At 47.7% G+C, this 60,948-nt stretch overlaps 1 protein-coding gene, 2 long non-coding RNA genes and 2 pseudogenes across 4 annotated transcripts; 2 read left to right on the forward strand and 3 right to left on the reverse strand.

The window, feature by feature from the left end:
- Positions 1-26,497: 26,497 nt before the first annotated feature.
- On the forward strand, positions 26,498-30,064 carry LOC127783867 (uncharacterized). Of its 2 annotated transcripts, XR_008019370.1 has the most exons (4): positions 26,498-26,879; positions 27,323-27,954; positions 29,420-29,536; positions 29,708-30,064. It is a non-coding gene; the product is annotated as an uncharacterized LOC127783867 (long non-coding RNA). The 2 variants fall into 2 exon arrangements; XR_008019369.1 differs by lacking the exon at positions 29,708-30,064 and having other exon boundaries at positions 29,420-29,690.
- A 9,405-nt stretch (positions 30,065-39,469) lies between these two features.
- On the reverse strand, positions 39,470-40,444 carry LOC127785173 (zinc finger AN1 domain-containing stress-associated protein 17-like; annotated as a pseudogene).
- A 1,573-nt stretch (positions 40,445-42,017) lies between these two features.
- Positions 42,018-42,713, reverse strand: LOC127783748 (actin-binding protein wsp1-like). Its single transcript, XM_052310918.1, has one exon. The coding sequence runs from the start codon at positions 42,711-42,713 to the stop codon at positions 42,018-42,020; it is 696 nt and encodes a 231-aa protein (XP_052166878.1).
- A 505-nt stretch (positions 42,714-43,218) lies between these two features.
- On the forward strand, positions 43,219-44,929 carry LOC127784233 (uncharacterized). The gene is made up of 2 exons (XR_008019463.1): positions 43,219-43,328; positions 44,652-44,929. It is a non-coding gene; the product is annotated as an uncharacterized LOC127784233 (long non-coding RNA).
- A 9,459-nt stretch (positions 44,930-54,388) lies between these two features.
- Positions 54,389-56,733, reverse strand: LOC127783502 (U-box domain-containing protein 39-like; annotated as a pseudogene).
- Between the last annotated feature and the right edge of the window lie 4,215 nt (positions 56,734-60,948).

A 60,948-nucleotide genomic window follows, 5' to 3' on the forward strand; every position in this document is an offset into this window, starting at 1 on the left:
GACTTCGGCATCAAAATTTGTTATGCCTCCGTAGCGCACCCATGAGCAATGGACAAGTCGAACGCGCCAATGGTATGGTACTCCAAGGAATAAAAGCGCGAGTTTTCAACCGACTGCATCCCTATGCCGGCAAGTGGATAGAACAGCTGCCATCCGTACTTTGGTCCCAGCGCATGTCACGCCCGGAATTTCTATCCAAAATTCCAAACGCTTACATGTGCGCGAACCCTCGTCCAGGAATCAGCCGAGGCACACAATAACAAATTGATAATAGAGTACAATTATTACTCTAATTAATAAGCGAATAAAATGTCATTACAGAGGTAGATAGTTCCTCTCAATCAATAAAGATCTAAGCAACGGAAAATAAGATAAACGGCGCAGACGATTCCACTCCACAGGCAGCTTGACCAGGGCTACACCTAATCCTCCACACCATCAGCATCACTGTAGAACTCCTCCTCTGATGAATGATTGCAAGGTGAGTATATGACATACTCAGCAAGCCACGCAGCAAATATGCAAGTGCACAGGATCACAAAGGATGGCATAATAGGGTTTCATTTGCATAAACAGCATTTAATAAACATTTCAGAATTTAGTAAAACAGTTGAGTAATAATTAAACAATATTATTCCAACGCTATACAACATACCCTGTTGCATAGGCCCAACCATTCTGAACAACCAATCCCGGCTGCACAGTTCTATCTCCAAACCAGGAATATACCATTCCAAACCAGGAGCTAATCAAATTATTACCAGTCATAGTATCTTTTATTATGATGAGAGGTATGAGACTAATCACGAAAGACATTGTTAAACCCGCCCATAACCGCGGGCACGGCTATTCGAATAGTTTTACTCTGACCAGAGGTGTACCACTGTACCCACAAGACACAGCCCCACGACATGTCACCATGCGCCTTGATACCACCACAGTACCTCAGAAAGGAGCTGTGACAGTACCCCTCGCACAACACAATCCACCACAGCGCACCGTTCCTGGATCATAATCACCCCCTTATAAACAAGGCATGGACTCCCCAGCGACCCCCGTGGGCTTATCTCCGCCACTTCTCAGTCTGGTGCCCCGCAATGAACTATGCTATACAAAAGGTAAAGCCGTTGCCCACGCTGGCTTGTGGTTGGCACGGTTGATGTTTCACAACCGAAACTCGTGAACCGGTCCTTAATTGTCATGAGCACGACCATCAAAACCATGTGCTCACAACCCACCATTAACAGGTTTTAGTTGGCAAATTAATTAATTAACCAATCATGAGTAACCATCATGAGTTATCATTAAGCCATCATTAAATAATAGGGAGTCATAAGTTATCCCAATAGTGTGCTGATGTTTCTAAGCATGGCTAAGCAATCACATCTAATATCTAGCTGAACCAATATATAAAGCTCAACTAGTCAATTTATAAGAACCCAAGGTATCAAGGAATAAAGTAATCAAGAACAAAAGGGCTATAACAAACAATAGGTTAATTCCACCCAATGACATTCGAAAATAAATGCAATAGTTGAATAGAAACGATAGCTTTAAACGGGATCAACATGCTCAAAGGGGTTGTTTGGGATCTGTGTGACTTGCCTTGCTGGCCTTGGAACTCTTCAAATTCTTCTCCTGCGAAAACGGACTCTCCGGAAACGTCGGAATCTAAACAGAAAAGAGCAAAACACCAAAACAGCACATAAACAAGCATGAACAGTACATGTGGATATTTTTAACATGTAGATCTCAATTTTAGAAAAATTTAGAGACTTGAACCAACTAAATCCGAGCTAAGATGAATTAGTTATGAATTTTTAAAGATTAAATCGGATTAAAACACTTATATGGATTTTAATTGAATTATGACGCAATAATGAATTATTTTTGAAAAGGAAAAGAGGATTTATTGCGTCAGTGGCTAGGGTTAGCGGTGGACCGGGTGCACGGCGACGGTTCACAGGAACGGACGGCCGAGATCGATCCATCCAAAACGAACGGCCGAGATCGACCGGTCCACGGTCGGACCACGGCGGACGGCATCGATGACGTCGGCGATGACGTCATCTCCGGCGGCGACCGAACCGCGCGAGCTCGCCGGCGAACGACGGCGTGGCGGCGCAAACGGAGAGCACCTACGGGTAGCGGACGGCACGGCGAACTCACCGGCGACCAAAGCAACGGCGGACGATGACCGGACGACGTCGGCGACGAGGAAGAAGCGGCGGCAGCCTTCGGCTTGACGACGGCGACGGAGTTCCGGCGGTCGACAGCGACGACGGAGGGGCGGACGAGGACAGCGACGCGACGGCGACCACGACGGCGGCCTTCCCGAGCGACGGCGACGACTGGAGCGACGGCGGCGCACGGCTGGAGCGGCGGCGACGACGGCGGCGCGAGGACTCACGGCGCTAGGGCTCTACGGACGACGAGAGGCGAAGGCGAGGGTGGCGACGGGTAGCGGAGACACCGGGGATCCTTTTATAGGGGCCAGAACACGGCGGCGAAGGCCCACGGCGGCCGGCGACGAGAAGGAAAGTCTAGGGTTCGGAGGAGAGAGACCGATCCGATTCGAGATCGAATCCTCCGCTTTCCAAACGATTTTAGCCGAAGTTCCAAAAGGGAAAAGGTAGAGGAGATCGAGAAGATCATTTCCCCTCTATTGATTTCACCGGAAACGGAAAGGATCGGCCGGATTTGGAAAGAGACGGCGGCGGCGCGGCGCTAGGGTTTCGGGCGGCGGCGGCGCGAGGAAGACGACGAGTCTGACAGGCGGGCCCCACCTGTCAGCGGGCGGACGCGCGCGCGAGCGACGGCTGCGGCTGCGGACTGGGCCGACTTGGGCCGAGGAGGAGAGAGAGAAGGTTTTGGGCCGACTTTCGGCCCAAAGCCAAAAGAGACTTTTAAAAACCTTTTTCCATTTAAATTATTCATGAAATGCAATTCCATTTATTAAAAATACTTCCTTAGCTCAAATAAATCCCAGAAAAATCTAGGAATTATAGAATTAAGCAAAGTATTTAATAAAATTTTATCTAGCCCCATTTTATATTGGAATTTATTATTTAAAATTAGATCTTCTCTTCTAGGCTTTTAAAATCAATTCTAATAATTTCAATTAAACAACAATTTATATATTTGAAATTTTTAGGGTGTGACAGCGCACCACTCCCAGTCGGGCTACGGGCCAGTCGCCATTTTTCCTAGTCTATGGAGTGGAAGCGATGTTGCCAAATGAGGTGGAATTTGAATCTCTACAATTTCATAACTTTAGCGAGGAGCGCTACGGAGAAGACCGAGTAGATGATCTCAACCGACTGGAAGAAGCCCGTGAAGCAGCCTTAATTCAGTCGGCTCGGTACTTACAAGGGATGCGCCGTTATCACAACCGCAATGTTCGATCTCGAGCTTTTTTAGTCGGCGACCTGGTTCTGAGAAAAATTCAAACTACACGGGATCGGCACAAGTTATCTCCCTTGTGGGAAGGACCGTTCATAATTTCTGAAGTCACTCGGCCAGGTTCTTACCGACTCAAGCGTGAAGACGGTACTCATATCGACAACTCTTGTAATATTGAACATCTTCGTTGTTTTTATGCTTAGACATTACTTTTGTATCTTCCTCTTTGACTGTTAACATCAAGTTGTCCCTTGAGTTATCAGTCGGGGGCTACTATAATAATAATGGAGTGTGATTTTTATCAATTCAATTTGCTTACTTGATTTATCATTGCCTTGTTTGATTTTTTGGCTTAGCCAATGAGGACTGAGAGTTTTTTAAAAAACTTTTGCGGGTTCTAGGCTCAATAAGGTTTGACAAAAACTTTTAGGAAATCTGGAGCTCAGTCTAAATCATCAAGCATAGCAAAAATTTATCAGTATTGTACAAATTGTGCCTCCATCATCATCATCATTATCATCAGAATACACAATCAATTAGATTCAGTTCTTTCATCATCAGAATTATCAGACCCAGTCGGCTTAAGATCGTTGGCCTGGAATCTCTCAACTACATCAGCGGCAATCTTGTTAGCGGCCTTTTGCGCATCACTGATGAGGTCAAGGGCGGCCTCTTCACTTGTCCCGTCTGCAAAGCCGTCAATGGCATCAATATCGATCTTCGGGTACAAGGACTTGGTCATCGCCAACACCAGGCCTGCTCCCATGCTTCCAGCTTCTTTGATGTTCTTAAAATATGTATCCGGAGCAGCTCTCAGCTTGTCGAAGATTTCGACAGCATCAAGTGCACTCGGACCGTTGTTATTGAAAAACATCGCCTGGACGAGTGGCGTAGCGGCATTGGCGACTTCATCTCTGGCTCCTTCAAGCTTCTTGATTTTGTTAACTAAGACGTCGAACTAAGCCTGGGATTTGATATTGCGATCTGCGGAAATAAGTTTACATTAACGACTGGGCATGAAGATGAGAGTGGTTTTTGAAGTTTCGACTACCAGTACCTTTGACATCTTTCAGAGCCGAGTCCCTCTGTTTTGCCAATTCGGCCTTGTCTTTCTCCAGAGCTTGGATTCGCTTCTCCAGCTCGGATATCTTGGAAGCTTGCACTGTATTGCTTTTCATTGATCAGTTGCACATGGACGCACATGGACAGCAACACGAAACAAGTCAGACGGAGACGATATTTACCTTTTGATGAACCGCTTAGCTCAAAGTTGGAGTCTTGAAGCTCGGCAATCCGATCTCTAAGGTCATGTTCAGTCTTCCTAGCAAGCTCTTTGGCTTCCCGCAGCTGGTCTCTGGTTGCTTCAAGGGTTCCAAGGTGGGGAACTAATTTTTCAAGAGTTGCGGTCTTCGCCTCATTCCTGAGATGGATTCTCTGCACCACAAATTTGTCCGTATCTAAGCAAAATGGCCGCCAGGATGATTGAAGCTGTGTATAGGGAGACTTACATTTACAAGGCAAGTAGCTTGGCCGAGTGTCTTTTTTAGCAGACATACTTCCTCGTCCTCTTTTTGTTTATTTATTACGATACCCTGCGGCTGCATTTCGTCATCCCACCACTTGACTAATATGGGTGGGCGAGAATCTTCAGCCAATCGTATCCGGAGGACCTCTTCTTCGTCACCGATCATCAGATCTTATGCATTCATGAATAATTGTGAAACAATTGAAGAAAGTTTGTCGGATCAAAGCAGATTTCGGAGAGTTGCTTACCTGTTATGATTTCTAGTCGGGGACGAGCAAGCCCTTGCACCCTAACAGGTGAGCTGGACCCCGGGTCGGCGCTAGCATCCTTTCGAGGAGGGCTGTTGGCTTGAGCTTCCACTTCAGGGGTGTCTTCATTTTGTTCTGTACCCGACTGGTTTCCAGTCGGGGGCTCCTGATCAGAACCGACTCCAGCTTCGGCCGACTGGTTTCCAGTCGGGGGCTTGTTGCTGGCCTCTACATTGTCGGTTGTTGGTTGATTACTACTCGGGCGATCTTCGGCAGTCGGCCCGGTTTTTGTTGTAGTACCAGTCTCCGCGCCAGTCGGTTCAGGGTCTTTTCCAGAAGGATCTATGTCAGATGGCTTCCTACAAGTTTGAGATATGCTATCAGTGCTACCTCAATAGCGAGTGAGCAGCAATACAAGGAAAATGGCCAAATGATTTGTACCTGGAGGACTTCCTGATTTTCAGCATGGGACGACTGGATGTTTTTTTCTTTGGGTTAGCCTGTCTTGGTTGTTTTCCAGTCGCCCCTTTGCTACCAGCTTTTTCAGCACCATCGCCTTCATCGTCACTCGCAACCAATTTTCTCTTACGAGAGTCAGACTGGTTAGTTGACTTCGAAGTGTCAGATTGATCAGCAGATTGGATTTTCGGTCCTCCACTGGCTTGGCTAGTCTTCCAACGGGGTGAGCGGTGTTGAGCAGTTGGAGGGTCGGACTTCATCAAAGCGAATTCATGTGCACGGTTTTCCAAGTTTTCAGCCGGCCTTACAGAAGATAAAAGCATGCTTTAAGAAAGGCTCAGGTGTATAATACATACCGGTGGAGGAGGGTTGAAAGCATTGTACGGCACCACTGGCAGCTAGTGCGAATAACTGACTACGATTGCGTTTGAGAAGATTTTATACATTCTCTCCTTCATGATCTTGAACTCGAGAGATTTTGGATCTTCACGGTTAGGGTCATGCTTGCCGTCGAATTCAAAGGTCGTGCGAGATCTTTCCTTGATTGGGGCCAGCCGGCTCTTGATAAAATGCCGGGTGATTTGTTCCCCTTGTAGACCCTGCTCCTTCAGCTTCAGCATACGATCCATCAGGGCAAGCGCTTGAGCAGCTTCATCTCCCATTGGAAGTGAGTTCCAAGTATCTTGATACACTGGCGGAAGGCAGGAGTACTCGGGAAGAGCTGGTTCGGGAATTTGCACATAAAACCAATTTGCATGCCAACCCTTATTCGAAGTTTTGAAAGGCATGGAGAAGTATTTTTGGCTCAAGGTTCCCCTCAATTGAAATCCGGCTCCCCCAACTACGCATGGTTTGCTTTTGTTTGGCTGTGGTTTGAGGAAGAAGATGCGGTGGAATAGAGCGAAATGCGGCCTAATCCCTAGGAAAGCTTCGCAAGCATGGATAAAATTGGCGATATGGACTATAGAGTTGGGGTTTATGTGATGCAAACTGATCCCATAAAACTCCAAAATCCCCCGGAAGAAATTTGAGGTTGGAAGAGAAAACCCGCCATAAAAGAAATGGGAGAATATCACCACCTCGTGGGTGTCAAGGGTCGGAAACATTTCACCGTACGCTGGACGCCACCTGATGATCTCTTTTGCTGGAAGAACGCCGTGCGCCACCATCTCTTTCAGGTTCTCCTCCGTTACATCGGAGGGCGCCCACTGACTTTCAAAGCTTTCTCTCTCTTCCGCCATGGATACGAACTGGATGGTGCGATTTTGATCCGAGATGTGGCTGGGAATGGATGGGAGATTGATGCGGAGGTTGTGTGGATGATTTTTGTGGAATTTTGGAGGATGAGTTGGAGCGAATCGGTGAACCCTAGCTTCGCCGGCGCGGCTTTGCACTGTAGCAGAGAATGGGGAAAGTGACGAGAGTTTCGGCGGGGAAGACGAAGCGATGTTTGGCTTTGGTGTTATTAGGGTATCGGAAGTACTAATGGGCCTGGGCCTAAAACAGTACTTCAGCCCAATTTTGTTGTCGGCGTAGCTGAGTTGTGATCCTTAGAGACTTAGGCATTTTTGCTTCGGTAATTTTTGCTCACAACAGTATGGCCCAATGACGTTAAATTCCTTTTTGACGCAGTTAGATAATTCCTTGGAATTACTACGATGCAAATAAAAAGGTGCCGGACAGAAAGGTGTCATACTACTTTTGTAAGCCTTTTTAGGCTGCAAAGGCTGTTTGGGTTTTATTGAGATGACTGGTTTTTGAACAGTCATTCTCTTGGCATGATATATGCTTATTTTGATTATGGCGTGAGTCATAGCCTAGGCTATTTAGACTCATCAATTGTCATGATATCATATTTATATCGCATTTGCTGGGTCTTTTGAGAGTTTTTACTCAGATTCTTGTCATATGTGCTGGTTTATGGACCTTTAGAGTATTTTTTACTCGGGCCTCTTTATATCTTCATTTTTGGTATATTAAAGCTAAAGCAGTCGGCTGGATGTTTTATTAAACGTCGCATATGCTTAGCTGTATGATACTTTGGATAATTCGGATGTAAAACCACTCGGATGGATGTTATTTCAACTTGACTATATGGTTAGCCTTTAGCTAATCACATAGTCGAGGGCTACACCTAATTAGGTGCATCTATTCGATGCACCCGATTATTTATTTTTAGCCCTTCACAGTCTTTGATTTTGGTACTCGGGAGATCAATGCAGAAGAAATTGAAGCACTCGGATTATTATTTTGCACTACGAGAGAAGACTATTTCATCGACTGTAAAGGTCTCAGGGGCTACTGTGGAGATTATGGATACCCCATACCTACACGGCATATATAGTCCCACTGGGTATGGGGTGCCATGTATAGATAGAATATCTTTAAAAAGACTCGGGTTAAATTCTAAACTTGTATGTCAAGGAAATACACGAGATCCTGGTCGGTTACGATTGTATTTTATCTGTAACTACATATTCCGTTAGGGATATGGACTGTATTTTGCAATACGGACCCCTTCCCCTATATAAGGAGGGGTCCGGGTGCTTCTAGGGGCACGATTTTCACCCAGATCATACGATCAATAATATACTAGGCGGATAAATCCCCGGACAGGAGTAGGGTATTACTTCTTTGATTAAGAAGGCCTGAACCTGTATAAAATTCCTTGTCTCTTAACCCATCCACTTTTCCAGCTTGATAGCCACCCTCTTTTAGTATTGCCAAAATCTTGTTTCGACATCATCCTCAAAGGCAGCAATGACGGTACCAGGCTACCGTGGGCGTGAAACGTGGAGATTCGCGGCAAAGAGATGTGACCACGGTAATCCTCCCTGGCGCGATGGAGCCCACAGATCCCCAGTTGTAACATCCTGAAAATGTGTCATTTTCCAATCTTGCATCATGCTGATTCTTATGTTCTTAATAACCTTTTAAACCTAGGAAAATATAATTAGCGAGACCTCCTAAAACTAACTTGCATAAAAACCTCTATGGTATTTAATCTCTTTTGTGTTTTTCATTTAAAAACATATTTGGTATTTCTTGTTGGAATTCTATTTTCGAATATTAAACCTTCTTTCGACTAAAACTCTTTTATTCAAATTTAGTTTGAAAACCATTTTTACTATTATGAATTATGGTCCAAGAAACCCTCCAATTTTGCCCTTGAACCTAGATCAAAGTAATTCCAATCTCATTGGAATTAATAGTTAATCCATCCTTTGATCTTAAACTCATCCTTTGATTCTCGATCCAAATATCCAAATTCCACCTTTTGATCTAGCCACCAATTTAATCTCTGTGGCCTGATTTCCTCTTGACACAAGAATAGTATTATTGCAAATATTGCTAAGAAAATTCCAACTTATACTCTTCACTCAATTTCCCCTTTTAGCCACAAATATACATAATACCCGCTTTAGAATTCAAATCCAATTTATTGCCTTCAACTAATTCCCTTCTATATTCCCAAAAATATTTCGAGGAATATTATTAATTTCCCTTCTTATTTGAGTGCTTCCAAATAAATTCCCTCAAACTCCATCTCTAAATATTGCACTCAGATAAATTAAGAAATCTCTTTTGTGAATTCTCTCCGAATTCAAATTCTTTGCAAAACCTAGTTATCCAAATCAATTATTCAAATTAGACTTCTTTCTTTTTGTCATCGGGCCGAAACTCCGTTCTTTCTTCCTTTTGGCCCAATCCTTTTTCTTTCTATTTTCCTCCTCCCTCTTGGGCTGCCGGCCCAGATAAGCCGAGCTGGCCCAAATCAGCCCACAACCGAACCGCCCTCTTCCAGGTGTGCGTGTTGTACACGCGCACGGCACACGCCGCCGCCAATTCGCTTCCGTCGCCGCTAAGGAAACGAAGCCGGCCGCCGTCTTTCGAATCTTCACGCCACCGTCGTCGTGCACTCCATGACCTCCTCATCCACAACCGCCTCTCCCCACCGCCCTTCTCTCCTATAAATAGCCGGCCATCCCTCCCCTTCTCTACATACAAACGGAGCTCCATCTCTCTCTCCTCTCTATGCCGGCCATTAGTGCCACCGGCCGATCTCCCTCACCGGAGCTTCGCAACCCAAACCCTTGCGCCACCAACTCCGCCTCGCCGAGGTGATTCCATGTTTCCCCTTTCCCCTCTCCCTTCACCTTGAGTTAAGCCACCACCGCCACCTCCCAAATCGGCCGAGCTGAGCTCTTGTCGTCACCGTTCCGGACTCCTCCTTCACTCTCTCCACCAGCCACCGCCCTCCCCGGATGCGTGATGCTCGGGAACACCACCTGCCGCCGGCGTCGCCGCCTTCCGGCCGCCGGAGAGCCGGCGCCCACTCTCTCCCTCTCCTCTGTAACCGGTAAGAAGAAGAAGAAGAAGAGAGAGAAAAAGAAAAAGGAAAAAAGGCTGACAGGTGGGCCCCTACACAGTACACTTTCATATTTTCTAGATTTAATTCAAATTCTATTCTTTAGAAGCCCATATCTCCTAAACCGTAGATCCGATTCCGATGAAACTTGGACCTAAATTCATCTAAATTCAAAATATATATTTTGATACCAAATTTGCTATTTTAAGATTTTATTTGAATTTCCTTAATTTATTCAAATACCATTTGAATAAATATTTGATTTAATCTTATATTTGAATTTCCAATTTAAACTTATATTTGTTTTTCAAATATTTTCTTTTATTTCCAAAATACCCTTTAGCCACTAAAAAGCCGCCGGTTGGAACTTTACGTCTTCCATGGGGACGTTCGCGCGGTCTACGGACCTCAACGTCGGACCGTTGGTTGTAAAGCTCGGCATAAACCAAACCCAAGGACGAAGTACTGCTCCTGACACCCCACGCCTTGATGCGTACAGCGGTTGGAGCTTCACTCTCCCCTCGACCTCCATTGCACGCCGCACAGTTAGCTCTCGGGCCCTGTGTGCTCCTAACCGCTTCGCCGCCACTAACGGTTGTCGGAGTAACACATCCACCCCATAAACCTACACCCACCTCCTATTCTTCTAGCCGATATGATGTCTATCAACACGGCTAGAAATGATACCAAACCTAGTCGTCATGCTACCCAACTCTAACGACGACTAGCAAATACCCAAAACCCTAGCCGATATTTATCCTACCTCGATATCGGCCTAAACAACTAAATCCTAGCCACTATTCTACCAAAGCCCAACCTTGACCCATATTAGCCACATGCCTATTTAACCATATCAACTATCTAGTATATTTCCTATCATCCAAACCACGAGAGTCTCCACATAAAATATAGAGCCTAACCGATATGCTATCCTACTCCACAGCCGACTCCCATATAACTAAACCCTAGCTATTATACTACCTAAACCTACCGCCAGCAAATACTAGCCCCATAATCCCTATACCCTATAAAAGAGATAGGTTATACCTTAAACCCTAGCCCTCTTAGTTGTTTATCGTTTTCTTATTATTTTATGGCTTTTATTGAAATTGGTTCTCCCTCTTTCTCAGTAGAGTCTATTGTCTTTTGGATGGCAACCTATGGTATTTCGAGAATCGGATAATCAGGCTGCCTATCTTGGATTTATTTGCGTTGGAGCAAGGCAAGTTATTATTCCTCCCCTTTGAGCATAATTATCCTATATTCTACATTCTATTCTATGCATTAGCCATTCATGATTTTGAATGCATAATCTGAACATATATCAAACCAGTTATATGCTAGCTTTTGCTTAGCCCTGCCTAGTTAGACTGCATAAAAATATAATGAACTTAGATTGAGATAGTACGTAAGATTTGGTTGATTTCCGGGTGGCTAGTACTGTCTCAGTCGATATAATTATCACCAAGTACTTATGTCAAACGAACGAGTACGACCGCAGCTTCTAGAATAGGGACAGACCTAGATATTATGTTAATTAATAATGTGGTACCTCTGTATAGTGGTTCTTATGTAAGTCCTCGCGAAGGAGGCAAACTTATGCTGAGCAGGGCAATTGTGATATTTACCGAGGCGCAGGTAAATATCTTGATTATCGCGCGATGTGTGTGTGAATTATGAAAACCTGGTTGAGATGACGTGGGGTCTCTCATCCAGTTCTCTATGAAAAACCTCGGGAATGCCAGAACTCCTCTCGCTGCTGATAACGTTACGTTCAGAGCGCATGGGGACTAGAGTTCATGGAACAGGTGCCACTATTGTTAGTAACTTAATACTGGGCCATGACTAAGCTAATGATTATTGGCAAGTTATGGACTGCGGGTAAAGCGTACATCTACTGCAGTATGAATATCCTTGAATCTATTCGAATAGCCATGCTCACGGATTTGAGCATCGGGACTCATATGGTACTTTGGTTAGAAATATAATTCAAGATTTTCTTAAATGCTGTTGCATATCAAGCATTTCAGGATTTCTACCTCTCTATTCTCAGCCTTCTACAAGTAAATCTAGCTCTACACAGATATTACCTCTCATGCATTCATTGTTGATTAATATAATAGCTTGCTGAGTACGTTGTACTCACCCTTGCTTCAACCCCTCTTTTTCAGAGTCACATAAGTTAGTTTCCTTTAAACCTAGTCTTCAAGTCTAGTATAGTTAGACGGTTTAATTCTATAGTAAAACGGCAGAGTTGTGTCATCATATAGCTTCTGCTGTAGTAGTTAGCCACAAACTTGTAAATGTCCTATTATTTTATATAAAGATATCTCCTTTGGAGTTGTCGGTGATATGGGCCCAGGGGTATCATGTTTAGAGGAAGGAGACCGCCCCCAAACCCACGTGGCGTCCCCAGAGGAGGGTGGCGCCCGAGAGGTGCGGCGGCCGCCCCCTCAGCTTAGGGTACCGAATTTGGAGCGAGGAGGCTGCCCCCTAACCCACGTGGCACTCCCCTGAGGGGGTGGTGCCCGGGGTGGAGTGGCGGCTGCCCCCTCCTTACTTGGGGGTCGGGCCCATCCCGATCAAGACTAGAGGAAGGAGGCTGCCCCAGGCGCCACGTGGCCCTCCCCTGAGGTAGGGCGGCGGCCGCCCCCTCCTGTGACTAGGGGTCGGGCTCCCCCGACCCCTCTCTAGGTCGCCACGTGCGATGGGTTAGGTGGCCGCCTCCAGGCGGGCCCGTCCCGATCAAGACTAGAGGGAGGAGGCTGCCCCAGGAGCCACGTGGCCCTCCCCCGAGGGGGGATCGGGCCCGAGGTAGGGCGGCGGCAGCCCCATCCTGTGACTAGTGTCACGCCCAGAAATTCTCGAACCAGAATTTCTAAGCTGAATGTGCATTAAATCCCTGTCCAGGACCAGCCAGGGTACACAAACGACAATTGTTGACATACAGATCCACGTCTTACAAAAATAGAAAAGATTACAAATGCAGCGGAAAAGATAAAAGCGAGCTAAACCGGGAAGCTTGACTTCAGCAGCGAGCGACTCCACTCCACAGGCAATCCTTGACGGCAGCGACGAAACCAACTTTGACAAAACAGCTCCAACTAGGAAGATCTTCAGCTCTGGTGTGGGGGAAAAGAGAGCAAGACTGAGTACTACCCACTGTACTCAGCAAGTCATACCGGAAGAGGAGGTATGATGCAGGATATAACCATAGGAGGCTAGAGGTTCTTTTGCATAAAGCTAGCATTTAAAAGCAGTAGTTGAAAGCAGTAAAACAGTTGTAGTAATTAATCAATATTAACCAAACACTGTCCAACGCTACACCACGTTGCAACAGGCCCAACCAACCACCTGAACTACACCAGTTCATTAAACTAAACTAGGGGTGAGACTAATCACGGTGAATCTGGTTGATCGCCCATAACCGCGGGCACGGCTATTCGAATAGTTTTACTCTGGCCAGAGGTGTACAACTGTACCCACAAGACACGATTCCACACATGTCACCATGCCCCGAAGTATCACCATGATACTGCAAAGGGGGAAATCGTGACAAGAACCTCCACATAACCCTCCCCTAACCATCCACACCACGCTAAGGTTTCACCCCCACCCCTCAAAAGGCAGTGGGCGGTCCCCTCTTGCGCCGCGGTGAATCCGGCAGCTGGACAACCGGACACCCCGGCCGACCCAACTCCATCACGCCCACCCTCGCCACCGGTGCCTAGGAAAGGGTCGAGCTATACTTCAGATCAAGCAGTTACCCACTCCCGCTTGTGGTAAGCACGGTAAGTCTCCCAGGGTTTCCCGTGAACCGGTCCTTAATTGCCATGGGTGCGACCAGCAAAACCATGCACCCACAGCCCACCATTCAGTGTATTTTAATTAACCAACACCATTGCGGTGGCACCAATCCAAAGCTATGCTCATAGTCAAAGTCTATGTAATAGTGTAATCCCCATTTGTGTACTAGTTGAACTAAGCATGGCTAAGCATTTCCTAAACCAACATCTAATCATTTTGATACCCCAGTTATCAATGGCACATGGTAAACAATATATGGCTGAGTAATAGGACCCATCCCACATGACATTGTAAAAGAATGCAACATTTAATAGAAATGCGAGATATTTGTAAATTGGGTACAATATGATCAAACGTATTGCATGACTTGCCTTGCTCTCGCACTGATGAGACCTCAGCAACGTCTTCGAGAAACCGCGGATCGACGAAACGGCCGAAATCTACACGACAAACAAAGCACACAAGCAAAACATGCTATAAGACTACTGAAACAGGAAACAAAAGTATTTTTAATGGATTCTTTGCATTTTTCTTGATTTACTGAGACTTGAATGGACTTAAACGGAGCTCGGATGAATTACTTATGAATTTTAGAAGATAAACTGTGTTTATTACTATAAAAGAAAAGCCTTAATGTATTTATTGCGCAATAATACCCAGGGCTGACGTCATCCAAGGGGGGGGGCGGCGCCGACAGGCGGGGCCCACGGGTCAGCGGCTCAAAGGGGGTCGGTCCACCGTGGACCGGGACCACGCGGGCGGTCCACCGCCGGTCCACGGGACCGACGGTCCAGATCGGTCGGGAGGCCGATCGGACGGCACGGCGGCGGTGTCACGCCGGAATTTCTATCCAAAATTCCAAACGCTTACATGTGCGCGAACCCTCGTCCAGGAATCAGCCGAGGCACACAATAACAAATTGATAATAGAGTACAATTATTACTCTAATTAATAAGCGAATAAAATGTCATTACAGAGGTAGATAGTTCCTCTCAACCAATAAAGGTCTAAGCAGCGGAAAATAAGATAAACGGCGCAGACGATTCCACTCCACAGGCAGCTTGACCAGGGCTACACCTAATCCTCCACACTATCAGCATCACTGTAGAACTCCTCCTCTGATGAATGATTGCAAGGTGAGTATATGACATACTCAGCAAGCCACGCAGCAAATATGCAAGTGCACAGGATCACAAAGGATGGCATAATAGGGTTTCATTTGCATAAACAGCATTTAATAAACATTTCAGAATTTAGTAAAACAGTTGAGTAATAATTAAACAATATTATTCCAACGCTATACAACATACCCTGTTGCATAGGCCCAACCATTCTGAACAACCAATCCCGGCTGCACAGTTCTATCTCCAAACCAGGAATATACCATTCCAAACCAGGAGCTAATCAAATTATTACCAGTCATAGTATCTTTTATTATGATGAGAGGTATGAGACTAATCACGAAAGACATTGTTAAACCCGCCCATAACCGCGGGCACGGCTATTCGAATAGTTTTACTCTGGCCAGAGGTGTACCACTGTACCCACAAGACACAGCCCCACTACATGTCACCATGCGCCTTGATACCACCACGGTACCTCAGAAAGGAGCTGTGACAGTACCCCTCGCACAACACAATCCACCACAGTGCACCATTCCTGGATCATAATCACCCCCTTATAAACAAGGCATGGACTCCCCAGCGACCCCCGTGGGCTTATCTCCGCCACTTCTCAGTCTGGTGCCCCGCAATGAACCATGCTATACAAAAGGTAAAGCCGTTGCCCACGCTGGCTTGTGGTTGGCACGGTTAATGTTTCACAACCGAAACTCGTGAACCGGTCCTTAATTGTCATGAGCACGACCATCAAAACCATGTGCTCACAACCCACCATTAACAGGTTTTAGTTGGCAAATTAATTAATTAACCCATCATGATTAACCATCATGAGTTATCATGAAGCCATCATTAAATAATAGTGAGTCATAAGTTATCCCAATAGTGTGCTAATGTTTCTAAGCATGGCTAAGCAATCACATCTAATATCTAGCTGAACCAATATATAAAGCTCAACTAGTCAATTTATAATAACCCAAGGTATCAAGGAATAAAGTAATCAAGAACAAAAGGGCTATAACAAACAATAGGTTAATTCCACCCAATGACATTCGAAAATAAATGCAATAGTTGAATAGAAACAATAGCTTTAAACGGGATCAACATGTTCAAAGGGTTATTTGGGATCTGTGTGACTTGCCTTGCTGGCCTCGGAACTCCTCAAATTCTTCTCCTGCGAAAACGGACTCTCCAGAAACGTCGGAATCTAAACAGAAAAGAGCAAAACACCAAAACAGCACATAAACAAGCATGAACAGTACATGTGGATATTTTTAACATGTAGATCTCAATTTTAGAAAAATTTAGAGACTTGAACCAACTAAATCCGAGCTAAGATGAATTAGTTATGAATTTTTAAAGATTAAATCGGATTAAAACACTTATATGGATTTTAATTGAATTATGACGCAATAATGAATTATTTTTGAAAAGGAAAAGAGGATTTATTGCGTCAGCGGCTAGGGTTAGCGGTGGACCGGGTGCACGGCGACGGTTCACGGGAACGGACGGCCGAGATCGATCCATCCAAAACGAACGGCCGAGATCGACCGGTCCACGGCCGGACCACGGCGGACGGCATCGATGACGTCGGCGATGACGTCATCTCCGGCGGCGACCGAACCGCGCGAGCTCGCCGGCGAACGACGGCGCGGCGGCGCGAACGGAGAGCACCTACGGGTAGCAGACGGCACGGCGAACTCACCGGTGACCAAAGAAGCGGCGGAAGAACAACGGACGGCGACAGCGGCGAAGAAGAAGCGGCGGCGACCTCCGGCTTGACGACGGCGACGATGTTCCGGCGGTCGACAGCGACGGCGGAGTGGCGGACGAGGACGGCGACGCGACGGCGACCACGACGGCGGCCTTCCCGAGCGACGGCGACGATCGGAGCGACGGCGGCGCACGGCTGGAGCGACGGCGGCGACGGCGGCGCTAAGCTACACGGTGCTAGAGCTCTACCGGCGACGAGAGGCGAAGGCGAGGGTGGCGACGGGTAGCGGAGACACCGGGGATCCTTTTAAAGGGGCAAGGACACGGCGGCGAAGGCCCACGGCGGCCGGCGACGCGAAGGAAAGTCTAGGGTTCGGAGGAGAGAGACCGATCCGATTCGAGATCGAATCCACGAATTTCCAAACGATTTTAGCCGATGATTCCAAAAGAGAAAAGATAGAGGAAATCGAGAAGATCATTTCCCCTCTATCGATTTCATCGGAAACGGAAAGGATCGGCCGGATTTGGAAGGAGACGGTGGCGGCGCGGCGCTAGGGTTTCGGGCGGCGGCGGCGCGAGGAAGACGACGAGTCTGACAGGCGGGCCCCACCTGTCAGCGGGCGGACGCGCGCGCGAGCGACGGCTGCGGCTGCGGACTGGGCCGACTTGGGCCGAGGAGGAGAGAGAGAAGGTTTTGGGCCGACTTTCGGCCCAAAGCCAAAAGAGACTTTTAAAAACCTTTTTCCATTTAAATTATTCATGAAATGCAATTCCATTTATTAAAAATACTTCCTTAGCTCAAATAAATCCCAGAAAAATCTAGGAATTATAGAATTAAGCAAAGTATTTAATAAAATTTTATCTAGCCCCATTTTATATTGGAATTTATTATTTAAAATTAGATCTTCTCTTCTAGGCTTTTAAAATCAATTCTAATAATTCCAATTAAACAACAATTTATATATTTGAAATTTTTAGGGTGTGACAGGCGGCTAGGCACGGCTCGGCTCGGCTTCAAAACCGGCCGGCTGGCCATGGGGAGCGGCGGCGACGAGCGGCTGCCGACGGCGACGACCGGCGGAGGGAGGCGACGGCGGACGGCGCGAAAGGCGGCGACGGACGGCCGGAGCGGCGGCACGGCCAATGGCGGCGGCGCACGCGGGAAGGGGAGAAAAGGGAGGGGAAGGGAGTCCTCACCGGAGGGGTGGCGACCGGAGCGGGAGGGAATGAGCGGCGGCAGCGCTTCGGAAAACGGCGGACGGGAGTGGCGCGACCTGGGAAAAGGCGGTGAAGGGTTTATGGAGAAGAGAGGAGCCGCGGCACGGTGGGGAGAAATGGCCGGAGATGGAAACAATGGCGAGCTCACCGGCGGCGCGAGGGAATCGGAGCTCCGGCGGTGATTCGCGGCAACGAAGCGGCGGCCGAGGTGCGGGCGGGCTCGGTGAGCGCGACGGCGGCGACTGCGCGGCGCGGCGGCTCTAGCGGCGGCGGCGCGTGGCCGGAGACGACGGCAAGCGGCGGTGCTAGCAGCGAGCGGCGCGAGCGCGATAGGAGGCACGGGAGAGCGCGGCGAATGGGGGAAATGGGAGAGGAGGTTTGGGGGAGCGTTTTTATGGGCGAGGAAGGGGCGGAAACGGCCGGGGATGGCCCCTATTTGGCCGGCGATGTGGGGAGTGGAGGGAGAGAAAGAGAGTGGGGGGGGATTCAAATCGAATCCCGCCCATTTGCGGGCGCGCGCGCGGGCGGCAATGGCGGGGAGGGCGGCGACGTGGGGACGCGGAGTGGGGCGCGGCGTGGGCGCGGGAAGAGCGGAGGAGGCGGCGGCGCGGGCGGCTGGAGGAAGGGGACGACCTGACAGGTGGGCCCCACCTGTCAGCGTCCCGGAGAGAAGGGAAAGGGGAACGGGCCGGCCCAAAGGAAGGAGGCCGAGCGCGGGAGGGAGTGGGCCGACGGCCCAATTGGCAAAAAAGAAGGAAAAGAAAAAGAAAAAGAAGAAAGGATTTTTCCTGGGATTTAAAATTGCACTTTGGTGATTTTTAATTGGTTAAAATTATTTCCAAGGCTCTGAAAATTCCACTAAAAATCTTGTTAATGCATTGGAGCGTGGGGAACTCAAGAAAAATTCCACCATGCTATTTCCGATTATTAATTGCATTTATTAATTAGGGAATTAGCTCTAGGTTAATTAAGATAATTTCTTCGGACGATTTATTTAGCCAATTTTTAAAGCAAGGAGAGGGGAAAACTTCAGGGCGTGACAGGGTCGGGCTCCCCCGACCCCCTCTCTAGGTCGCCACGTGCGATGGGTTAGATGGCCGCCTCCAGGCGCCCACCTACCCGCTTTTATGGCGACCTGAGCGGTTGCGCCACGCCGCATTTAATGTGGCGTGCAGTGCACTCAACCGATCTGTGACCGATCTGCGACAGGTCCGTGACCGGTCGAATGACCAATGGGACGGTGGCTGTGTACCCCCATCCTGTCAGTATGCCAGGCGGCGTGCGGCGTGCTCCGTCCCATCCCATCATAATAATCAGAGCTGGTCCAACCACTCTAAACTGACCCGGGTTCCCGTTTCCTGGTGCGAATGGGAACCCGGAAATCCTCATCCATTGAATGGCGAATGACAAGGGTGCCCTGCATGATTTGATGGGCCCCGCACAGCAGCCGACGTGCAGATAGCTTCTGGGCTAAGGCACAAGACATGTAATTAATATAGAAAATATTTTCCCTTCTCCCTAGGTAGCACTCGCAGCACATGTGGTATCCCCTTAGAGTATAAAAGGAGGACCATACCTAGGAGGAAGGGGGATCGAACTCTGGATCCCCGAGCCAAAGCTTCTCTAACCCTAGCTTGTACATCGGAGATTCAGAGGCTTTGCAAGCACAGAAGAATCATCATACACACAGGAGTAGGGTATTACGCTTTATAGCGGCCCGAACCTGTATAAATCCCTTGTGTCTCTTTTGTCTCAAAAACCTCGGATCTCACCCGCTGCCCCCGGCCGAACCAAAAAAGGGGGGTCTCACGGTTCCCTGGTGGAGGAGATCATCCTCTGACAGGAGTCTTAACTAAATGTATGCGATGAAGATCCAAATTGTTGAGCCTGTATCAATCTACTGATCCAGGACTTGATACAGTTAAACATGTCGGTTTCTGAATCGTTAGCTTCAGGATCCGACAACAGTCCACGGCAATCCCTCATCATAAATGCCCGTAAGCACGGCGGGAGGCAGTGGCTGCGGCGGCTGCTGACGAAGGTTGTGTTTGGTTGAGCTGTGGCTTTTAAAAAAACATATTTGTGAGCTGTAGTTTTTTGAAAAGTAGCTGTGGAATATGGGCTGTGGCTTTTGAAAAAAGCTCATTTGGTTCAACAACTGTTGCTTTTGAAATAACTAGTCATCCTTACAAGTGAGCCCCGCATGTCATACACCGATTGGATCTTCTTTTTCATGTCACCCCCATAGGAAAAGAGGGGAAAAAAGGAGAAGAGGAAGATTTGGGAGATCGATCTCAGCAATCTCCCCCAGCTGCGGCCAATAGGGGTGGGCATTCGGTCTAACCGAAAAATTCGGTTCGGTTCCTCGGTCTTTTTGAAAATTCGGTCGTTGTAATCTTAGGACCGATCGGTCTCCAACAAATCTCAAGACCGAGCAAATCGGTCTTCGGTTAGTTCGGTTCGGTCTCGGTCATAGACCGAACTAACCGTAAAAACAGCAAAAGCAAAGCAAATCAATAAAACTAACTGTAAAAACAGCAAAAGCAAAGTAAATCAACAATTAGACCGCAGATTGTGATAGCAAATTGAGCACGAATCAGACAAGAAGCAAATCGGCCGGCTGGATGCGGCACCCGGCGATGGAACCATGGAGGCGGAGGGGGCCGACTGGAGGCGGCGCCCGGCGGTGGAGGCGGAGGCGCGCCAGCTCGAGACGGCGCCCGACGGTGGAGGCGGAGGCAGCGCCTGGCGCTGGAGGCGGCGCCTGGCGGTGGAGGCGGAAACGCGTCGGCTAGAGGCTGCACCTGGCGGTGGAGGCGGAGGCGGCGCCTGGCGAGCGAAGGAGGATGCGGATGGAGACCGCTCCGTCCAGGATGGGGATGAGGATGACGCACTCACGATGTGCGTGGCTGTGTCTGGCTCTAGTGTTTCTTATTAGTGGGCTTATTGAGCCAACTAGTCTACTGGGCCTAATTCGGTTATTTCGGTCAATTCGGTTAATTGAGGCCCATGACCGAATAAACCGAAAAAATTTCGGTCTTTCAATAGTGAAGACCGAATTTTTTGGTCTCGGTTTTTTCGGTCTCGGTCTCGGTCTCCATGTTTTCGGTTCGGTTCTTCGGTTCGGTCTTATTTTGCCCACCCCTAGCGGCCAAGATGAACGATCTCATGACCGACTCCCTCATCGGCACGGCAGATGCGGCGGCGCCACTGGATCGGCAAGATAGCGGCAGGGGGTTCCGGCGATCAGAACTTCAAGACATTCTTGTGGGAGGCGGAGGCCGCCAAGGAAGAGATGGCGGCGCTGCCGCGACAAGCTGTCCTGCCTCCTCGGCTCCGCCTACCGCCTCCGTGCGCGGCTGGCGCCCACGGACCGCCGCGTCCCCACCCTGGTCTCCGCCACCACCACCGCCGGCCTCCGCGGCCGCCTCTTCGGTTCCGCCTGCTGCCTCCAAGCGCGGTTGGCACCCATAGACCGCTGCGCCCCCGCCCCGGCCTCCGCGGCCACCACCGCCGGCCTGCGCGACCGCTTGCAGGACCTCACCGGGGTTGCTCCTCCTCGTCCGCGAGGACCTGCTTCTCGTCGTCCGCTTGATTCCTCGGAGATGGCGACGGGGAAGAGCAGACGTCGGCGGCTCGATTCCTCGGTGGCGGCGGCGAGGACAAGCAGGGTGGCGTCCGGACCAGGGGTGGCGTCGTTGCCATCGGAGCAGGGCAGGGCGACATGGAGTGGCGGCAGAATATGCACGGCTCACCGGGGGAGGGCCGTTGCGTGCCAAGGCAGAGGGAGGGAGGTCGTTGAGACCGGCCGAATCGGGGGTTGTGCCCGTCAGGGGCGCGTTCGCCGCCGCCGGTGTCGAGGCCGCCAAGTTACGAACGGAGGGAGGAGAGGGAATTCCCGGACGGGAAAGAAAACAAAAAAACGAACCTGTACCCAACATAATGTCACACCCCGAAGCTCTTCTCCCAAGCCTAAATTTAATTTATAAATGGCCTCGAGAAATTACCTGTGTTAATGCAAGAGAGAAACACTAAAGGAATTAATGCAAATAATAATCAGAAATGGCATGTGGGATTTTTCTTGAGTTCTACATGTCGAATTATGCTAACAAGATTTTTAGTGGAATTTTCAGAGCTCTAGAAATAATTTTAACCATTTAAAAATGAGCACAAGCATTATTTAATCCCTGGAAATTCATTTCTTTCTTTTTCTTTTTCTTTTCCCCTCCTTTATCTTTTCGAATGGGCCGCCGGCCCATTCTCTTCCCCCTTCCCCTCCCCGCTGGGCCGGCCGAAGGCCAAGGCCCAGCAGCCGCCCGTCCGCCCCTCCTCTCCTAGGGTCACTGACAGGTGGGCCCCACCTGTCGGGCCCGTCTCCCACCTCCGGCCGCGGCGCCACCACGCCGCTAACCGCCGCTCCCGCCTCTTCCGCGCGTCCGCGCCCACGTTGCCCGCCTTCCCGGCCCTCTCCCGCACACGCCACAACCAACGCCCCACTTCCCCGCCTGCGCCCGCGCTCGAGACTGCCGGGATTCAATTTTCGAATCCCGCCTCTCTCTCCTCCACACCTCTCCCCACTCCGCCGGCAAAATCACGGCTATCTCGGCCACGATCAATCCCCTCGAGCCTATATAAACCACCACCGCCCCTCCCTCTCTCTTTTTCACCATTTCGCCGAGCTCTCCCGTGCCCTCCTCCGCCCTAGCACCGTCGCCCACCTCTCCGCCGCCGCCGCCGCCGCTCCGGTAGCTGCTAGCCGCCGCGCCGAGCCGCGCTGTCGCCGCCGTCGGGTTCGCGAGCCCGAGGGCCACGCCGTCCGCCCCTCCACCGCCGTTTTCCGGCGCAGGAACCCCGTTCGCACCGCACGCTGGTGAGCTTCGCCATGGCCGGCGCCCGGAGCCGGCGCCCTAGCCATCCGTGGTCTCTTTCTCCCTCTCTAACTCCTCCCTTTTGATTCCTTAGGTGATCCCGGAGCTCGTCCCGCCGTCGCCATCGCCCTCCGTCGCTCGCCGTCGTCAATCGTCGTCGGTGAGGTCCCTCCTCTTCTTTCTCTCTCTCTCACGCCGCTTAGCTGTCGCGCCGCCGCCTAGCCGCTCAGCCGCCGCTAGTGCCGCCCACGTCGCCGCGACGCCACCACCCTCCGCTGCCGGCCGGTCGCCGCCGGTCACCGCCGCTGCGTCGAGCCGCGCCGCCGCGCGCCGTGGCCGCCGGGCCGGCTTGATCTGCCCGTGCGCGCCGACCCCGTGCCGCCCCCTCCGCCGTCTAATCCACCCCGAGTGGATCGGGGCCATCCAATCCCGCCGCCCGCGTGGCTGCCACGTGGCCGCCACGTGCGTGCCACGTCGACACCACGTGTGCACCACGTGGTGCGCCGCCCCCTCCCCGGTCCTTGGACCCGATCCACCATGGACCAGCGCCCGGAGTCACTGCCATGTGGGGCCCGCATGTCGGCGCCGCCCTCTCTCTCTCTCTCTCTCTGATGATGTCACCAGGGCTAATAATTGCGCAATAAATCAATTAATGATTTTTCTATTTATAGTAAAAACATAGTGAATCTTCTAAAATTCATATCTAATTCATCCATGCTCCGTTTAAGCCCATTCAAGTCTCAGTAAATCAAGAAAAATGCAAAGAATCCATTAAAAATGGTTTTGTTCTCTGTTTCAGTAGTCTTATGGCCTGTTTGTATTGTTTGCTTTGTATGTCGCTTAGATTCCGGCTCCCCTGACGCTCCGGTGTACTTTGAGATAGTCACCGAGGTTCCTCCAGCAGCAGAGCAAGGCAAGTCATGCTTGTCACTTGAACATATTGAACCTATATTGCAAATGCTCTATCGTTTTACCTTAAATATTGCATTGTTTTATAATGATACCATGGGATGTTTACCTACTGTTACAGCCATGCTATTTTTTACCTTGTTCCTTTGTTAGCTTGGGGTTGTAACATGATTAGATGTTGGATTAAGAAGTGCTTAGCCATGCTTAGTTCAACTAGCACACAATGGGGAACTACATTAATGCATGATACCAGATTCTAGTAATAATGTTGGTTAGTGCCACCGCTCCGGTGTGGGTTAATTAAAATATATTAAATTGTGGGTTGTGGGTGCATGGTTTTGATGGTCGTGCCCATGGCGATTAAGGACCGGTTCGCGGGAAACCCTGGAAGAATTCCTCGTACTCACCACAAGCCAGCGTGGGCAACGGTTGGGCTTGTAGTGTAGCTTTCCTCTAGCTAACGCATCTAGACAAGAGTGGGCGTGATGGAGCGGGGTAGGTCCTGCGACGGCCTCTGTCGCTTCCGGATTCACCTAGGCACGAGAGGGGACTGCCCGTTCCCGCTGGGGACGGGGGGTGAAACCTGAGGTGTGGTGTGCTTGGCTAGAGGGGGTTATGCGAAAGGTCCTGTCACGGCCTCTTTCCGGTATGTCGTGGTGGCATGTCGGCGCACGGTAACGTGTCGTGGGGCTGTGTCTTGTGGGTACAGTTGTACACCTCTGATCAGAGTAAAACTATTCAAATAGCCGTGCCCGCGGTTATGGGCGGTCAACCAGATTCACTGTGATTAGTCTCACCCTAGTCTAGTCTGATGGAATTAATTAGTTCAGGCGGATGGTTGGGCCTGTTGCAACGTGGTGTAGCGTTGAATAGTGGATAGTTAATATTGAGTAATTATTACAACTGTTTTTACTGCTTTCAACTACTGTTTATAAATGCTCGCTTTATGCAAATGAACCGCTCTACCTATCCTTTGGTTATATCCTGCATCATACCCCCTGTTCTGGTATGACTTGCTGAGTACGATGGTTGTACTCAGTCTTGCTCTACTTTTCCCCAACCCCAGAGTTTGAGTATGCGTCAGATGGTGGCTTTTCCGAGGAGTAGGCTTCGTCCGTGCCGTCGAGGATGCCTGTGGAGTGGTGTTCCCGCTGCAGTTCAAGTCAAGGCTTAGCTCCAGTTATCCTTTAATTTTCCGCTGCATTTATGTAAGACTTTTATAATGTTTGTCAGACGTGGATCTGTATGTCAACTTTGTCGTTTGTGTACCCCGGCCGGTCCTGAACGGGGGTTTTAATGCACATTCTGGTTGGAATCCTATTCGGGAATTTCTGGGCGTGACACATAACCAGTGGTGAAAGCAGAGGGCAGAGGTGGTTTTGATTTTTACTACACCAAAACCTGGCTTCCCTAAAGCAGGTGAAAGCAGAGGGTAGAGATGGTTTTGATTTTTACTACACCAAAAACTGGCTTTGAACAAAAACAGCCGTGGCTTTTAGATTCTTTAATTGGCTTTTGACTTTTGCAAAAGCAAAAGCAAAAACAATAGCAGGTTGAAAAATCCAACCAACCACACCCGAAGAAGAGTACGTGGGGATTGAACGACGCGATCGAGGTGAGACTTTTGATCAAGCTGCGTTAGACAGATATAGCGCACGCTGAGCCGCGTGGAGCGCGCCGTCGGATTCCTCCCTCGTCCACGCGTCATACATCTGCACCAGGGCTGCACAGGCTCTGGTTTGCACCCGGGCTGCACCGCAGCAGTGCCCGTGTCGTCTGCTGCACGCCTGCAAGTATGGCAACTTGCAACGGTGAATTGTTGAGAAAAAAGAAAAGAGCCTGTAATAGTGCACTATTTAATCTTATCAAATGCACACAATATGGTCCTCTGATCAGTACCCATGCGCGAGAGAAGCCACATTAATTAACTACAGGTACGGCAAGCTCAAGATTTGTTTTACTAAGCTATGCCTGTCATTTTTTTTCTTTTTATAAAAATTTTCTCTTAAATTGCTTATCCGATATATGATTCGATCCTACCTATATATTCGTTGTAATAAACTCTTTATAAAAAGATCTCACATGATTATATTATGATGAAAGAAATATTTTTTTAGATTTAATTAAATTACTTCTTAAACATTTATATATAAATAATTTCAATAAATCATATAAGTAACTTATATAAATCATAAAAGTAACTTAACACAAAAATACAAAATAAAAGTATGTTATTACGGCAACGGAAGTAAATCCATTTTAGAGATAAACACATATGTCTTTCTATAAATTAAATTTAATTAGCACAAGTTATATAACTAACTAGAAACAACAACAAAAGTAAAAAAGAGAACTCACAACATTATAAATGTCTAAGAAGTAACTTAACTAAATCTAAAAGTAATTTACATATTTGACAAAAGTAAATTACATATATAATAAAAGTAATTTACAACATATACATTTTGTTAATCAGAATATAATCATATAACATCTTGTTTAAAGATTTAATTACAACGAATAAGTAATTTAGAAGGAAATTTTATTTTGAAGTTTAGCTATTAGGAGTCTTTTCTCTACAGTTACATGTTTGCATACCCCCACGTGGGGAAGAGATACTTGCTATTTTTTTTTAATTTGTTAGAATGATAGCTGGTTAAGATTAACTCGTGCATATGCACTATGTAGTCACGTCCAACGGTGAATGGTCAACGGTGGCTCTTTATCGAAGGCTAGAATGCCCGATTACTTCTACCCTATACTCCACCAACACACCCTTACACCTACATTACTCATTCATCAAATCCAACGGCTTGTATCATCCACCTTTGAACCAGCGGATCTGATGGACTCCACCGCCCTCCTCACTTACGGTTGCCAAACCCACCCCCAATCCACCTCTCTCTCGCGCTCCCAGACCCGCGTCCTCTCTCCGTCCGCCCGAAATTTTCTCCGGCGGCGGCGCCTCCGCCCACGATCTCGCGCATCCCTCCCCCGCTCGCCCTCCTAGGACCGCACCTCACCGCCGCCGCCGCTCGTGATAAGCCGTCGCCGCCGATTTCTCCCGATCCCTCAGCCCACCGCCGCCAGCGAGCCGTGCGCACCTTCTTCTCCGGCTGAGGCGTGCAGTCGCGCCGCCGTCCGTCCGCCTTGCTGATCTCCTCCGGAAACGCGCGGCCGCCTCAAGCACCACCGCCGCCGTCTCTCCGAATCGCACTCACGCCGTCCCTTTGTCGTTGAAAGGTACAGAGCCCCTCGTCCCCCATCCCCCTCTCCCTTCTCTCTCTCTCCCCCATCCCTAATATGTAAGTCTCCTCTCACCCAATCAGTCACCCCGCCGCCGATCTTTCATTTACAGCGCGACGGGGTCCGCTGCTGCGTGCCTAGGATTCATCGTCGCAGCATTCAATCATTTTCATTCTCTGTGTTCCTCTGAATGTGTGGTTTCAAATTTCCATGTCCGGGAGGTGCTCGATTAAATGCAGTATAAACAATCTTACATTCAGTTCATCAAACAATTTTGTCCTCTATGTGTGGTAGAAATTTTCAGATTGTAGTTGCATTATCAGATATATTGTCGGTTGAAATTAGATTGTGAGGGGTATTGATATTTTCTGTGCATGAATGAACTGAAAATGCTACGAACTAATCTGCATGCCTACTATCTTTTTTTTTGCTTGGTACAGAAGGCTTAGTTGTCTGGGACAACAAGCTAAATTGGATAAGGCAGGGACATCAATTTCCACCTCGCCGATATCGCGGCGCCGTTGATACTGTAGAACGTCTATTTCACCTGCGCTGCCCATGTTGTCATCCACGACCACACTGCATCTCCGTCCTCGACCTCCGCCTGTCACTGACGACCATCCAGGAAAGTCTCCCTCGCAGCGAATTTATGTTTACCAGTTATATGTTTCAGTTTATAACTACACGTACTAAATGATGCTGTTCTAGACAATTTATGTTTCAGTATGTTGTACTTCAAATACGTTTTTCTGAAAATGTCAAGTAGGAAACATTCCTTCCCTCAGAAATCATAGAGAATTTGTTCAAAAGTGACTGAAAGAGAGGGTTGAAAATAAGAATGAATCTATTCTTGCTGATTATTATTTTACATTGGCCACATGTATGTCAAAAGGGGAAGTATGGGATCAGATAATTCAACATGTATATATTCACAGTATTTTCACTGTTATACTGTACTCCATCATTTTTGTTTATCTGGTGATTGATTATCAACATTGGTTTGTTTTCTTTTCTATTTAACAAAAGCTAGCAGGGGAACAAAGGTTTTGAGAACTACGGAAGGAGAACAAAGGTTTGTCTTTTCTTTTCTTTCTTGAGGCTCTGTTCGAGAGAGCAGGTTGGGAACATTTTGCTCTAGCACGGAAAACGGAACGATCCATTAGCGCGTGATTAATTAAGTATTACCTATTTTTTTTTCAAAAAATGGAACAATATGATTTTTTTAAACAACTTTCGTATAGAAACTTTTTGCAAAAAACACACCAAAATAATAGTTTGAAAAGCGTGCGCGCGAAAATCGAGAAGGAGAGGTTGGGAACCATCACAAACGAACTGAGAGCAGTTTAATTCCAGCAGGGGCTCTAGCAGTTTGCAGCTCGATCTCGTCTGCAGCCCATCAGGTTCTAATTTATGAGTTTTAGATTTGTTTAGTGGAGTATAAAGCTTCATTTCTTCAGGCAAATGATCAAAATAGCCGCATTGTCTTGCTGGTGTACTTAGATAGTTCGATGCACTTCCTGGAACTCTGTAAAAGGGAAACATGTCGTACCAGTACATGATTGTTTTTGTTTATTTCACAACTATTTAAAGAAAGTTGGTGGATTTTCTTCTGTGTTTCTTGGTGAAATGAGAACTTTGACCTAGCTGTCTGAAAATATCTTCTCATTGCTTGTGAGTCAAAATAATGGCATTACAGTTCAACCATTTTGGATGCAAAATTTAATTAGATGATAACAGAAATATTCCTGCTCGGGATAACTAAAATTTCATATTATAGTGATAAAGATGCTGAAATTTCTTATATCAACGGAGTAAGTAGTGTGCCTGTTGTTTGTCTGTTTTTGCCTTACTTTCCTGAAAAATACTCATGCGAAATAGCAGATAATTCTGATATATTGCTCTATAATCATAATATGTCTGCACTACCATGGATGAATAAATTGAGTTTAGGTTTTTTATTGCAACCTTGTATCTTTCATGAGTGGTGTTTTTTATTAACAAGATATTCTGGATCCTTTTTATGCGTGAGAAGAGATACAACGGCCATATGATTTCCAACTACTCTTATACGGGACTGCTACTCTTATGCACTAAATATAATATACTCTTATGCACGAAATGTTTATTATATATTTACCTCCAGCATAGTGATAGATCCAATTTTTATCTTGAATCAAGTACCGTATATGTGGGGTTATTTTTTGGCCCTTATTTTTTTTTATCTTCCTTCCTCTTTTCTTTGTATAAAAATATAAGATGCGGCTCGAAATGTATTGTTTTTTATATGGTCATCGGCCTGTCCTTGTTTGGTTTCATATATGAGCTTTTCTCCTCCAACATCTTATCATGTATGGCATTTCCAATAACTTTTTGCAATGTCATCTCGATGGCTTGCATGTATACGAGATTGACGGGAAGGGCCTGTAACTATAGGGGGTACCATGATTGTGTTGGATTGCTTTGACCTTTACAGAACATTATTTTTCAAGAAAAAGAAATATAACTGTATTTTGATATCATCTTTTCTTGTATTGCAGGTTCTATATTCTGTAACTCATCACGTTTGGTTTCTACGTTTGGACTATATCTTACTGAATTACATTAGGGGCTAACTGGTGTTCAATTTTTCATTTCATTCCTACCTCTAAAGATAGGTACCGTGGCATGGAAGATATATACATGTTTTTGTACAAGCTAAATCACACTTATGCATAAATGCATGGTTAATTACTTTATCTCCTCTGATAATCTACACAACTTTATTGCCAAAACTTGATGGTATGAAGAGAAGTCTCAAGGGATTAATACATGACTATGCTTTTCAGTGCTTCTAAAAAATGTTGGCCTTTAGTAAAACATGCTGGATGATGTGCTGAGAACAAACTGAAGGTGCTGAGATCTATGCATTACCTGTTTCTGATCTGATCTATGTATTGTACTTTGTGAGAGATGATGGCACCTATGAATAATGAAAATCGATGTTACTATTATGGCAAAATTTGCTACGGGACACCCAAAAAATATGTAATTAGCTGTGGGACACTGTAAAAACGTGAATATTCCCGAGGACTCTCTAAAAGTGTGGTAATTTGCTGTAAGACATTGAACACATTAAAATATAATATCTACTCAATTGATGAGAGAAACCATATATAATGATACTTTTACCCTTATCTTCTTCTTTGTTCCAATGTTCTTCAAACGCTCCTCAGTTGTTGCTCCTATTTTCTTCAAACGCTCCTCAGTTGTCGCTCCCATTTGCTGGAGTTGCCAGGCCATAATGTAATACACGTGTAAGGTGTCGCCCCCCATCCATCCATCCACCCTGCTACCGCATGCGGCTACAACCAAGCAAACAAATGCTTTGTTGTGCGTATAATGGCCCTCTCACTTTGCTGTTGTCTTATTTGTCCTTGACATAGTTGTAGACTTGTAGCACTCATGTACCTCGTACTGCTTCTAGATGTAAATAGGAGTAATAGGCCTGAGAGGTGGGAGGACGGCAATGATTGGCAGAGGCTGCCGCCGTAGCCGCGGAGGCTCCCGCTGCTCGGATACCTCCACCTACTCGGCGCGCCGCCGCACCGGGCATTCCAGCCCTTACCACGGCACATGACTTGGTGCTGCTACTCCGGCTCGAACACATGCCGGTGGTGGTTGTCGTCGTTCGCCGCGGCTGAGTAGGTGAGGGGGGTGCGACCTAGCCTTCGCGAGCCGGCCCAAGAGCGCTATGGCCGAGCGGCTGCTCTACGGCCGCGACATCGCGTTCGCGCCCTACGGTGAGTACTGGTGCCAGGAGTGCCGCATTTGCGTGCTCTTCTTCCGCTGCATCAGGGAGGAGGAGGTCGCCGTGTTGGTCGAACGCGTCTGTCATCCCTGCCGTGGCCGCAGGGTGCGTGCTCGACGTTGAAGAAGACGGGGAAAAGGGACAACAGAAGAAGATAAGGGCAAAACTGTCATTTTACATCAGGATATTATATTTTAATGCGACCATTGTCTTGCAGCAAATTACCATATTTTTTTAGTGTCTTCGGGCAAATTCACATCTTTGCGATGTCCCATAGCTAATTACATATTTTTTGGGTGTCCGGTAGTAAATTTTGCCTATTATTTTCTTTCTGAGGTAGTACTGTATTGTGTTTTATTTATAAATTTTATTTGAGGTCAAATATCAATAAGGCTGCGTTTGTTTATTGAGGTTTCCAACCTCCACTACCTCGTTTCCCCTATGCACGCTTCCTAAATTATTAAACGAGTTATTTTGTTATAAAAAAAATTCTATATAGAAGTTGCTTAAAAACATCATATTAATCCTTTTAAAAGTATTTTTAGCTAATACTTAATTAATCACGTGTTAATTTATCGTTCTATTTTACTAGTGGAGGGAGGGGTTTCTTTTAGGGAACACAACCTAAATATACCGGGGAAAAAATGGAAGCTGAACAGATAGAGAGAAAAATATTAGGAAGAAAAAAAAATTGAAAGGTGAGTGGATATGGAGGGGAAAACATAGATAGGTGAATCGCTACAATGCATAGATCATAGAAAAAAATTTCTAAAATGAAATTTAAAAGTTATTAAAGACAATGATATCGTACCGTAGCGTTTAGCACGAACATATTACTAGTTTACTTAAGAAAAGCGTTTTATTTTTTAGAAAAGAAGGGAAAGGGATTTTCCTTCTACACTGGTGGAAAAAAATCTTTGGTCGGTCCACCAAATTTCACAATAGTCCCAGTTCCATTAAAAACTGGGACTAAAAACGATTTTTAGTCCCGGTTAAAAAAAATTTGATCTTTGGCCCTAATTATCTTTAGTCCCGGTTGGTATAAACAACCGGGACTAAAGATGTATTTTTAGTCCCGGTTGTTTATATCAACCGGGACCAAAAATAAAACCACCCGCGCGCGCCAGAGTATCAATCTTATCGATCCCTCCCCCTTCCCCCCCTCTCTCTCTCTCTACTCCCTAGCTCTCATAAACAGCAAGTCCTCAGATCGGATATGGCATTCTGGCTGGCTAGTCTTCTCCTCTCCCCTTCCTCCCCTTCCCCTCTCCTCCCCCTCCCCACCTCCTCCTCCTCCTCCCATACCAGAGCGAGTCCAGGCGGTCGAGCCCGGGCGGCCGCGGCCGCGGCTAGCGGGAGTGCGGCCACGGGCGGCGGCAGGCGGCAGGCTGCGGGCGGCCGCGGCTGGCGGCTGGCCGCGGGCGGCAGGGAGTGCGGCGGTGGCGGGAGCTGGCGGTCGGCGGCGCCCTCTCCTCTGTCGGAGGGGGGAGGCGGCAGTGGAAGATGTATTTTTTTTTCCAAATTTGTGATACATTTGGATCTAAGAACTTGTGATTCATTGGATCTGTGATGTATATGATGTGTGATGTATTTGATGTTTGGATCTGTGATGTATTTCTTTAAGAATTTGAGTTGTATTTTTTTGAGAATTTGTGATTGGAATGATTCATTGATTTGGGATGATACTTTGATTTTGGGACATTTGGGGAGATTTGGGAAGGAGCAACTCGATTTGGAAAGAAACAATGAAAATAAAAAAAAGAAAAAAATGGTGACCAACCGGGACTGTGCTAAAGATGTATTTTTAGTCCCGGTTTCAACCGGGACTACAAAGGGGTTACCAACCGAGACTACAAACCATCTCTCCACCAGCGCTATTTATAAGGGTAGCGTTTATGTACAAGCCAGTCCTTTCACATGGATGCATGAAAACAGTCGGAATTCGGAATCGGTAGTATAATCTCCTCGTAAACCATTCTACATCGGTCAGGAATTGATCATATTTATCAATTTAGTTAGTCAGTATCAACAACAATACTACGATAAAAGAGATTAGAAAAATCAAAATTTATATATTGCTAGAAAATAAAACGGGGATTGATCATATTTATCAATTTAATTATTCAGTATTGACAACAATACCACGTTAAAAGAAAATAGAAAAATACCAGAAATAAAAACGGGGAATAAAGAGGCTTGGCTGAGTTCTTTCCTAACACATCTCCCTCGTTTTCTGTGCGCACGCTTTTAAACTACTAAAGCGTGTTTTGAAATTTCTATAGAAAAATTACTTTAAAAAATCATATTAATCTATTTTTTAAGTTTCTTATAGCTAATACATAATTAATCATGCGTTAATTTATCGTTCCGTTTTACGTGCGAAGGGGAGGGGTTCCCAACCCCTCCAAAAGAACAGTTCTGTTAGCGGCTCACAAAACACTTCATCAGTGCAGTGATTGATTCATTTGATTGTGAGCATATGCAGATTTTGGAGATTGATAATGTTGATGTCGCAACAGCCCTCGTGAAAAATCTACCGTCTCTATCTGGTTGGGCAGCAATAATTTCTGAACCAAAGAGTGTGATGAAACGCCTACAAAGTGTTCAGGTGCACAAGATGAAGAGCAAAGCTAATAGGGTAGCTCATGTTCTTGCTCAAATGTCAAATGAGGTCGAGGTCCTGCGCCGAGTGGAAATTGTGTGCTCCTGCAGTGAGTTTTTTTTTTAAGGAAACTCCTGCAGTGATTCTTGACTAGGAATGTAATCCCTATCTCCATCGTTAATACAAGCTCTCTTTAGATTAAAAAAAAGATGAAAAATGGTACCACTTATACATAACTATTTTGAGAATTCATATTATTAAGAGCGTGGTACAAATAATCCGTAAGCAATAATATGTTTAGAACAGGCCAAATATAACTCAAAAGTCAGTAGTCAGGAGTTGACAAAATTTCTACTGAAGCTTTGATTAAAAAAAGAGAAAAAAATAATAAAACACCATAATAGCATACCGTTATAACAATAAATCAAAAGTTCTAAATATTACTTCCTCCGTTTCATAATGTAAGACTTTTTAGCATTACCCATATTCATATAGATATTAATAAATCTAAATATATATATGTGTCTAGATTCATTAACTTCTAAATGAATATAAGCAATGCAAGAAAGTCTTACAATCTGAAACGGAGGGAGTATTGAACATGACCACAGGTGTTCAGTCAAGATAACGAAATGGGGCTGCTATACCACATTATCCTGTCCGAACAAAATGATACCTTGTAGATACCAGATCTAGTACCATATTGTATCGGCTAATCTGAGCCGGGCCGGGGGGAGGGGGGGGGGGGTCAAACCGTGCGGCCGCCCGAGGCCCCCAAAATCTAGGGGCCCCTACACACATATAGTATATATACTACGTGCTATATAATTTTAGTCTATGGGCTATGGGCCTATATCAAGGTCCTACACTCCTCCAATTCATCTCATCTGGTAAATTTCTCTACCTTTTTTTTCTGCTTCATAAATTAAAATTTTTTGCCCTGGGCCTCCATATAAGTTTTTGCCCAGGCCCCCAAAACCCCAGGACCGGCCCTGTGGCTAATATCCATCGGTACCGGACAATGGTGGAGCTAGCCACATCATCAAATCCGGGTGACAGTGTATTTGTTAGTTGTTAGCAAGATTTTACAAGTATTTTTGCTACCATGGGCGGTTCCCGACTAGCTCGGGAACTGGATTCGCCACTGGTACCACATCTAATACCCATCGATGACAATTGATACCCTGTTAGTACCAAGCCCAATACCCCCGCTCCCCCCCCCCCCCCTCCGGGTACCAGCTCAACGATGTACTCCATTGTCTCCACCTCACGCCTTCCACTACTACACAAAACATTTTTGTTGACGCCCAAGAAGCATTTTCATAGGTGGCCAGGCACCCGCTGGTAACACTTAGGAAAAATTCATACCCCGCAAGGTCCGGAAGTTCTGGGTCCAGGGACCGGAACTTCCGGCCAGCCTTCTCTGACCAGACTGGACCCATTTGCAAAAATGGTTCCCAAAAATATTCTACCACAAGGAACCCACTAAGAGCACTTTTTATATCTCAGAACCACACCTGGAACCCCTCTTAATAGTACGGTTTTTTCCTAAAACTCGATTTCAAAAATTAAACTATCCTATAGATCTTCGAGCTTCAAATCCTTGGGACTAATTACCTGAATATCTCAATAAACACATTAGTCCCTTAACCTTATTCATCATTTATCACCAAAACCCACTAGGGTGATAAATGCAACTTCACGATCGACCAGCGAATTAGCGAGCAACCTTAGACCAATCGACGGAGCATGGTAGGTAGCAACCGCGTCTAGTCATCCGCTTCCCTTCCGCGACAGCGGGTGCCATGACTTTGTGCTGTTATTATTTCAGTATTTCTTATTTTTAATTCTGGATTTTTGTTATTTCTAATTGTATTTTTATATGAACTCTAAACTCATCTTTTAATATTCTTTATTTTTAAATTCAGAATTTTAGTTATTTATAAATTATATTTCTATATGGATTCTAGACTTTTTTTCAATATTTTTTTAAAAAAATTAAAAACCGGTACCTATAATATAAGTGTCGGTTTTATAAAAAACTGAGCCGAGCCGAGCCTTATCCAGTCCCTCTCTCACTCTCGTCTCCTCACTCTCTCTCTGTCCTCGATCCGCCCGGCGGCTCCCTCCGCCCCATCTCGCCTCCCTCGCCGGCAGCCGCTCCCTCTACCCCATCTCGCCTCCCTTGCACGGCAGATCCACCGGTGGCAGCCGCGGGTGGATCCGGCGGCGGTGGCGGCCGCCGCGGGCGGATCCGACGATGGTGGCGGCGGCCGCAGGCGGATCCGGCGGCGGCGGCTCCCTCTTCCCCCTCTCGCCTCCCTCCTGCGGTAGATACGGCTGTGGTGGCAGCGTCGGCGGCGTCCGTGGGTGGATCCGTTGGCGGAGGCGGCGACCGCGGGCGGATCCGGCAGTAGCGGCTCCCTTCGCCATCTCTCTTCTCCCTCCGGCGGCAGTGGCGACGGCCGAGGGCAGATCCGACGGCAGGTGTTATGTATGTATGTTGTTATTGCATGATTATTGTGTGATTTTGTGATGATTGAGGTTGATTTTGGTTGATTTATTTGGACAAAGAGTGGTTGATTTTTTTTAGCCGATTCTAAGAGTGATTGGGATTCGCCGGGGGGGGGGGGGGTGCGAGCGTGCGAAGGTGCACCGCGACGGACAAGGCGGCCTTCGTCCGTCTCGTGACGAACAGAAAATTACCCATCTTTTAATTAGTTAAGATTACGATTTTGAGCATTGGCTCGATTCGAGGACATACAAGGATTTATTTTTATTTTTGGATTGGATTAGATGGATCTGGAATCCTGGAACGTGGTAGAAAGAAAAACGTGATGATTTATTTTTATTTTTGGATTGGAGAAACAAAATCGTGATGATTTATATTTATTTTTGGATTGGATTAGATGAATCTGGAATCCTGGAACACACGAACGAAACTGACATGTGACGATCGGAAAATTACTAATCATTTAATTATTATTATTATTAAGATAGATAAAAATGACCATACCTTGCAACGGGAAATCCCTTAATTTATCATTCTAAATCGTATAGTAGGTGCTCGGGGACGCTTTGCTGCGGCGGTGGCGTGGGCTGGTAAGGCGGAGATGCTGGTTGCACTACTATATAAAACTCTAATAGGCGAAGGTTCATATGTACAATAATTCAAAACTGACACCTATTACCTGTTTATCACCTTTATAGGTTAAAAAAACATGAAAATTACAATCATATATTTATAGTATAAATGTTAGTTATTTTTTAAAAAAATACACCTATATTATATTTATAGGTGTTGGTTTTTTACAACCAACACGTGTATGTAAAAAACCGACATTATTTAAAAAATCGGATACCGATCCCTTTTAAAATAAACCGGTACCAACCACAACCTTATCCCCAGAGTCCCCACCCACCCCCATCCATCCATCCATCCTTATCTCACCCAACCACCCCCTCCCCTCCCCCCCCCCTCCCCTTCTTCCCTCGGTACGTCCTCCCCTCACCGCCGCCCGACTCCCACCCACCCCCAGCATCGCCCACCGCCTCCTCACCACTACCCCTACCCCTGCCGCATCCACCTCCCACCACCGGACCACGCCGCGCGGCCGCGCCTGCCTTGTCGTCGCCGCCTTCGTCCTCCCTCTCGGCATCTCTCCCGTGCAGCGACGGTGCAGGGGCGCGGGCTGGTGTGGGCGCAGGAGCCGCAGCGGCGGCTCCTCAGCGCGGCGGCGGCACGGCGGCTCCTTGGCACATGCAGCGGCGGCTCCTCGGCTGGGCCGCGCCTCCTCGGCCTCGTCATCGCCGCCTGCTCGGTGGCTCCTCAGCGCAGCGGCTGTGCTGCGGCTCCCCCGCGGCTCGGGACCTCCACGACGGCGAGGTGGCGAGGAGGAAGTTGGCCGAGGAGCAGCAGAAGCCTCCCACTCACCCCTCCCTCCTCCTCTGTGATGTTATTTATTTTGTGATTTCTGATTGGATTATCTCCTATCCTGGATTTTTTTTTTGGCTGATTTCGATTGGATGGGGATTGGGATTTAGTTTTTGGGTTAGATTTGTGATGATTTGGGATTGGTTGTGGGATCTTCAGAGCGGATGAATCAGAGGGAGGAGGTGCGTGCAATGCGCGGACTAAGACCGATTTGTGCGGTTTTTATTATTCTTCTCGTTCGATTTCTCTTCCTCTATGTTCTACGTTCGGTTGGATTTTGTATTCTATTGAATTTGTGTAATATCCACCTTATGTGATGTGTGGCGCGTGTGGGAACGGAGGGCTCGATTCTGATTGGGATTTGGGGGGTTGCGACGGATGAAAAATTGGCGTACGTTCGAGGCGACGAAAGGAAAAATACTAAGCTTTTAATTGAATTAAGTTTTTTTTCACCTCATGATACCTCCTTAATAATGACTATAAAATTGCTCAAAATATTTACATACAGGTATACGTACGATCATAAGATTCGACTACTGTATACGACTAGGGCTGAGTACGTTGCACGTGGCATGCAAATTTAAATGACTGACGTCGGGATGAAACCTGATACGTACTCCTTCTGTGTTCAGGTTATAAGACGTTTTAACCTTTTTTTTAAAGTTAAACTATTTTAAATTTAACTAAGTTTATAGAGAAATATAGTAATATTTATAAGAGAAAATCCATGAATTGTCATCGATAAGCACCCTAATCCCAAATGCCATCGACAAAAGCAACTTCTCAGAAATGCCATTGCACGAGCCTCTTTCTCCCAAAAATGCCATCACAGTCAAACTGCTGTTAACATCTCTCCATTAAGTTGTATGAAAAGACAATCTTACCCCTATGCAACTATTTGCTCACACAACATTATTTTGCACTATTTGCTCACGCAACATTATTCATATTTCTGTTAGCACCTAAATTCACAGACGCTATCAATCAAATTATTTCAGAATTAAATTCACAGAAATCAAATTAAAAAAAATCACACATTCGCCTCTTCCGGACTCATGCACCTCAACACGAGGAGGAGGAGCAACCAGCGAACACCACTGCACAGGCAGCAACTCAGCATTTCTGCATCGTAAGAGAAATCCAAAAGAAACTTCACCTACCACTGATCGTCGGCGAGGAGCGTCGATGCGGTGGGGAAGCGAGCACAGCGAGAAAGAAAAAACCCCGAGGCCAATGTCACTGCTCCCGGTTCGCGAGGCAAGAACGGCGACAGTGCCATCTCCACTCCGAGGTCCGGTAGCTATTCTTTGGGAGGAGGAGCAGGGATGGAGCCATCGGTGGGGCTTCCGCCGCTGGAAACCCGCCTCTCCCCCACTACCAGGAAGGCTGGAAACCCACCGCTGGAAACCCGCCTCTCCCTCGCCTCCGCTGTGGACCGCTGCGCAGCCGCCGTGGACTGCCGCCTCGCCGCCGCCGCCGAGCCCCGCGCCGCCGCCTGCAACCTCCTCGTCACCGCTGTGGACCGCCGCCGTCGCCGAGCCCCGCACCCCGTTGGAAACCCGCCTCTCCCTCGCCGCCGCTGTGGACCGCCGCGCCGCCGCCGTGGACCGCCGCCTCGCCGCCGTCGCCGAGCCCCGCGCCACCGCCGCTGTGGACAGCCGCGCCGCCGCCTGCAACCTCCTCATCGCCGTCGCCGAGCCCCGCACCACCGCCGCCGTGGACCGCCGCGCCGCCGCCGGGAGAGCCGCCTGGATTGGGATCAGTTTAGGGTTAGGGTTAGAAATTTTCACCGTTTCATCTTTCTTTTTCTTTTACCGTGAAAACTGGTATATTCTGCACTGAGGGTAAAATGGTCATTATAAAAAAAAATAACGGTTGTAACGGTGTAGAGTTGACTGTGATGGTATTTTTGAGAGAAAGAGGCTTGTACGATGGTATTTCTGGGAAGTTGTTTTTGTCGATGGCATTTCTGGGATTAGAGTGCTTGTCGATGGTATTTCATAGATTTTTTCTATTTATAATACTAAATTAGTTTCATAAAACAATAGTTAAATATATTTTCATAATAAATTTGTCTTGGATTGAAAATGTTACTACTTTTTTTATAAACTTAGTTAAATTTAAAAAAAGTTTGACTTTAATTAAAGTCAAAACATCGTATAACCTAAAACGGAAGAGTATTTGTTAGGGGACCTCACACTGTAATATAGTCAGACAGAAGTTGTAATACCTGTCTGAAAAAGGTAAATTATTTTCCTGTTAAGAAAAGAAACTGGCTGAACACAAATAGCTCTTTGCTTTTATCAGCAGAATTCATTCCAAAAAGATATTCCATCACCAATTGATAATTACATCAAATAAAAAAAATCATTGGACAGATCAAATGCCTGCTCGGCAAGCTCTTTGACACTTTCTTTGCTTGTCCTGCGACGATAGAAACCGCGGCGCGCCCGCGACCGTGGCGTGACAAGTCAGAAAATCTTCATGTTCCTGACCGATTGCGGCAGCTTCCACCCGCCGCCCTCCTTCTTCTGCGCGTCGCGCCCGCACTGCCCGGCGCTCCTCGCGGCGGCCGCGGCGCCGGCGGCCTTCGACGCCAGCGCCGGCGCCGGCGCCGGCGCAGGCGTGGTCGGCGGGGAACCGGTGCTTGAGGCACACCTTCTGGCCGCACCCCTTGCACGCCGGCGCAGGCGTGGTCGGCGGGGAACCGGTGCTTGAGGCACACCTTCTGGCCGCACCCCTTGCACCCGCTCGTGTTGGAGAACGTACGTGAGCGTCTCCTTGCACCGCGGCTTGCGCTTCCTCGCCGGGTCGCAGCGCCGCGACCGCGCGTGCGCCTCCAGCACGGCGGCGTCGTCGTCGCCGCCCCCGTCCCCGGCCCTCCGCTCGATGGCGTCGCCGCAGGCCTCGCAGACGACGACGGTGCGGCCCTGGTCCGCGGCGCGCGCGCAGCCGTGGTCCCGGTACGTCCGGTGCTCCGCGCAGAACGTCCTGCCGCAGCCGTCGCAGTCGAAGGGGAGGAAGTCGAGCTGGTTGCAGTCCTCCCTGTCGCACTGCGCCCCCAGGTCCGGGAACGCCTCCGTGCCCCGCCGCGCCATGGAAATCGATCGACGATTGATCGGTTGCCTTGATGATTTCTTCCTCCTCGAGAGCTATGAAACGATCGCGTTGACGAGCGTGGTGGTGGTGGTCGCGTGGATTTATAGAGGCGGGGTTTGCCGTTTCCGATTCCGACGCGGTTTGCCTTTCTTTTCCGGCAAGAAGGTTGGGGGCAGATTGGTCCGGAATAGTCCGGTCTGCTCCGGAGGCGCCTTTACTTAGGGCATGTACAATGGTATTTAATAATGGCTTCTCTGCAAATAAGTTTTTATGACGTGGAAGAAAGAGAGGGAATAAATAGGAAACATTGTTGCTGACAATAGCTCAGAGTCGACTTTTAGCATTTATTAATGGAAAATTTGTTGCATGAGAGTGGAGAAAAGGAAATAAGTAGAATAAAAAATTATTTGATGCATTAATGGTTTAGAAATCTTATTGTCTCTACTATTATATAAGGATAGTCTCTATATATTAATTAGTATAGAGAGCTCATATTAGACTCTATATTTGTACATGCCCTTAGAGAAGGTGGTTTTGTGTTTCGGTTAGTTTACTTTAGCAGCGTCGGCCGTGACGTGTCGTGCTGGGCTGGTGGGGCCGTGTGGTGGAGGAGACCGAGTCGGATTTGGGTGCGTGTTGGGGTCAAAGGCAGCATATGATGTGAGTGAGTCCGGATTATTGAGGCGGCTCGTTTTAGTGAAGGCCCATATAGGTGATTTTTATGGCCCAAAATTGCACTAATTGCAGATTTGCAGGTGTCGATTGCTATCGGCAGTTTGAAAATTGTTTTGGCTCAAGTTTGGGTCCAAAAGAAGTTAGTGGTTACACCGTACTCGTACTATGGTGATGGTGCAAATGCAACGGACGGCAATCTTGTTGCGTCTGCGTGAATGCATGCTTCTATTCTATCTGCGCAGTACAAGTCACACTATCTTTGTGGATAGAAAAAAAAATAAAAGAAATAGAAAGTGCAAGCACGTCAAAGTATCAAAATCACAAACCCCATTTCTCTGCTATGACCAGCCATCTTCCGATCTTCGTGACATGAATGCAGCCTTCTTGCCGCTGAAAAGTTTGGAAAAAAAACACATTAAACCAACCTTAAATTAAGGAGGAAATCCCTAAAAATTTCAAATTATGGATGCAAAGGGACCGCTTTGTCTCTTCCTCCCCCGTCACGGCCATGACAACGCTCCCATAGTCCCACATATCGCTGGCACTATTCATTGGTGACAGATGAGAGTCGTTTTCAGCCCCTTCAGGCCTTGTTCGGTTTGGCCGTTCCGGGCCGGGATCGGGACCCAATCTCCGTGGATCTCCCCGGCGAGGAAAAAATCCTGGCCCATGCAAAATTGTGTGTTTGGTTAAGGGAATAAGTTCATCTGATGTCCTTTAACTTGTCAATGAATCCGATTTTCGTCCCTCAAACGGAAACGAGACACAACGAGTCCCTCAACTATCAAAACCGGCGTAGATTAGGTCCCTTGGCGGTTCTGAGGGTGGTTTTGGCTGACGTGGCGCCTACGTGGCTAATTTGACTCGGTCTTCGTCTAACGTGGCATTGACGTGGCGCTTACGTGGCAATTCGATCAAAAAATAATAAAACCCGTGGGACCCACATGTCAGTTTCACACATAAATTAATAAAAAAAATGGTGGGGCCCACGTGGGCCCCACATGTCATCCTCACCCCTTTTCTTCCTTCTCTCTCTCCCTATCTACCCTCTCTCTCCTCACTGACCGATGGAGAGGGGCGGTGGCGACCAGAGCGGGCGATGGACGGGGTGGCCGGCGGAGCAGGGCAGCCGGAGCGGAGCAGGTCCGCGGCCGGAGCTGCGGCGGCTGGAGCGGGCCGGTGGAGCGGGGCGGCCGGACGGGAGCAGGGCGGCCGCGGGCAGGCGGACCGGAGCGGGGCAGGCGGAGCGGCGGCGGCCGCGGGTGACTGGGCATCGGCAGCGCGCGGGAACACAAGGCAAGGGAGGTGCTGGTGACGACGGGGGCGGCGGGAGAGGAGGAGGGCGTCGGCAGCGCGGGAGAGGGCGACGGGCGGTGCGACAAGGGAGGAGTTGAGCGGCGGTGGGCGGCGGGAGAGGGCGACGGGCGGCAAGGGAGGAGCTGAGCGGCGGCGCGCGGCGGGAGAGGAGGTCAGGAGGAGGGCATCGGCGGTGGACGCCGGGAGAGAAGCTGGGTGGCGGTGGTGACCGCCGGCGGGGAGGGCGTCGCGACGGGCGGCAGAGAGATGGGCAGTTGCCGGCAGCCGGCGGGGAGAAGGTGCAGTGCCCCGCTTCTTGCCACTGTCGTTCCGGCCGCCGCCGCTCTGGCCGCGGCCCGCGGACGCCCTGCTCTGGTCCGGCCGCCCCGCTCCACTGGCCCGCTTCGGCCGCCCTGCTCCGCCGGCCACCCCGTCCATCGCCCACTCTGGTCGCCGCCGCCCCGCTCTACCGGTCAGTGAGGAGAGAGAGGGAAGATGGGGAAAGAGAGGAGGAAGAAAAGGGGTGAGGATGACATGTGGGGCCCAAGGCCCCACCATTTTTTATTAATTTGTGTGTGAAACTGACATGTGGGTCCCACGGGTTTTATTATTTTTTGATCAAATTGCCACGTAAGCGCCACGTCAATGCCACGTCAGACGAAGACCGAGTTAAATTAGCTACGTAGGCGCCACATAAGCCAAAACCACCCTCAAAACCGCCGAGGGACCTAATCTGCGCCGGTTTTGATAGTTGAGGGACTCTTTGTGTCTGGTTTTCCGTTTGAGGGACGAAAATCGGATTCATGGACAAGTTAAGGGACCTCAGATGAACTTATTCCATCGGTTAAGCCCTAGCGTGGATTTTAGCCCGGCCCACCACGGGGTTTCCCTCTTCTCTAGGCCCGGTAATAAATCATCTCCTCAGGCGGTGTGGAAATTTTCCTCGAGGCGGTGGCGGTGCAATGAAGACGCGACGGCGGGGGCTGCGCGCAGCGCGACCCGGAGGCGACGGCGACGGCACGGCGCTCTCCTCCGGCCGCCATCTTCTCTCCGGTGAGCACGCTGCCTTTCTCCCTCTCGCCTCCTCTTCCAAAGCTAGGGTTAGGGTTTTCTTCTCTTCTCCCTTTCCCGTCGTCGCTGCCATCTCTCGTCTCGCCGTGATTCGATCTGGTGTGTGAGCGCTCAGCGATTCATCGTCGTCCTCCTCGTATCCTGCTCGATCTGGTGAGTTCTTGATTTGGGCGTGGAGCTTTTTTTCTTGGTTGGGTGGGGATGAGTTCTTGATTTGCCGCCACCGCCGCACCGCCCAACTCTAGTTCTTGATTTGAGTTCTTGATTCACGGTGGCTTTAAGGCAGCAGATGGCGAGAGCGAGAGCTGTACGGTGGCTATGGAAATGCTTGCCTTGTTTAGTTTTGCTTAGTGTGACTGATGCTGTGATGCTTGCCAAAGCATGTCTTGTAAAATTGACTATACAAGTTTTTACAGTGAAGTACTCGGTTCTTGGTGCTTCCGGAGTCCCAACTTGTGGTGGTTGGTTATATTTCTGTTTGGAAATTACAAGGGTTGGGTGTCCTGATTTTGAGGATTGTAGAGCTATGGAGGTACTCTGTAATTAGTTTAACATTTCTGAATTGTAAACTAATTCTGTCGTCATTGTTTCACAAACAAACTAGCAACAAAATGCAGTAGTATATACAGTAATGTATACTTCAACTGATTTCTTTTAAACTAACAACAGTAGCTTTTAGTCTCATTAGACTAACAGATTTGTTTTCCTCAACATGATACTGGTATAAAACATGTTTATCGTAGCTATTCAAGCACTAATATGTCTGTGTTAAATGAGCTGATTGGGTGATTAATTCTTTACCCATGTTATACTGTATTTGATGATGAGATCCTCCTATTTGATTGAAAAACAACATCTCCTACTTTGATGCTAGCTAGCTCTAGTTCTGGGTTTTATGTATGTTTCGATAGGTGATGAACCTGATGAAAGAATGTTTTTTGAGGTACCGTGTGGCTCTAGCCTCTAGCTATGTGCTTCACTATTACTGTGTTGTCAAGGCTGAATTGTGCTTCCACACATTCTAATTTTCAGAGAGAGAAACTAGAAGAAGGTTGAGGTGGTCATCCTTTTCTACATTCACCATATATCTGTCTATCCACTATATATAATTTCTGCATCCTCTTAAAATTCAGGCAACTCAAGATTCACATCTGTTATACACTTGAGTCTGAAACTTTGTGCATTATAATGTTCATTGCATTATGTCTGGTAGAAGAAAAAAGAATAATATGATGGTAGTAGTTTTTTTTCTTCTCTATTTCTGAGATAGGTAAACTGATGTCTACTAACTGATTTTCCTTGTAGGCTCCTTGAAATTGACTGGTAGGATGTTCCATAGAATTTCTTTGATGGTAGCAGTTTTTTTATGGTGTCATTTAGACTAATTAACCATCCAATGAATGGTCTACTGATGTGTCATTTTGGGGATGTTGGGAGAAGTTTGGATTTTGTTGTGCATTTGGACTAATTAATCATCGAAGTCGTTCGGCAGATGGATTCAATTTGCTGAGTGTAAGGGAATGGAATCAGAACAATCTTCTTATTATATACTGTATAAACATCTCCTGTACTTTTGGCTGGCACTACATTGGCATCAACTTTCTTGATCCAGGAAGTTGTAACAAGCATGTATGTGTTTTCTAGTTTTCTCTGAAATGGACCGATGGTACTTTTGATCTTGCTCCTGTGCTGCTGTTATAGGGTATTAGCACTACTGCTTTCAGGTAAACAGTGGTAACTAAATGTACTAATAGTAGTAATACTAGTAGATCATAAAGAGAGATAGCAATACGCTGCTATATTCCCTGCCAATAGCCAGTATATTCCCTTTTAAAACGAACACAGGGTTTCTACTAGAGGGATTGGAAGAAACAAGGGATTAACCTTTCAAAACGAACACAGGGTTTCTAATAGAGGGATTGGAAGAAACAAGGGATTTAATCCCCATAGGGTTTGAGTGACATGGGAGGGATTCACTCAATCCCTCTCTGGTTTGCTTCCCCTTGGGGATTTAATCCCTAGTAAACGAACAAGGCCTCATTGCTCGTTGATGAAACGCCCGGGTCCAATCCAACAACGTTTATCGCCTCCTCATCCCTCCGTTGCAGCCTCGAGCCCTCGACCATAGCAACAGGTGCATGCAAGACGCGAATCGTATGCTGCTGCTGCTGCTACTGCTAAGACAGTCACACATGTTTACAATTCCAGTGAAATCCGGTCTAAATTTTGTAAAATTCAGACAGCTCGGACCAGTTGGAAGACACAAAACCGCTTGATTTTTGGATCAAGTTTTTAAAGAAAATTCAAACTAGATTTTATTCTTTTTCTTTTATATCATCATTTTTTTTGTTAGTTTATAAACGGTTTTCATGAAATCTCATCCTAAAATATAGCTATTTCTAACATAATATCTTGTCCCAAAATAAAACTATTTCTTCACATACCTTTTTCCCTCAACTAATCACAACCATTCTCTTGCATATCCTCTCTTCCCAGCCAATCACACACTTCCTCTAATTATTTTCAACTACTTTCTTAATACACGTGCCAATCTTAAGGGGGTGTTTAGATCTAGGGGTGTAAAGTTTTGGCGTGCCACGTCAGGTATTATATAGGGTGTCGCATGGGGTGTTCGGGCACTAATAAAAAAAACAATTACAGAATCCGTCAGTAAACCGCGAGATAAATTTATTAAGCCTAATTAATCCATCATTAGTAAATGTTTACTGCAGCACTACATTGTCAAATCATGGAGCAATTAGGCTTAAATGATTCGTCTCGCAAATTAATCGCAATATGTGCAATTAGTTATTTTTTTAGCCTATATTAAATACTTCATGCAGGTGTTCAAACGTTCGATCTGATAGGGTGAATAATTTTAGGGTGGGATCTAAACAAGACCTAAAAGTGATTAAATTTTGGCACGGAGATAGTAGGAGGTTGTGAACCTGCTGAAATTTTTACATTTTGGTCTTTTTTGAAAACTTATTTTACAAATAGACCCTTGAAAAAACTTATTCCGGGAATGGTCCCTTTTAGGGCGCCAGAGAGGCTGACGCCGCCCTCCAACACGGCGGCGCCAGCCACACAAGCGCCGTGCCCGTGCCACCATGGCACTAGGGCGTACGTGTAGTTGCTGACTTGGCAGAGGGGGGCGCCAGCCACACTGGCGCTGCCCCACATACGTCAGCGCCAGCATGACTGGCGCACCCCTTCAGTGTGGGCCGCCCCTTTAACCCGTGTGGGCCCCACCATCTTCATCCCCCCATACTCATTTTCGCTGCCATCTCCAGCCCGAGCTGAGCAGCAGCAGCTCTCCCTCTCTCTCTCCCCCTCACCTCTCTACCTCAAATCCACTCAATTTGAAGCTGTTTTTCGCGGGATTTTTTGTGAAAATCGAAGAAAAAGGTAGACTCCTCCATTCCCCCTAATTTTTTTTTCGTTTTTATTGGTTGAATTTCTAGATCGGAGGATAACCCTAGAACCCCTTTTTTGCTCAAATTTTTTATTTTTAGCATTTGTTCTTGGGATTAGCTTGTTGTAGTGCTACATGTGTGCAATGTACTCAATGGTGTCACGATTTTTTGAACCATATATGTGGTAATGTTAATTTTTTGATGGTTTGGTTGGATGGGTGGATGAAAAATTAGAGTTGAGGCATGAAAGTAATTTTAATTTGATGATGGACTTGATGCTATAGCCTAGGTTGAACTTTGAGAAAATTTGGTTGCATTATAGAAGTTTATTATAGTTAATTAGAACTAGGTTGGGTTGTATGACGGAGTATTTGTAATATTTCGATGTTTAATGCACTAGTAAACTTGTTGATATTTGTATGTGGATTAAATATTTTTTGTGGAGTAGTAGCTTTGGGGCAATTTAAGTTATGCATTGGTTATAATATGTCGGTTTGGACTACGTTTAGGAAGGAAGATTTAATTTTAGTTGCAAAGTTACATTTGATTTTTTGGTGTAGATGGATAGACTTGTTCGTGTTTACTACGGTGGTAGACTGGTGGAACCTTACGTTGGTGCACATGTTGAGTTTGAGGATATGTCATTGAAAACCATTTTGTTTCCCACCCACCCAACTCTAAATGAACTAATGTCACAAGTGAAAGAAGTTCTTGGATGGACCGAGGATAATGTGGAGATTCGTTTTTATGGGAGATACGATGTTGGTCAAGGGCATAAGTATATATTAAATGTGATAGGTCAGTTGGAATGGGAAGTTTACTTTGATTTGGTAAAAGAGTCTCAGTTTAGATCTCTAGAGGTGTTTGCATCAAAGTTGGTACGTACCGTAGAAAATTTGGATCTAAACAAATCTCCTTCTTATCATTACATTGAGAAGAATTTTGTGACATATTCTTCTCGTCGTGGAGGGGTGCAAGTAAGACTGAGTTGGTATGAGAAGACTTGGAGGGGCAAGGAGAGAAGAAGAGACCTTTGTTTGGAAATGATTTAGGGGAGGCAGGACCATCAAAGAGACATTGCGGTAGTGATGATGTAGACGCAGCGAAGGAGATGAAAAGGGAGTTAGTACAAGAGGGGCTTGATCTAAGTGAACATTTGTCGGAGAGTATACATTGGTCGTCGTATGGAGGGAACCCTGAATGCCTGACGCAAGTAGCAGGCCAATATGTGAATCCAGCTGATTACTTTGTTGTCGAATTGAGTGGTGGTAACGATTCTGTCGCAGTAGAAGTCAATAGAGAGGAGGTTGACGAGGAGGCAAGTGTTGAGCAATATGATGTTGAATTTGCTGAAGACTCTGATGATGACCATCCATTTCCTCCACTAACTAACAATGACAAGTTAGCATTAAAGGAATGCCGTGTGTTTCAGATGGTGTTTGGGAGGAAGCCGGACACTCCTGAGTTTAGGGACCTAACACATGCCCATGGTGCAATACTAGATGCCGGCATCAACTTAGGTCAGTTGCCAGAACCATTCCAGGTGGATGGTCTCAAAAAGGGTTTAGAGTTCCCATCCATGGTCGCATTGAAGCTATGGCTCCAGGAGTACGCCATTGTGCACCATCGTCCATACCGTGTTGTCAATTCTGCCGCAAATAGAAGGTATATTGTTAAATGTGAAAACCCACGGTGCAAATGGAAGGTCCATGCAACTAAGAGGTCCAGTGGCACGTGGAGGATATCACGGGTTGGTAACGCACATAGTTGTGCTACTGCGGAAGGTTCAGGGAGCCACCGGCAGCTGACATCTAAGTTCATAGCAAATAGGTTATGCAATGCCATAAAATTGCAACCTACACTCTGCATCTGCGTTAGCTTTGTATATTTTTGAGGTTTTCCAGTATAGGGTGAAGTATGGCAAGGCTTGGAGGGCACGAGAGGAGGCTATGAAGCTCATTTACGGAGAATGGGGTGAAGCATACGTCCGTTTGCCCACTTTGCTACAAGCCATTAAGCAAAGAAATCCCAGTATGGTCTACCACATCGATACTCATCCTGATAGGTTTGTCAACATTGGTGGAGTGACCAAGAAAATTTTTATGCGTGCATTCTGGTGCTTTGGTCCTTCCATTGAGGCTTTTAAGCATTGCAGGCCTGTACTAGCTATAGATGCAACATTCCTAATAGGGAAATACGGCGGTGCCTTGATGACTGCATTATCGGCTGATGCGGAGGACCAACTTGTACCTTTAGCTTTTTCCTTGGTGGAGAAAGATAATTCACGAGACTGGTGCTGGTTTATCGATCTTGTCCGACGGGTTGTGGTTGGGCCACACATGGAGGTTTGTATTATCTCAGATCGACATGCTGGTATAATGAATGCTATGAGAACTCCTGTTCCAGGATTGCCACCGGTTCACCACCGATGGTGCATGAGGCACTTCAGTGCTAATTTCCACAAGGCCGTTGCGGACAAGCATCAGTCAGAAGAGCTCCTAAGGATGCCAGATTGACGAGAAGTGGATATTTGAGAGGGATGTTGAGGCACTAAGACAGCGTATTCCCGAAGGTCCTCGTAAATGGCTTGAAGATGAGTTGTTGGACAAAGATAAGTGGTCTCGTGCATACGATAGAAATGGCCACCGGTGGGGTTACATGACAACCAACATGGCCGAACAGTTCAATAGCGTGCTAGTTTGTGTTCGTAAGCTTCCAGTGACGGCTATAGTATTATTTACCTTCATGAAGTGCAATGATTACTTTGTGAACAGACATGATGAAGCAGTGAAGCGAGTCCAGTTAGGGGAATGTTGGTCCGCCAAGGTCGCTAGTAAGATGAAGGTGCAAAAAAGCAAGGCGAACAAACACACTTCAAGGTGTTTCGATAAGCAAAAAAAAGACATACGAGGTCACAGAGAGGGTTGGTATAACACGTGGTGGTGTTAGATTCGGCGCAAGAGCCTTCAAAGTTGAAGGTGAGGGGAACTCATGTTCTTGCCAAAGGCCATTGCTCTACCATATGCCTTGCTCACATCTCATCCACGTATATCTGATTCATGCAATTGATGAGGAATCTCCCAACCGAATGCCGTATCTGTTATCTTCAAGAGCCGTTGTGAACACATGGGCAAGTCACTTTGAGCCATACCTCGACCCCACACAATGGCCACCGTACGATGGTGAAGAATTTGTTGTTGACCTAGATTTGAAGATTAAAACAAGAGGGAAGAGGATATCAAACCGATTCAAGAACGAAATGGATTCGGGTCTTGGTGGTTCTAGAAGGAAACCACCTTCAGGTGTTCGACTTGATGCTGCGCTATTGCAAAATAGATGCTCGTTATGTCACCAGGAGGGTCACAAGAAACCTAAGTGTCCTAAGCATCCAAAAAAGAAGAAGTCCAAGAAAAATAGAAGTGTTAAGGAGGTAAATCTTTTGTTTTCCTATTTACGTCAATGCATGTTTTATTCTTGTCTATTTAATTTCTATTTATTTTGGATTCTCGCATTCATTTTTTCATGTAGGATGGCCAAGGGGGGACAACTGCCAATTTACCCAGCCTTGGAGGAGTACTACGAGGCCCGTCATCGCGGGGCTGCGATCGAGGCGGGGAGGGTATGAATCAGCATCGATTGACTTGTATCTAAGTAACGATATCGTGTGTTTGACATTATATTAACTATTGATTTAAAATTGCTAATGCAGGTACTTCTACCGCTCCGAGTTAGAGCTCATGCCCCCCCCCCCCCAAGCGTTCGACGATAGGTACATCCCGTACCTAAGGGCGGCCGGGTTGCTCGGGGTGGCCTTAGTCGTGAACAGAGGAATGCCAGTGTTCAACGCTCCTGCATTGACTGCACTTGTGGATAGATGGAGGCCTGAGACACACAGCTTCCACCTCCCCAGTGGTGAGATGACCATCACACTTCAGGATGTTGCTATGATCTTGGCCCTCCCATTACGGGGGCATGCGGTGACGGGCAGGACAGAGAATCCTGGATGGCGTGCACAAGTGGAGCAGCTGTTTGGCATTCCACTCAACATTGATCAAGGGCAAGGGAGCAAGAAGAAGCAGAATGGAATACCCCTCTCTTGGCTTAGCTAGAACTTCTCACATCTGGACGACGCTGCTGAGCCATGGCGTGTAGAGTGCTATGCCCGTGCATACATCTTGCACTTGTTGGAAGGGGTTTTGTTTCCAGATGCTGGGGGTGACATTGCTTTGGCAATGTGGATTCCTTTGGTCGCCAACCTTGGTGATCTAGGCCGTTTCAGTTGGGGCTCAGCAGTGTTGGCGTGGACTTATAGACAGCTCTGTGAGGCCTGTTGTCGTCAGACACCATCATCCAACATGAGTGGTTGTGTGCTATTGATTCAGATGTGGATGTGGCTAAGACTACCGGTTGGCAGGCCTAAGTGAAGGCAAAGCTTTACTTTGTGGCCCTACAATGAGCCAGACATGGAGAAGACAGTGGCCTACCTGTTTGAGAGTGCTGCCACTGCACATGCTCATCGGGACGTGGCATACAAGCATTACATCAATGAGATGGACTGCTTATAGCCTCAACATGTAAGTACTTCCAATATCACTTCTAGTTCGACATTTACTTCTATGGTTGAGATAGTAACCTACGACAACTCTTCAACTTTTGTAGATTGAATGGTTACCATACCACACCAATGAAGCTTCAAGTCTTACCCTGAACTCGCTGTGCAATCGAGACTCCGATTACTTCATGTACCAATGCCCATTGATTTGTTTCTGGGCAGTTGAGTACCACCTTCCGCACCGTGTCATGCGACAGTTTGGGAAGAAACAAGATTGGCCGGTTGAGGACATCTCAACTGGAGTTGAACTACATAAGTAATATTTCTTATCTCTGCTAGCTTTCATTGTGAATGTTCAATTTTATACCATTTGACCCTTGTCGATGCTCACTTTGCTCATCACCTTCCACTTGTCAAGGTACGATAGGGTAAGAACAAAGAAGGTGAAGGACTGAGGGCTAGAGCATAACAGATACATTGATGAATGGAGGACAGCGGGAAGGAACGACAGGTACATCGAGACAATACACCAAAAACATCTTTTCTCAGATTACCTTCGTTGGCTGCATAGAACATATAGACTGTTCCTACGCCCTACTTAGACGGAAGCCGACATAGAGGAAGACCGCGACTCCGATGAGGGGCGGAATCCCTACGACGTCCGGACTAGGGTTAGATATCAAATGGAGCACACCCCACTTAGAGACAAAGTCGTAAGTTGTATTGCATTTGTCAAAGTGATTTCCATTTGCACCTTACACCCTAACAAACATCTTCTTACGCTTTCAGTCGAGAGAGCTCCTCAGGAGTGTGAATGAAATGGGGCATGCCCTCCAATCTCCGAGGGGTGGTGAGGACACGGAGAACACACTCCGCAATGTCTTAGAGGTAAAATTGATTTAGCACTTTGCATTACTTGAGTTATACCTAACAAACTTCTTTTTTTTTTGAAATGCAGAAAGTTTGTCAAAGGTGCCGGAAACTTGCAGCAAGATTAGGTTGCAGGTCAGTTGGATTGGACGACGTGTACCAACCGCGAAGAGTACCACCACCACTGCCTCAATCCGCACCTATCTCCGCGCGTCCAAGTACCGCTCGACACTCCATCAGGATAGAAGAGCGTGAAGAAGTTAGTGGTTCGTCGTCATCACGCATTCGACAAGGGAGGGGAAAGGGGAAGGCGCCGGCTCCACCTAGCGACGACGACGACGAGGATGAGGAGGATGAGGACTACGTCTCACCAGACGCTGAGGAGATAGATATGTCGCAGCTCCCAGATGCGCCTCAGGGGACGCAGCCCACCCAATACAACTTGCGATCCACTCGGGCAGCGAAAAAGAGGTAAAATGAGCTTACTATTCTCAAATGTTAAATGATTTCCCTCATTTTCTTTTTTAAATGTTTTAAACATTGGATTTTCAAATGTAGGTACACTCCGGGCTCGCAAGCTATTCGGCGCCAACGGAAGAAGTGATTTGTATGAAGTTGATCTATTTGTTGGTAGTATGACGTATGTGGTGAAGTATGTGATAGAGTATGTGATGGATTCTATGAGGACTATGTGAGGACTATGTGATGGACTATGTGATGGATTTTTGGCATTGTTTGATGTGTGGAATATGTGATGGAGTTATGGACTTGGTGGACATTTTTGTTAATGTATCTAGTTGTGCTATTGGAACTTGTTTTATTGTGTATGAATCTGTGGATTGTGATTTGTGCAGTTGGAACTTGTTTTATTCTGTATGAAACTGTGAACTGTGATTTGTATTGCGAACTGTGAATTGGTACCTTTGTACAATTTAAATTTTTGTTTTGCAGGGAGGCAGAGGGAGGCGCCAGCCAATGGCACGAGGCAGAAGGGCTTCATCCTGGCGCCGCGGTTTGTGAGGGCGGCGCCAGCCGTGGCCCGGAGGCAGAAGGTCCTGGAGGGAGGGGGCGGCGCCAGGGTGGATGGCACCGCGGTCTGGGGGGCAGCGCCAGCTGGTGCCCGGAGGCAGAAGGGCGTGGGTGGGAGGGTGGCGGCGCCAGGGTGGCTGGCGCCGCCGTCTGGGGGTACGGCGCCAGAGTGGCTGGCGCCCCACTCTGCCCAGTCAGCACGGCCATGACAGCGCTAGTGCCACGGTGGCACGTGCGCAGCGCTAGGATGGCTGGCGCCGCCATGTTGGGGGACAGCGCCAGCCTCTCTAGCGCCCCAAAAAGAACCATTTCCGGTTTAAGTTTTTTCAGGGGTTTATTTGTAAAATAAGTTTTCAAAAAGGACCAAAATGTAAAAATTTCAGTGTGAACCTGGGCACCTGGCTAGCATACCGAAGCTTGGAGGCAGGTAAGGTAGGTACTCCGGAGGAGCTGAGCGGACCTGTTTAGTTCCCAGAAAGTTTTTCCTAAAAACATCACATCGAATCTTTGGACACATGCATGGAGCACTAAATGTAAATGAAAAATAAACTAAATGCACAGTTAGGGGAGAAATCGCGAGACGAATCTTTTGAGCCTAATTAATCCATGATTAGCCATAAGTGCTACAGTAACCCACATGTGCTAATGACGGATTAATTAGACTCAAAAGATTCGTCTCGCGGTTTCTAGGTGAGTTATGAAATTAATTTTTTCATTCGTGTCCGAAAACCCCTTCCGACATCCGGTCAAACGTCCGATGTGACATCCAAAAATTTTCATTTCGCGAACTAAACAGGCCCGCCCGAAAGTTGTCAGCGTCATCACGAACACGAGACGACGCGGACGCCGCAACGACGACGCCGACGAGGAGCTAGCCGGTGACCTCAGCGGCGGGCGCCCCTCGCGTCACCCAGCCGCTGACCAATCTCGCTCTCTGCAGCCTGCACGCGCTCCATAACAGACGGACGGTGCTCGCTTTCCCTTACCTTTTACCGGCTTTGCGCTCAGCGGGACATATCTCTGCACATAGCTCCGCCCGCATAAATCCAAGCAGAAACCACCACCTCGCTTTGCCTGCTGGCCGCTCTGGTCAAAACCCAAGCTCCAAAGTTAAGCAGGCAGCTCATATGTTTCCAAACCAATCCTTAGCTATTATATGTGTGGGCCGACCGAAATTGACAATGTCCAGGCGTCAATGCGACAGTAAAAGGATTGGATCTTATTTACAGATGCAGAAATTCAGAAGAATTTCAGACACATGCGTCTTTCTTCCTGAACAATGCCCAAGTTTGGAAAGTGCACACAGAACAATGCCATACTCTGGCTTGCAAGCAACACCCCTCACCAGCTTGTTCGCCACACGCGCGTCGCGAGCCCCGTCAACTTTACACATCCGAGCACAAAAGTGGACAACACATGGGGGGCTCGCCGGCGCCGCCGCCGTGGCGACCTCGCCGGCGTCGACTAGCGATGGCAGCTGTCGCAATCCGCGTTCCTAATTGCCTCAACTGTCTAATGGTGTACTAGGTATTCGGTGGAATCAATCAATCACACGGTGGTGGTGGTGGTTTAGAATTCGGCCGTGTTGCCGCACGACGAGGACCCGAGCTCGCGCTGCCGGCGGCGGAAGGACATGAGGCCGTCGGACACGATGCTCCCGGCGCAGTCGTCGCCGTCGCCGCACTCGAGGCTGCTGCCGGTCAGGTCGGCTGCGTCGTCGGCCTCGTTCCGCATGGCCCGGAGCGTCTTCCTCGCCATGTCGCGCCGTACGACGCCCGGGGCGCACTCCTCAGCGACGCGGCGGAGGGCCGCGTCCGCGCCAGCGGCGCGCGCGAGGCCGCGGAACCGGAGGCTGCCACGGCTCATGGCGTACATCGCCGCGACGCACCACTCGTCGAGCTCGGCGCTGCCGGTGTCGTGGGAGAGGATGGCGGTGACGGCCGCCACGGCGCCCGCGTCCATCAGCGCCGCGCGGCCCTCCGTGCAGGCGGCCACGTTGCAGACGACCATGAGCGACAGCCTCCGGATGGGCATCCGCTCGGCGGCGCTGGACGCGACGGCGAGGAGAGCCTTGGGCGCGCCTGGCAAGCGGGCGATCTTGGACTGGTTGACGGCGGCGAGGGAGAGGTGGTAGAGCGCCATCCCGGCGTCGCGGCGCGCGGGCGCGGGGTGGGCGGGGGAGGTGAGCAGGTCGAGTAGGGGAGGCACCGCGCCGAGCACGCCGATGGCGGCGCGGTTGTCCTCGTTGAGGGCGAGGCCGAAGAGCGCGCCGGCCGCGTGCTCACGGGCCTCCGGCGGCGACGTGCTCGAGCGGAGCACCTCGACGAGCGGCGGCACGGCGCCCGCGCGGACGATGCGCACCTTGTTCGCCGGCTCGAGCGTGAGGTTCACCAGCGCGGGTGTCGCGTCGACACGAGCGCTGGCGTGGCGCGAGATGAGCAGCACGCGGCGGAGCGCGGCGAGCATCCGCGGCGTGCAGAGCTCGCGCCGCCGCTCCGCGCTCTCCCGCGTGGCCTCCCGGAGGCCGGCAACGGCCAAGACCACCTCCTCCTCCTCCGCATCCATCACCTTGGCAACCACCACGTCCTCGAGCGGATCAACCGCCATCTCCACCTGCTCCCGAACCGCATCCTTGTTTGTCCCCTCCTTCACGAGCTTCACACCAACCTCGTCCTCCGCCGGAATAATCTCCGACGAAGACGTGTACGATGACGTCGACGCGGCGGACGCCGGCGACGAGTAGGACGAATTCGAGGAGCTCGCCAGCGCCGCCCGCCGGGTCCTCACCGACTTCGCCGCATCGGGCGGCATCGCGCGGAGCACGGCCTCCCGAGCAGCCTCGGCCGACGGCGGCGCCGGCACCACCCTACCGGAGCGCGCGCACCAGGTCCCAATCGCCGCCTTGAGCGCCGCGTTGGGAATCATCGCGTCGGAGGCGGACCCCATCCCGGGCGGCAGGAACGCGAGCTCCGCGCAGGCCTGGAGGCAGGCGCGCTCGTACGTCTGCCCCGACGGGAGGATCACCGGGTCGGCCATGAGCGCGCCCAAGATCGAGCACACGAACTCGGGCGGAGGCGCTTCTTCCTCCGCAACAACCGGCGCCGCCGCCGCGGCCGAACGCGCAGGCGAGTGGGGCTCGGGGTCCGGCGGGGAGGATGGTTTGGAGGATGGAGACGACGGCGCGCTGCGGTGGAACGGCAGCTTCCAGCGGCGAGGGGCGGCCCGCACCCATGAAACGCGCGCGCGCGGCGGCGGCGGAGGTGGTATTTAGCGGCGGCCGGCGGCGAGGGGAGGAGGAGCTAGAGCTAGAGCTAGGAGGTGGAGGGAGTGATGCTTTTGCTGTGGCGGCCGTTGGCTCTCGGGGGTTTGGTTTTGTTTTTTATTTTTCTCTTTTGGGGTTCGGGTGGTTTGTGTGTGCCTTGGCTGGAACTGAGCTCGGTGTGTGCGCTTCTCGGTTTTATGCGAGGTAACGCGAGAGAGAGAGGAGGGGAACCTTAGCCAGGAAGGGATCGCGCGCGGGCAGGTGGGTCTCCGTGTCGCGGTTTTTTACGGTGGATTTGTTAAATATATGATTCGAAGTTTAGGCACATAATATATTCGGATTAGTTTTCTAGTAGGAGTTTCTATTAGGTGTCTTTCTATTATCCCATATATATACTCTTGTAAGCCGTACGGGAAGGGGTGACGTTCCCATTGTGATTCCTCTATGTTTGTAATCATCTCCTCCATAGTGATCATTGCCGGTAGACGCCCGTGGTTTTTTCCCGCAAGGGTTTTCCACGTAAAATTCATGTCTTCGTTGTGCATCTATTTTCATAACAAGTGGTATCATAGCATTGGAGATCGATCTACACCACGCCGCCACCGTCGTCGCCGGTTTCGGGTTCGTCGTCGTCAATCTGCTCGGCGAGATCGATTCTGCTATCGCCGACTACAAATCCAAAGCGGAGTCGTCGTTTGACTCCGAGTTGTACCGCCTGCGCACGGGGAGAAAAAGCAGGAGTAGCAGTAAAGCCATCACGGGAGCAGGGCGAAGCCAATCCATCTGCAACGCACGGTTCCCGAGGCGAAAAACCAATCCACCGAGAGCTTCTGTTGGGTTGATTTTTCAGAGGCGAAATTGCTGCGCGCACCAAAGCTTGTGTACCAGGAAAATTACAGATCTACGCTACGTGCACACGAGAAGTGTACCAGGTTTCGCGTTTTTGCTAGGTTTACCCTAATTTCTTACTAGCAAATTCAGGATTAATTCCCATAGCGAGTTTGAAGTATGATCTACTGCTCCTGGACCGAGACACAAGATTCTCACTTTGGCAAGTGAAGATGCGAGCCGTTCTTGCACAACAAAACCTTGATGATGCGCTTTCTGAATTTGACAAGAGGACACAGGATTGGTCCAACGATGAAAAGAAAAGGGATCGTAAGGCTATGTCATATATTAATCTTCATCTATCTAACAATATTTTGCAGGAGGTGCTTAAGGAGGAGACAGCCGATGGGCTATGGTTGAAGCTGGAACAGATATGCATGACTAAGGATCTGACCAGTAAGATGCACCTGAAGCAAAAGTTATTTTTGCACAAGTTGCAAGATAATGGGTCTGTAATGGACCATCTCTCCGCTTTCAAGGAAATTATTGCTGACCTTGAGTCTATGGAGGTAAAGTATGATGAAGAGGATTTAGGCCTTATTCTATTGTGTTCATTGCCTAGCTCATATGCAAACTTCAGGGATACTATACTTTATAGCCGTGATACTCTAACTTTGAAAGAAGTTTATGATGCTTTGCATGCCAAAGAAAAGATGAAGAAGATGGTACCCTCTGAAAGTTCAAATTCACAAGCAGAAGGCTTGGTTGTTCGGGGTAGGCAACAGGAGAAGAACACAAACAACAAATCAAGAGATAAAAGCTCAAGTAGCTACCGTGGGAGATCAAAGTCCAGAGGCAGGTATAAGTCATGCAAATACTGCAAGAGAGATGGACATGATATCTCTGAATGTTGGAAGCTACAGGACAAAGACAAGAGAACCGGAAAGTATATACCAAAAGGTAAGAAAGAAGAGGAAGGTAAAGCCGCAATTGTTACTGATGAGAAGTCTGATGCAGAATTGCTTGTTGCTTATGCTGGTTGTGCACAAACTAGTGACCAGTGGATTCTTGATACTGCATGCACCTATCACATGTGCCCGAATAGGGATTGGTTTGCCACCTATGAAGCTGTCCAAGGTGGTACTGTTTTGATGGGTGATTATACACCATGCGAGGTTGCAGGTATTGGAATAGTTCAGATCAAAATGTTTGATGGTTGTATCAGAACATTGTCAGATGTGCGGCATATTCCAAATTTGAAGAGAAGTCTCATCTCTTTAGGTACTCTTGATCGCAAAGGGTACAAATATTCCGGTGGAGACGGAATTTTGAAGGTAACTAAAGGCTCTCTTGTTGTGATGAAAGCTGATATTAAATCTGCCAACCTGTACCATCTGCGAGGTACAACTATATTAGGTAATGTTGCTGCAGTTTCTGATTCATTATCTAATTCCGATGCTACTAATCTTTGGCATATGCGTCTTGGGCATATGAGTGAAATTGGTTTGGCAGAATTGAGCAAGCGAGGATTGCTAGATGGACAAAGCATCGGGAAGCTCAAATTTTGTGAGTATTGCATCTTTGGCAAGCATAAGAGGGTGAAGTTCAACACATCTACACATACTACTGAAGGTATTTTTGATTATGTGCATTCTGATTTATGGGGGCCTGCTCGTAAGACATCCTTTGGAGGTGCTCGTTACATGATGACTATCGTTGATGATTATTCACGAAAAGTTTGGCCTTATTCTTGAAGCGCAAATATCAAGCTTTTGATGTGTTTAAAGAGTGGAAAACTATGGTTGAAAGACAAACTGAAAGGAAGGTGAAAATCCTTCGTACTGACAATGGGATGGAGTTCTGTTCTAAGATATTTAAATCATATTGCAAGTCTGAAGGCATTGTGCGTCACTACACCGTTCCTCATACACTTCAACAAAACGGTGTAGCTGAGCGTATGAACAGGACAATTATATCAAAGGCCCGTTGTATGTTGTCTAATGCAGGTTTGCCTAAACAGTTTTGAGCGGAAGCCGTTTCCACTGTTTGTTATCTTATCAATCGATCACCCAGTTATGCCATTGATAAGAAGACTCTAATTGAGGTATGGTCTGGTTCCCCAGCAAATTATTCAGATTTAAAAGTATTTGGTTGTACTGCTTATGCTCATGTTGATAATGGTAAATTGGAGCTTAGAGCTATTAAGTGCATTTTTCTTGGTTATCCGTCTGGTGTGAAAGGCTATAAGTTATGGTGTCCTGAAACTAAAAAGGTTATGATTAGTAGAAACGTTGTCTTCCATGAATCAGTTATGTTACATGACAAACCTTCTACTAATGTTCATGTTGAGAGTCAGGAGAAAGCAAGTGTGCAGGTGAAGCACTTGATCAGTTCAGGGCATGCACCAGAAAAAGAAAATGTTGCTATTAACCAAGATGCACCTGTTATTGAAGATTCAGATTCTTCTATCGTTCAGCAGTCTCTAAAACGTTCTATTGCAAAAGATAAGCCCAAAAGAAATACTAAACCTCCTCAAAGATATATTGAAGAAGTGAACATAGTTGCTTATGCTTTGAGTGTGGCAGAAGAAATTGAAAGTTATGCAGAACCTTCTACATATTCTGAGGCTATTGTTTCTGATTATTGCAATAGATGGATAACTGCTATGCATGATGAGATGGAGTCACTTGAAAAGAATCATACTTGGGAATTGGTGAAGTTGCCAAAGGAGAAGAAACCTATCCGTTGCAAGTGGATCTTCAAAAGAAAGGAATGTATATCTCCAAGTGACGAGGCAAGATACAAAGCAAGGTTAGTTGTTAAAGGTTATAGCCAGATTCCAGGTATTGATTTCAATTATGTCTTTTCCCCTGTTGTGAAGCATAGTTCAATTCGCACTTTACTCAGTATTGTTGCAATGCATGATTATGAACTAGAGCAAATGGATGTTAAGACTGCATTTTTACATAGGAAGTTAGAAGAGGACATTTATATGGAGCAACCTGAAGGTTTTATTGTTCCTGGAAAAGAGAACATAGTTTATAGGTTGAAGAAATCTCTTTATGGGTTGAAGCAGTCACCTAGACAGTGGTATAAGAGATTTGACTCTTTCATGCTTTCTCAGAAGTTTAGAAGATCCAATTATGATAGCTGTGTTTATCTCAAAGTTGTTGATGGTTCAGCTATATATTTGCTTCTTTATGTCGATGATATGTTGATTGCTGCAAAAGACAAATCAGAGATAGCAAAGTTGAAGGCACAATTGAGCAGTGAATTTGAGATGAAGGATTTGGGTGCAGCGAAGAAAATTCTCGGTATGAAAATTACTAGAGAAAGACATTTTGGCAAGTTATATCTTAGTCAGAAAGGTTATATTGAAAAAGTTCTTCGTCGTTTCAATATGCATGATGCAAAACCAGTGAGTACTCCTTTAGCTGCACATTTCAGATTATCTTCAGATTTATGTCCATAGTCAGATTATGATATTGAGTACATGTCTAGAGTTTCTTATTCAAGTGCAGTTGGTTCACTTATGTATGCCATGGTATATTCTCGTCCTGACTTATCACATGCATTGAGTGTTGTCAGTAGATACATGGCTAATCCTGGCAAAGAGCATTGGAAAGCTGTTCAATGGATTTTCAT

Source organism: Oryza glaberrima, chromosome 9, assembly GCF_000147395.1.
Source record: "Oryza glaberrima chromosome 9, OglaRS2, whole genome shotgun sequence".
Taxonomy (NCBI): Eukaryota; Viridiplantae; Streptophyta; class Magnoliopsida; order Poales; family Poaceae; genus Oryza; species Oryza glaberrima.

Excerpts from the sequence above, each read along its gene's own strand:
- LOC127783748 (XM_052310918.1), bottom strand. The coding sequence starts at position 42,713 with ATGGACGGGGTGGCCGGCGGAGCAGGGCGGCCGAAGCGGGCCAGTGGA.